Source organism: Neodiprion virginianus, chromosome 6, assembly GCF_021901495.1.
Source record: "Neodiprion virginianus isolate iyNeoVirg1 chromosome 6, iyNeoVirg1.1, whole genome shotgun sequence".
NCBI lineage: Eukaryota > Metazoa > Arthropoda > Insecta > Hymenoptera > Diprionidae > Neodiprion > Neodiprion virginianus.
Window position 1 is genome coordinate 22,218,115 of NC_060882.1, and position 59,073 is coordinate 22,277,187.

Genomic DNA, 59,073 nt, shown 5'->3' on the forward strand with positions numbered 1-59,073 from the left:
TTAACTTGAAGCAGCGCGTACTACGGGCGTGTTTATACACGCGGAAAAGACCGGCGGAGATAAAGTGTACGGGTGTGTATATACGTGTATATACACGTATATATACGTATACATATACATACATTATGGCCGAAACGCGGTGGCGGACGGGGAGAGAATTAAGAGAAACGAAGAAAGAAATACCTAGACGGAGAGGTAAAGAATAAGAAGAAAGAAGAAAGGGGGAGAGAGAGAGAGAATGAGACAGAACACGGAGGGGGAGCGAAAGGAAAGAAGAAAGTATAAAGATAACAGGGAAATGGGATGTCTCCGAGCTTTCAAGTCGGATCCCAACACTCGGCGCGAGTTGAACGCGCTTTGTCCCCCAGCCGCGAAGGAGCTTCGGGCTTCGTCTCTAAACAATGCCCCCGAAGTAGGTATATATTTACGGAAAGGTTGAGGGCTCGAAATGCAAAGAATATACCTAAGAGAAGTTGGCTGCCATTAGGAGACAAGTGCCTAGCCCTCGCTTTATTTCCACCCACCCCTCCCTCTCTATCACGAGATCGCGCGCGTGCCACGCCATTCGAAAACGCGTCCCAGAAAGAGAAGCCAAAGGGTGCTTGAAGCCTGATAAGCGATGAAGCGAGGAACGATTTTTTACGTGTCTATATTTTTTTAGTTTTTTTTTTTTTTTTTTTCATTAAACAAGGTCTGAACGCGGTGTTATAGTTTTTGCCGAACTAGAAATCGTCTCCAGACACAAGATTTTCAACTCGAATCTAATTGGTAAAGCTGTCACCTCTTTCCATGTGGCTCCCGGCGGTTTGATTAACGTCCGTAACAAGTATACCGATTCGTTCCAGTTTCCTGTTGTAATGCGCAGAGACGGAAGTAGTAGAGAGGGAAAAACGGACGGTAAAATTTTACGATTAGTACAAGTAATTTTATGCCAAAAACCGCAATAAAGTTATATGGTTTTGCATACGATATTAGAATCTACGTGACGCAAGAAATACTGTAAAAGTAGTTATCGTAATTATAAAATTTACACGAGATCCCCTCGGGCGACTATGTTTTTCTATCTGAGCGTGCTGTGTGATTCGAAAGTTGGACTGGCATTTGGAAAAAAAAGTAAAAAAAGTCATGATTACGCTAATATCAGGATTGCGGAAGCTCCAATGTGAAAAAGCTATTGTCATTTTTCAAAGTCATTCAATTATCCGGACTATTAAATCCGTGTTATAAATATGGAACTGTATGGCTGACAATTATTTTGGATAATTTCGCTAAGCAAATGGAATTATTTATTTTTTGCCCACGTTATACGAATGAAAAAAAAATCACATGTAGCCGTGGGTCAGCTCTTGGACTCGAGGGAAAAAATCCTGTATATTTTGGTAGGACTTTGTGTATACCGCGGCAAAAACTAGGTAACGTTGGATCCTTGTTTCTGCAGTGTAAAAAAAGGATCTCTAATTTGAAACGGCTCTTTAGGTATACACACACACACACACACACACACATATATATATATATATATATATATATATAACCGGCAACCGGGGACAGGAAGGAATTAACGAAAAACGAACATCCTGCAGCGCCCCCATGAGTTGTTGTTTCAAGTGACCGCCGGAATTCAACCCCTTTTCCCGCCCTCGCAACGGTGTATAAACCTCTGCGTGGAGTTCATTCAAAGTGAGTATTACACAAGGTAAACATACCAACCTATACCTTCGTGCCTACCAGCCATGGAAGGTATAAAAGGAAGGTGGGAAAAAAAAGCGGCAAGCAAACACGTATAAGCCGGATTTCGTTCACGCATGTTTAGCCACGATTTACCTTCCGCAGCGATCAAAAGAGTTTGGAAATCGATAAAGGTGGCAAGAAATACAACCCCTTGTAGGTACAACAGATTTATCGCTGACACCCGGTTCCTCGGTTCCCATACACGTACAAGATCTACATCCTCCCTCCAGTATAACGTATGTACACAAAAGGTTGGGTAGACATCCGCCTATGCAGTCTATAGGTATATATGTATATATGTATACATCAACTCATTATCCCGGCAAAAAAATTGAAAGAAACAGGTGAACGAGGGAGAGGGAGAGAAAGGGTTGATTGAAAGGGGTGAAAAGATACGTCGTGTTTCCCGTTAACACCGTGCGCCAAGTGTGACGAGTTAATTGCACGATTAAATAAACGCGCGAGGTGCAGGGGTAGGAACGGGTCTAATAGGTACACGGGATTGAAATACATGCCGGTGTCTGGTGGCTGATAGAAAGTACAGGCGCCATTCCCAGCATCCAGCGATATCTCCCCCCGTCCCTCCCTCCCTTCGGCCCTCCGGTATCCCGGTATCCCGGTATCCCGATGCTGCACCCCGGAGGCCCCGAACCCCTCGGCCGAACCCAGGAGAGTATCGGTGCCAGCTGAAAACTGAAAAGTGTCTTATTGATCTCCGATTTTCCGCGCTTAAGCCCGAATAAGCGAGAAACGGTCCGGAAAATAGCGGCCCCCTGATTCGTTTTATATTATATATTCGGGATAGTAACACGTGTGGAACCAAAGATAAGCCGGTTCGAGGTTGTGCTGCAGGACCCCCGAGGTTTTTCGGGTTGACGATCACCACGCTTCTCCGCGTCTTTGTGTGGGTGTAGGACGGGGTGTGTGTCGCGAGGGGTGTCCGGGAATCCCGGGGAATACGCACAGTCACGTATTTTATGAAATATACCGGCATTTCCAGCGCCATTAATGTATTAAACTTGAACATATGTGCGTACAGACGCGTGCGTGTATCCCCATGCCACACGCGGGCGCATACGACCGTGCCGCGGTATGACGGGATACCATCGCTTTCAGCGCGGTACGTATGTTCGAAAATCGCATGTGCGATGCACGTTGCACGCTGCCCGGAGGGACGTCGGGATGAGGAACCGACGACGGGCATATCGCCGTCGACTTATCGAGTGACTGTAGGATTGAATGGAAGTAGTCAAGTACGACGCAGCGACGTATCGATTCTCATTCCGTGTACGTCGTATGGATTTTTCACATTTATTGTTACCGGAGAGCGGCTCGGAATCCGACGTTTATTGTTCGACGAAACGTTACTTGCGCCCCAAGCTTAGCGACACATGCGTTCGGGGAAAGTTAACGGACGCGTAGACCACCCTAATCGTAAGACAAGGATCGCGTGACGAGGCTCGACTATCATCGCCGGTGCCGAAAAACTTTTGACCTATATTACAGGTATATCCTACAAAACAGCAACAGCAGCAGCGGCATTGCCGCGGCCTTCGCGAGCATGGCACGTATAATTGGCAAACTTTACGAAAGCGTATAATTACGATTGTTTTTCGCAATGTATATGCGTGGGTATCAGTAGCTGTTTATATACCTGCGGAGTTTCAATCGCGCTTTCTCACGCCCCAAAAACCCCCGATTCAAGCCAGTCCCGATTATACGTGTGGAGTACAGTATATAGGTACTCACGTACGTACGTATGTACGTATTTACGCATGTCGTATGGGCACCTTCGAGGTATTAGAATTCTTACAGCCAATGCGCGTGTAACGGTATACGGCTCGCAAATATTATACTTTACGTACGTCATGGCCTGTTGAAGACTCTGGAGTTGTATAAATTAGATCCTCCCACTCCTCGGCACACCTGCGTGAGTGAAATAACGAAAATGTTTCAAAAGTACTCCGTTTAAAGGTCCCGATCGCATTCGCGTCCGGACATTCAATCCAATCAACCGAGAGTAGGCACTGCATTAGCTACGGAACAATAACTCAGAAACTCGTAAAATGATTACACGTTTTGCTTAGTCACATCGAATCCATTACCAGATGGATTTACAGCCAGGCAAAGACCGGCTGGTATATACGTATAATACCATTATTACACATCTTTGCGAAAACTTTGATCGTTCAGCTATCGGATATATCTATACCCACGTACATAGTGTTACAAAGGATGGAATCACCGGTTTTAGTCCCCCCTTTTCCGATCTAGTAGTCATTATAGATAAAAGACGCTTTGGAGCTTTCACATGTTATCAAATTAATAAGGTTGCTGCCTCGACCCATATTAATGTCAAATCATTCTTATTTCCGACTTTAAACTGTGACGCGAACACGCGTTGCCGTTAAAGCGTTCCTCCCAAACCTCTAATTTCCCTGACTGTTAATTCGCTTCGTAAGCTCGCGAACCTGTTTATTCTACTCCGTAACGCTTACGATTAGATCGTCGCAACATGCGTAGTGTGTAATGTATACAGTTATAATATGATTCTGCAAGGCGCTGCCGCGTTGATGTGGACTGTCAGAGTATTCAACGAGCTGCGGTCAACGAATTAATTGTTGCCGTCGATCTTCCGTATTTACTCTCGACTGTAAACCTGTCTACAGATTTACGAAACGCAACGAAGAACGCCGCAGCAACGACGGCTTAACGCAGGTATCGAAAAAAAAAATGGATGATCCTGAAAATGGAAAATGCGGTATAAGCCGTATATACATAAAAAAGCACTCTACTCCCTGATAGAATCGGAAGTGAATAGATAGTGTATTTCGCAAAACTCTGCACGAACGTGCGTATACAAGGCGTATACTTACACTGCGAGACAAATGCGGTGTGAACTTACGTCGAGTATTTTTCGATCTTAATCCAACACCGTTTGATGCCAATCTAATACTACCTGTTGTCGACGTCGCGCTATTAAAACCGCCAATATTCTACAATCTACCTTATAAACGCACGTATATATGTATGTGTGGGTAGAATATGGAAGCACGCGTTGAGACAGAAGGATTTCGAGACTTTATCACGGTGTCTAGACAGGCGTCGGTATCCGAATTACAGAGTGCCAGCCAGAGTAAGGGAGGAGTTTGCCCACCTCCCGTGATACAACATCCGTAGGGCTAATAAACGTGAAAAAGGGAGAAGAAAAACAGAATTCTCTTTAATTAAAAACACCGAAGATGAACATGTCTGCGGGATTTTCTCCGTGTGTGCGTATGCGTGAATTCCAAATTTATTATCATATGTTAGGTATATATGCAGTGTATTACACCTATACCGTACATTCATTTAATAACATTCTGATAAAAATCCCGCACGTGCGCTTTTTCCAGCATCCGCTCAATGTAAGCGTGCCAACCGATTGTATTCCTACAATATGATCCAGTCGAGGTAAGTAAAATATTTGCACGGGAGGTAATAAAATTTCAAATAAATGAAGAACGAAAAGGAAGAGAAAAGAAAAAAAAAACAAGCACCGTTGAATGAGCAAATAACGAAAAAAATTATAGAAACGTAAAGCGTTAACGATGAAAATGAAACATCAAATTTTCGAAAGAACTTTTCAGGCCTGCGCTGTGCGGCCGGGGTTGAAAACGGCCACGGCGTCCCGACGCCTAGGGGTAGCACGACTCCCTTCGTCGGGCTGACACCTCAGTACACGCGTCCCGACGCCCGGGGATGCGTCCGTCGTCGCAGCATCGCCGCTGAGTCGTCAGGATTCCGGAGCGAGTATCAGTCGTATCGTAAAATATTACGTTATACCTGTATTGGGCCTGTATAAGAAAGAAAGAAAAAAGAGAAAGAAAAAAAGCGAGACCACCAACATCGACGATCCCATGTCACAAGCCTACCCGACGTAGAGATAGCTATGCTACACCCTTCCTACAAGGTAAATTAATTGCTGCTCAACCGTCGGTGGATATACGCAAACCGGTGTACGGGGGGAGGGTCGGAAAGGGGTGACGACAAAGAGGAGGAGGAGGAGGAGGAGGATCAGGGGGTGAAAGTTTAACGAGCCTCGGATTGTTCCACGATTTTCTCATCTTCACTAAAGTCCAGGTGTAGGTACAAACACACACGCGCGTATCTCTCTCTCTCTCTCTGCTCGAGAAACAAATCCGGGGATCAGGCGCACCGATGATATCGCTTATACGCGTGTGAAATGTGAGCAGCTCGAGTTGTGATTACGAATTACGTTATACCTGTACAGCGATACTGGTGTACAATTTCTTTTATTTTTTCCCTTTTTTTTTCAACCAAATTCAACCGATCAAGTTGACGGATGTACTGTTAGAAATGCGATGTTAAACGTAGCACCGAAAATATTCTGTAGAAGTACAAACCATTATGGTGTTGATTTTGAAACCACTTGGTGTCAATAATCGAACGATTTACACCGATGATGTTTTATTTTACACCCATCGGTGCGGACTTTTATTGACACCGTGAATTTTCTGACAGTGAGCGGTTTTGCAGCGAGTGTATGTGTGCGTGTGTGTGTAATAACAACGCGAGGATAAAAACGCTTCTCTGTTCGCGGCTTCTCCGCGTTTTTTTTTTTTTTTTTTCCTCCTCATTACCACTGTACGGATTTCTTTCATCCCCGCTTATCGGCCACGCGGGCCTTTGTCTCGAAACTGATTGGTGAAATTACTCACTCGCTGTGACGGAACGACGAAGCGACGTCGCGACGTAGGTCCTGTACTGACGGAGGCTACGCGCGGGATTATCAACGTGTACTTATCAGATATTACAGACTGCGAAGAAGAACGCGGCGGGATTCGATCCTTTAATTTCATTGCCGCTGGGACGCGGTGCCGGATTTGGAAATAAATACCCGCGTGTATTACACCTTTGCCTTTTTTACCCCTCCAAAAAATCAATATCGGGTGATTTACGGCGTGTAATAAGTAACTTTTTACTCCGAACCGAACCGAACCGAACCGAACCACCCCGTACCACGTGCAGGGGTTGACTACCACGTACACATTGCTGCAGTGCGTATTATAACGTCGGCTCTCGGGGAAAACGAAACCGCGGGAGGGCCGCGGCCGGTGTTAAAGTTTGGCGAAAAATCACACCGGCTTGTGGATAATTGATGTCGCTGGGCGGAGGGAAATTAAAAATTTTTTTAATAACCGCCCATCCACCCCCTCCTTCTTACATTGACAGAGCGACGGTGAAGGGATGTTGAAAAAAAAATTCAAAATATTATTCAAGCTCTGCACAGCTGCAGTCTGACGTTCGCGTATCCGACGACCGGGCTCTCAAATTTCGATTTCCTCAAGGTGTCGTCGTCCCCCAGGTTTCGTGAACCTTGCAGGTTTATCAGAGTTTATCTCCGAGACTCGGGATATAAAACCGCGGGGAGAGACATAAAAAATCTCCGCTGTCCGCGTCTTGAAAGTTGTAATATTTTTTCGTTCTTTTCTTTCTCGTTGTTTTTTTTTTTCTTTTTTCTTTCTTTTTATCCAAGCTTCTCATTTTTACCTTTTTATATTTATTACTCCTCCCGCGCCGCCTAACAAATCCCGCGTGAACTTTGATCTCGGTGTAAAAAAATTAGGTATCATAAATACGCTGCCGGTTGTGTAGCTGTGTGCGGGGACGTATTCAATTTTTAACTTACCTGTCTCTATACGTACGTACGTAGATTTATTCCTTTTATCTTGCACGCGAACAAACGTCGGAGGAACTTTCCCTTTCTAGGAGATATCACGGGCATGCACGTGAACCGTGCAGAATTTGCTTTGACTTCTTCGAGGAATGAAAGTGAGTCCTGACATTTGAAACTAGGCGAGACTATGTATACGGTATATATGTATACGTCTAGTCGAAATAAAAACAAGAAAAAGACAACAACAACATCGTGTACATATGTACACATTTTTATACCCATTCCACATCCGGCGGCTTTCATCCGTTCTACGACTTCTCTGTGACGTCAAGTTCTACGCGTCTTCTCTCACACATCGCAGGGTCCGACATGCCGCACTTTCTCTTTCGTTATTACATATATACGTTACCGATCCTCGGACTATAATCACAGCGAATGGGCATTGGAGAGCAGGTATTGGAAAACTTTTTACCTCGCGAGATCGATTTTACGATACAGCTTCAAAGGGAGGAAAATGGTATTTTTTCAAAATTCAACTTCCCTCTTTTCTCTTTTTATTATTCGGCTCTCCGCTCTCGCCATCATTCGCCCCTCGATATCGTATATGTTTAGCCTTCGGCGGTGTTACGATACTTCTCGTAGTTTATGGTGCAGGATCGGAAGGACTCGATGTTTTAAGTAAAATATTTCGGAGGGAGTGTAGGTTACAAAGGGTCGGAGAGGTCCGTGTGTATTTTTTCTTTATTACCTTTTTTTTTTAAATCACGTATTTCCGCCCGACCAAATGGTCCCGTATAACGTATCACCGGTACACGTACACCGCGCACGCAAACATGGGTGTATCACACACATACACACACATGTATATGGATACACAGACGCCCTGCACCGTAACATCAACCCCGTAACGAGTATAATATTATACTCGGTTTAATGGGTCTCGATTTGTTTCCAGAATGGGGGTGGCACGGTTGTTACTATGCTGTTTACTGCTCGAGGACCATAACTTGGATTTCGGGCTCGCAGTTTCCAACAACGTCAGGGACCTACACAGCGTTCCATATGCAACGAACGAAGCTCTCAACGAGAACGGTGAGTCCCTTCCTCCAGGCAGGAAGGAGCTTGCGGGTCAAGACCGTCTCTGTTGCTCGGCTTGTATATTTCATCCCCGTCGCTACGCAGAATCAGGATCTATTATACCCACCTATCCATTCTTACTTCCGCGTTCCCGGTCGCACGTCGTCGTCCGGTAGAAACTGACAAGCATGGATGTCGTTGACGACGAGTCGCCTCGGCTGCCGGACCTTTCCCTGCGAGCTTTCTAAAACTCAAGTCTATCATTATTTCTCGACGATTCCTAATTGCAATCTTGTACCGTGCCTCGCGTGTAGGCAAACACAGGCTGAATCCCGAGTTGCGGGTGAGTTAAACGTCAGGACTACGCACACCGGGTCTGCGATACGATCGTTAATGTACCGTCGGGTTCCCTGCTGCGGACATTCGTTCGAATTTGGAGGAGTCGGAGCCCGGGGAGAGCTTGTCATCTGTTATAATTGTTATATTAAAAGGGTATAATAGGGTTTATTTTGTTATCAAGGCGGCCTTCCGCCTTTCACGGCAGCTCGTATAACGGGCACACCGCCTACTATATTCCATAACGATCTCACTCGCCGACGATACTTATCGTCGTACTTAATCGCTTTTCTCCGACTCCCTGCACAACTGTTTCCGCAAGCTCAAGCGCCGCTCTACAGGTCGATTGCAATCTGCAGAGAGAGCTTTGGTCGCTCTCGGGGCTCGGAAAGTATTCGAGCAAACCTCGCTAAGCCCGAACAGTTGAGTATCTTCGTCCGAATTTCGAACATCATTATAACAGATTTACTCGAAGGGACTGCAAAGGGCTGATTTTCATCCAGTTCTCAACAAACACTCCGACGTTTCGCGACGTAACAATAACGGCGAGGAATTCATTTTACATGTTTATGCATTGAACTCTGCATCGTCACGTTCTTATCTCAAGTACACTTTGAGTAAGAAGATTTCTATAATGGGTTAGTTTTATGTGTACCTATGGCGATGAGTTTATCGATCTTCCACGTACGTGCATTCGCGGTGTGTACGCGCATCTCGCGATAAAGAGTTGAAACGTCTCGGATAAGAAAAGAAACGTAAAGCGAAGTAAGTGGACCGAAGGTTGGGGGAGGAGAGCAAAAACGACACCGAAAAGTTCAAGTGGTTTACCAGGAGCTTGAGAAGTTTTTCCTTTGAAGACGAGAGATATTAATTAAACTGTCACGGACACGGAACGAACTTTATTTTGCCACTTACAAGTTTACGGCTCTCCGTGTATTTGTCATCTATCCTGCAGTCGTTTTTTCGAAACCGAGCCGCCCCGCTCTGTATATTAACGGTGAGAATAACCTGGATCTGAAGCTCAGGATCGGATTCAGGATGCCGTACGTGAGTTGACGAACTCGATTGACAAGTAGGGTATGCATAAAAAATAATAATCTCTCTAGCCCGCGCGTTCTTAACCGGTTTGCCCGTCGTTTGTTACGCCTTATATAAATTCGCGCACCTAGTCGGTTAAACTTTGTTAAACTGCGGGATGATTATACCTCTAACGAATAGCTTGATTTTTTGCAACACTCGAGACTCTTTTCGGCAATCTTTTCAGAGTCTCTCGGGGGGGGAGTGTGCGCGACGGTGCCTACATTGTTTTCTTATTCTTCTTATTCTTCTTCTTTTCACGTTATACGAGAGTCTGGGGGAAAATATCGTTTACCTAAGATTTCCCGAGATTTGCCAAGGATATCCCTCTAATTACCATTTTCTCATACCTTTCGCCCGAAGTTGGGACATTGTACGCCGGTTTAGACCATGGACCACTTCCTGCCGCGCATCCTCCCGCACCTTTGTTCCTTTCCAGGGTGAAACTTTTGTGTACCCAGTAACTCGTTGCAGCGCGCAATGCCGTTCCTTTTTTCTTAATTCTTCTTTTATTCCTTAAACTCCGAAATGATCTACGGTTGCATACTTGAATGAATCGCCGGATCGCTTACCGCACGATCTCGTCCTTGAGGCGTTCTACCTGTATGTATATATATATATATATGTATCTATAACGACTGCGGGCATAAGCAAAGCTGGGAAAACAAATGTATAATTAAACCATCGCGAGGAGGAGGGTTTCGAAAGAGAACCGTAAAACCAATGTAGGTACTGGTACGTGTGTACTCTCGCTCTGCGCTGATTACCATTGGCAAATATTTGACTGCTCCTTGGCGGATTTCGACACGCTGATGCAGAATCTCGGATAAAAGCAAACAATATTTTCCCCTCTCTGATTCGCATTTACCTGCCGATACGGTTTAAATTGGGTGTATTATTTATGTATGACATACTGTATCCACAAGTGATACGAAATCAAATTTCACTTCTCAGAATTATGTATGTAATACCTTATCACGCGATCTGAAAAACGGTTTTTATCTTCGTACAACTCCAAGTACGTTGTAATTATACAGCCTGAAATTCCTCACGTTTATAAAAATCTCTAACCGTCAATTTTCCCCCTTCATTATCGCTTGTACGGTAAGCGTGTGGGGTGTATTATATTTACCTGTTCTTTATTTACGATATCGTGAGATTATTTATTTATTATACTCAATATGGGAATAAAAAAAATTGCCAACTAAAACTGGGGAGAATATTTCAGCACTCGAATATCTCTCGCAGCTTTATAACGTTGGAAAACCATTAGGACATCGATGATATACGTAATGTGTAACCTATACATGCACAATATGTGTGCGTTCGTGCAACGTGAAATATAACAACTACACAACGAAAGCGGATTTCACCCCGCTGATAACGAATACGGTCTAATTACGAGGTTTCAATATTCAGTCAGCCGATTATTAGCGAGATATAATTCGCCTCCCCCCTTCTTTATACGAAACATTACTATAGACGGTTACAGCATCACCTGAGGGGTGGGCCTAAAGTTGGCAGGGATCTAACTTTATAACTTCATATAAAGCCGTTTCAAAGTTCGCATAATGATGGGGTATCGGATACTTCCATTACCAACTTATGCCATCCGGACATCCCTTCGTCGTATTCGAGCCTCCCTCGAGCCGAGCATAAAGTATCTGACACATAATAATACACGTCCAACCATTGACGAAGAGTCGGGCATGTAGCTGTAGATTACAACTCGAGTTCCGCGCGCCGCGTACCTTAATCGTGTTACCTACGTCAACATGCGTGCGGGGATTGAATTCCTCCGATTGTTACATTATACGGTTATCGGGGTGTGTTACGGACGTCGAAAGTTTTCCCTGGTGCAGGTGTGACGTCGCACATGGTTTAGGGATGGTGTACGTATATCGCGTGCGCCACACCTCCTCTCCTGCATGCCCGTACAGCAAGCGCAGCTCCGAAGCTTTCGTCTTCGTTCTCTGTAATATAGGGTCGCGTCTCGCGTATAGTCGACGATGCTCGGCTGCATTTGAGGTAAGAATTCCCGGGGTGGCATAATATCACAATATCTATGTAAAACAGGGTCCCCTAGACCCCGCAAACAAACGAAGCGAACATTCGTATGCTAACTGCGCCTATATAGTCCAATCACCGTAACTCGAGGCTTATATGTCCGAACTGGGGGTGTACCTACATCGAACGATGGACGGACCCCTGTGCCTCGGAGATGCCGAGGCGAACAAACTTCTTTCCCTAACCCTCGAATAACTTACTAATTTACAAGTTTACAAGTTTCCGAGTGAGAGAGAGAGAGAAGCAAGAGCGAACCTTGTACAACCCTTCAGTATGTGTACGCAACCCGCCGCAGCTTCAATCTGCAGGGACGATGCACACGGTTCTCTCAACGTCCGCCTTAACATCCCGGGGTGAACTCAGACGTTTGTTGAATCAAGGACAGATTTCCCGGCTTTGCGCATACACCTTTCAGATTCGGCCCATGCAGCTTTAACGAGACTTTAGCTGCTGCCGCTGCTGCTACTGCAAATTTCGCGGAATCTGTAAACTTCGCTTATTTTCTCTCTCCATCTTCCACTCTGACATTGCTGATTGGATATGTTTATATCATGCTTACTTCAACTCTGCTACAACTAACGTTATTTCTATTGATATTATTTTAGTTTTGTTTTGTTTAGTTTATTTTACTTTTGTACCCGTTTCATTAGCGTCTAGTTTTATTAACGTCTCATTACGCCTAGGGGGACCTGTCCCTGGGTGAATAAAGTCCATCTATCAATCTCTCACGTCCTACATGATAACTCTCCTCCGTACATCTCGGAACTCTTCGTCAGATCAGTACCTATACCTTCCAGACATCCCTCTCGTCGTATAACTTCAACTGCCCATGAGTTTCACACTTCTAACCGTCGTGCATCTACCTATCGTGACTCGTTTCTGTTATCAGCCGTATACTTTTGGCACTCCCGTCCAATTGAAATTCGCTTATCACCTACTCTCAACACATTGGAAAATCGACTACACAGCTATTAAATTTGCCATAGGGATAACCTGCTTAGAAAGACTTAATTTGATCGTAATTGATCGTGTTCCTACACTTAGTATCGCCGGGCAACGTTACCAAGTAATCCTTATAGCATTCCTTGGCTTTAGTTTAATTTTTATTCTGTTTTACTTTATTTTATCTCTTCTTTTGTTCTTCATTAATTTTATGTTATTCTAAGTACAATCTGGTACCCTTTGTTTATACCCGTGCTTTATGTTGATCGCTGTACCCTTTATATAATTTATATCATTGTTTTATATTATTTGAAACCAAGGCATACGTGAACCAAACAATCAATATCTCTCTTTCTCTCTCTCTCTCTCTCTCTCTCTCTCTCATACACACAGAATTCTCGAGATTAGATCCCCATGCTCCGATTACATATTTTTATATCCCGATATCATTACATGCAGTTTGCGTCTACTGATTGCAATATCACCCAGTTATATTTGAACGAACTCCCTTCCCGGGCCGTCAATATCGTAAAATAACTACTACGCGTCGTCGTTATTATTGGCTTCGTTTGAAAATCCCGATAACTAAGCCCGTCCTCGTTTTCGCACTGTAATCTGGTAATTTTCACCGGCCACATTATAAATACCATAGAACATGTACACGTATACCACCATGTATTATACAGAAGTTGCAGATTTCGTCGCAAATCTTTTGCGCAACACGTTTGCACTCTCTCATATATTATACGTGCAATGATATTTTGGCCAGCAGGTTTGATTGAATTTTAACGTGCATTTATCTGCAGTTATACGTGCCTATATACATATACCTACATAATTATACCGTGGAATTATATAATTGCGACATTGAATATTTGTAGTGAATTGAGTAGTGAGTTGAAAAAAATTCACCCGACATCGAGCAAAGAAAAAGTTTTCTTAGTTATTAATGCATGGACTGAATCGAGTTTTATGTATACACCTATGTACAGATATATATTATATACATGCACACACAACGTTGAATCTATTTCAATTCGTTCCATCAAATGTTTTTCACCTTCGGAATGTTTATATACATATATATGTATGTGTATTGATTTCTACTCGAATGAAATAAGGATTCTATTCAGGTGGTAAAATACAACCATTTTATATTTATACGCCGAAATTATAGCATCTCGATATTGAATGGACGGAAATTCGTACAATGAAATGTATAATTCGTTTAAATATGAACAGGTTACGAAATAAATTCCTTACTACGAGTATCTGTATAACATTTTCGACAGTTACAACCGAAATATATCATTAAAGGGGAAATATTTTTATTAGAAATAAAAAATTCTCTGTATATATAGTGCCATGTTTTCTATGGATTTGAAATTTTCCGTAATTTTGATTGAAATCTTTCGAATTACACAATGCTTATAAAAGACCGTTCTCTGTTTACTCCGATAAAAATTTTCGCCTATAATAGTCAACTGTACAAGCTTCGAGTTTATTATAGAAATTCCATGCAACTAGCACGAGAAAATCGTCTTTTCCTTTAATTTATGCCACGTTTGTGGCTGTAACAATCTGTGAGCATTATACAAATCCTGATTCTTGCAGGACAAGTTGGCTTGTTAAAGGAACATCTATTTCACAAAACGGAAAGATGCTACGCGGATGCAGGAAGTTATAAGAGCGAACGTGTTATAAGCCGGCGAGATTGAATTATTTTTCTCGCCAATCTTTCCGTCGTAGAATAAATAATATGATATGTATACGCGGGTGTTATGGGGTAGCGAACGGGGGGAACGAGTAAGGAGAGAAAGAGCAGGAATGAGAAAAGGAGAGGAGAGAAGAAGAAGAGGAAGGCCGATACGCCGCTGCCCTCGTCGCTGCTTCCACGGATATTTTCTTATATTACATTCTAGACATGGAAAATCTGGAAATACCATTCTTTGCCGGTTCTCCGACGGTGAATATCTTATTATTGTAATCCTTGCTCTTTTCCTTCTCTGCAGCCCAGAACCCCTACCTGTAAACCGCAAACCACCGGGGCGCGGAATGGAATGGAATGGAATGGAATGGAATGAAAAGGGTACGAAGGGGAGACGGTGAGGGTATGGGAGGGGAGGGGAGAGGAGAGAAAAGCGAATCGCCGTAAGGCGGGTTTAATAACGAAATAAAAATGAAGCATAAGAGCAAACAGCTCCGCGGAGGGGCAGCAATAAGAGGATCGGCAAAGTTTGACCGTTCAACATTGACCCTTGACCCTCCGCAACTATTGACGCGACCATTAGCTTGGCGAGAAATTTCATGTGACCGGTGAACGAGGTATTTACCTAGGGTTCCCAGAGCTCGCGAAGCGCGCCGCGAGCTTCCCGAGTATTAGAAACAGCACGTAAACCAGGCAAGAACGTTCCCTGAATTTTGATTATAAGTCATTAGGACGTTGCAGGAGTCTTTGTCAGTTTGTACTCCCGCTTCGCCCAACTCGAGATAATTTAGTTTAACGGGCGGGCGTGTCTCTCTCGTATTGAGAGGAACTCCTCGCTCATCCTCCTCGTACTGCGGCATAATCTTACAGGCGGTAAGAATTTTTTCACCCATCTTCCGGAATTCCTTCAAGCTTACACTATTTTCGAAGGGGGATAAATCGCGCGCCAAAGCCAAGAAGAGACGCGCTTTTATAACTTATCGCGAATTCGGTATCATAATTTTATACGTTATCGCTCGAAATTCGAGGGAAACTGATCGCCCGGCATTACGAATATACCTGCCGTATAACGTTACAGGCGACCGTCTTGTCTTCCCGCGAAATACCGGATTAATAATACATGGAATGCAGCGCACGGCGGGGGATGGGGGTGAAAAAAATATGGAAGGATCAAAAAATTAAAGGGCCGCAATGTAGAATTTTTAAACAAGCGAAAACTCAATTTACAGAATTTAAAAATATTGAAAGCGGATTTACGGAGAGGTAAAAGAATAAAAGGGTCCGAAGTGTAGAATCGTCGGAATTCCTCTCGATAACGTAGAACCGTATGCCGTTCTATGTTTTGACTGACTTTTGTACATTTTATCATTCTCTATTTCGACTTTCTATATTTGCATACTTGGACTTTCCACATTTTTAAATTTTATTAATAAGATTTTCGCCTCTATAAAATTTCGATATTCCGGTCCTTCCATCGGTCGACAATTCCATGGCTTTTCGAGCGAAAGTTACCTCAGCTGTAACTAAATTCTATACCCGCAAGTATGTGTAGGTATATACTTATATCCGGTACGTTCGGACTACCGGAGGTCGGCAAAATTCACCGATCGGCGTAGGTATATAATCGGGAAACCGATATAAACAAAGCTATTGCATCGTGCACAAGATATTGGCTCGTGCTGAGCCCTTTTTCTCCCTCGGATACAGAGGCATAAGAGCATCGGTGTCGGCATTGGCCTGTCTCTGACTCTCCGTGTGTACATACCTCGAGGTATTTGGCCGCGGGCGCAGCTGCACCCTGTTCAATTTCGAAGCAATCGAGAAAAATTTATCAATTCTTATACTGTTCCAGATTTACCGGGTTTCACTGGACCGATTGACAACGTGACAGTGGCCAGCGGCAGGGAAGCCATTCTTTCCTGTACCGTGAGAAAACTTGGCAATTACCAGGTAAATCAATCAGGATCACCCGCGACTGACGTCTAATAACGCGGCTCCTCGATACGGATGTTGACTCGAATTCGTATTAAATATTCCTATACTAGGCTGGTCCTTGTTTGGGGTGTTGACGGATTTATTCCGAGCCGTTTCCCGAATCAACTTCAAATAATTCGAAAAGAACCCACCGATTTATTCAGACTTTCATCTCAACTTTAACCCCTCCCGTCAACAGGGTGGATTTCTCCGATTGAAGTACGTGTGATTCGGACTTTCATTCTCAGTATATGTTTTATTGCAAGGGTAGCAATGTTAAAAACAATTAATAACCGCGTTGTTTTAACGGACATTGGTGCTATTATCTGACAAAAAATTCACTTTTTTCCATTTGGTGGGTGTGCAATTTGTCTGGATTACTTGGTACGATGATGTGAATTATTGATCAGATAGTAGCACGAATGCCCGCTAAAATCGTGCGATAACAGATTTATTTTAAACATTTTTACTCTTACAGTTAAACACATACCGAGAATGTGTCCGAAACACGTGTATTTTGAAAGAGAAAATGCACTCTATTGATGGGAGCGGTTAAAGTTGAGATAAAAATCTGAAAATATTAGGCAAGCTTTTTAATTATTTGAAGTTGATCTAAGAGCGGCCCGAAACAAACTCGGCAACACCCTAAATAAGGACCACCCTAATCTATACCTACACCTTTAAAGCATGCATACGTGATATAAGAAGCAGGGAATGTTCTCCATGACTTTGAAAAAAGAGATATATGTACGTGCAAACGAGACTCTATGAAGAAGATTAATAAAATCGTGATGACAAACTGTCAGATCCATCTGCTTCGCAGGGAAGAACGATAAGTTGAAAGAGAGAGAGAGAGAGAGAGAGCGAGTATCATCCGTACACTTTCTATCCGGGTGTAAAGTATGCGATATACGTACACCTGCGTCCTGGCTTATATGCGTTGTATGTATACACACCTACACTCAGAGAGGACACGTAATAATGGATCGTTGTCAAAAAAAGATCAGGATCAGATCAGAGATCAACTTCACTCAATCATTGTCACCGACGTCGGTGTCACGAATTCGTAAAACTTTTACATCAACCCATCAACCTTCTGGAAGAGCTAGAGAGAGAAAGAGGAAGGGGAGGAAGGAAAGAGAGAGAGAGAGAAAGAGAGGAAATAGGATTAAATTGAATTCTCCCCATGCGTACGTGTTTATTATAGGTATAATGTGTACTGCGTATGTATATCTACACACACACACACACACATACACATGTATATATTGTATGTCTATTTACGCATGTGTATGTCAGGTACCCGCCACACGTTGTAAACGTTACAAATTTCCAACCGTCTATACGCATCCGTCATGTAATAACTACACACGAACCGGAGATATCTTCCCTCGACAATATTTTATGTATATACCATTCTATAAGAAATTCGCGCATACAATAGTCGTTGCTTTATATATATTACAAGTATATAGAGCATACATACCTAGGATTCTCGGAGCCGTGCCAAAATTCTCTAACGTTATGTATGTCCTCGATTTATTTTCAAATTTATACCGATCAGGTGTTCGACCCGCTCCTTAGCTCCCTTTTATTTTCTTCTTTTTTTCTTTTTATTTATTTTTTCCCCCTGGTTTTACAAAAATTAAGACGGATTTTCCGCGTTCAATATCACCGGGCGTGTTTTCGACGAGAGTTTTTGATCCTTCGCGGTGAATTCATGCGGGAACTCAAACCGAGGCTACAAATGATTGCATTTTTTTCTGTCAAAAACGACGAATGAATTAGCAGTGAGCCAAATACTTCGTACGTTGTTGATGTTGTTTTTGTTTTTTTTTTATCTTTTGTTATCCATTTTTCATTTCGCGCACGAGTCAATATTGTATACGAGTCTCGAATTTAACGGAGCGCGAACTTGTAAAAATGAAATTAAAACAAATTCATACATGAATAATGCATATCTCTTCTGCGGTATACGTATAGTAGAGGTAACGCGTACTACTTCCAGATGAAAAATTAATTATAAAACAGACCGGGAACGAAGGTTTTGAAAAGTTTCTCTCTCTCTCTTTTTCTCTCCTTCTCTCCACCGTCTCTTTGCGCGTTACCGCTCCAGTCTGCTAAAGCTCCGTATATAATATTGACCAGAGCCTATAAGAGCACGTGCGCACAGAATGAGGATGTTCCCACGTAGAATAAATATCGAAAACAGGTCGCTGCACACATGCGTTTAACGTAGACACAATGTTACAATGCCCACGTATCATATCATCTACTATATCCATACAACATCCATAATGTTTAATGGAATGTTACAAAACGGTAAGTCTTTTAACCGTTAACCGTCGACGAACTTGGGCGAATATCACCCCTATACGTACACACCCCCACACACCTATGCTCTTTACACAATAGGTTCGAAGGTAGGTACATGCATGTACAAGTCGAGGTATACGTATTGCATGCAATACACGCAGAGCGAAGGTGGCGGAGGATACTGTAGTTGGACAGGAAGTGGGTGGGGGTGGGGGGTGGGAGTCTTGATTCCCAGGGGTTGGCACGGGCATTTACTTGCCTGGGGCTTATTCAGACAAATCGGTGATTGCTATGGAGGCAAGCGAGACGGAATACCGAAAACGCGGAGGGTGGTTCCTGGGGTTGGGATGATTCGGGGGTGGTTCTTGCCACGGGCGCGAGAGAGATCCACGGATGATTGTTTCCATGATTACAATGGAATGGGAGGGGGGGGGGGGGGGGGAAGAGAAGAGAGCAATCTCTTAGCGCTAACGTAGATTCGTGACCAAGAGACTCTCAAGATATTACCGAAAAATTTTCAGATATCCCCGGCTATCCTCCCGTGCAAGAGCTGTGTGGTTTTTTTTATTTTTTCTTATTTCTATATACCGAATATACCGCAGGGCTATTCGATATCGCTGTACAAACAGCAACAGACGGTAGCTGCCATTGTTCTCACTCCATTAGGGTTTCGAGTTATTGCCTAAATATAAGTATTTTTTCTGTTTATTGTACGTGTAGAAGAGAATAAATCTCGCGGGGTGATAGCGAATGTATAATATAACGTTACATCTGCATCTTTGAGTGTCAATCGTGTGATAATACTTTCGTCTTTGAAACGCTTGGAGGATAATTTATCACAAGTCAATAAACACCGTAAACACTTTCGGTATAATAAATAATTTATCGTTCGCGCCTATTGTGTTGTCACGTATAATATGTCCGCGGTGCGTGTAATGTTTAGGGATGATCGTTAATAAACGATTATTACAGGTATATATACATACACGTGGTTATCGGTTAAATTGGAATCATTAATAACGTATACATTAAGATTCATTTAGTTATAACTAAAGAGAAGAAGAGATAAGAAAAAAAAGAGAAAGGAAGAGCAAAAATTTTGCAGACGTTAGAAAGTTTGGTCTGAAAGCTGGAAAACTTTTCTCGTATATAATACGGGTATGAGGGGTACTTTACTAAATGATATAGTTTATCAAATCTAATCTATACTTGTCGTCTTGTCGATATTAATCACCCTGGCGTACCGATTTCCAAGTTTATGTGCAATCTCTTATGTTTTCATACACAGTGACAACAATAATAACTTGTTTCCGTTAAATATATACATAAATATGTTTGCGCACGTGTGTGTGTATAGTCGACACGACGATGCTGCAGAATAGAGTTTGACAAATCGTGTTGTTCATTTTTCAGGTAATAAACGTGTTCTTTCGTGGAAAGTTTTTATTACTCTTACTTTATACATAGATCCAGGTAGGTGTTGCAGATCGAGACTAAGCTCACTAAATCGCGATAACGAAACTTTTTTTTCCACGGTGAATTTGTACGCTTACAAAGTAGAATCACGGGGGTACAAGAGAGCGGGGAGGGGTGGAGGAGCCGAACTTACGAACTGCAAGTAATTCTTCTCACAGCGAAAAAGAACCAGCAGCTAGCGCCCTCTTACCGCGGATATTCATTGATCCCGGCTAGAAGTTTTCAAATTTTGCCTCTCATCTTCGCGGATGATTACACGCCCGAGCAGGCCACTATAGAACAATTTATGGAAGGAGATACGGACGAGGGGCTAAAGGGGGGGGGGCTGCAACCTCGGTGTGCTAAACAATACGATATCAACCTGCTGATAAATAACCCATTGTTCTTTAGAAATTTAATTATCCTTACCTGCAGTTATAGAGATCGTCTCATAGGTATTAGGTATACGTACTCTGATTGTGAGTGAAATTCCATTTGTAATTCATAGTAACTAGAAAAATTCAGTAAAACAGGTATCGTTCGAAAACTGTTTTAATATTTTTAGGATTACGAAAATACGCGAGGTACGCGTAATCATTTTGCGCTATCGTCGATCCTTTTTTGGTAATTGCAACGCAAAATCAGTTTCTGAGGTTTACTGTACTTTTTTAATTAAATAAGGCTTTAACGTCAATTTATCGTTGCACAAGCATTGAATTTTCGCAACGGTTGCAAGAAAAAATAGCAACAGTGATCGTAATGAGGAAGAATAGCAACGGATACTAGACTTACCGGTAACAGCTAGAAAACTAATTTTCATTTTCTATCTAGAACCATATTTGTTGATTGTGGTAAAAAATGAAAATAGTTCAGGACTGAGAGGTAACCGGAACTATAATTTTCTCTCAGTGTATGATGTGATTTACTTGTATAACAATATGTACGTAACGTTAACGCATAAAAGCGAGTGTTTTCATATCTGTCGATATCCTTTCCATTGTCTTTTTTTTTTTTATTTTGAAAATCGGCTGCAGGTTGCCTGGTTGAGAGACGAGGATAGAACGGTCCTGTCGATTGGTCAGCGAATCGTAACTCATTCGGGACGATTTTTCATATCGGTTGAGAACAAGATAAAAAATCAAACGAAATGGCGGAAAGAAGAGGAAACAACCTGGCGACTGCACATTCGGATGTTGAAGGAAGCTGACAAGGGTTGCTACATGTGTCAGCTAAACACGAAACCCATGTTAAGTCAGCTGGTCTGCGTAGACGTATTAGGTGCGAATTTACGCCTTGCATAATAATACTGTTGAAAATGATTTTGTGAATTTACCACACATTTACTTTTCAAAAGAGTTGTCAAATTACGAAATGAGATTGCAACTTTACAAATTCTGTACAGCGAAGTAAATTACCGTGCACTTGCGTTAAATTTACGATGAAAATGTTTGATTTTACTAAAGTTTGTTTAAAAAAAAAAACAGAGAAAAGTAATTTGAATTTCCTGAATTGTGCAGTAAATTTATTGTATTTGTATATTGAATAAACGGTGAATTCACTGTTTCGTATCCGGATAAAACTTCCGGTACAGTGTAAGAAGTTCCATAGAGAAATTTTTAACAGTGAACACCTTACACTCGGCCCGATAATACAGGCATGCCAATAACCGTACTGTGTTAATATCTCGCCGGAAGTCGGACCCTTTATCCTTAGATTCTATATAAATATATATATGTATATGTATGTATGTATGTACGTATTTACTTGTCGCGCGCAGTTGCTCCGGATATTCTGACTTCGGGAACTTCTGAGGGCGAAGTCTCGGTGTCGGAGGGCGAAAACGCGACCCTGGCTTGCAAGGCTTCCGGCAGACCTTCGCCGCGAGTACTTTGGCGGAGGGAGAAAAATAAGAACATTTTGGTCAGGGGATTGCACGAGCAATTGGAGCGAGGTGAGCAGTCGCTTGTATTTTAACAACAATTCGTATCTCGTGCTGCGTGCGATTAGAGCAGACGTCAAGTTTGTGCCCCGACGCTGCAGTCGCGGGTTGAAATGCGTACCGATATACAGACGGAGAGTAGGTATGTACGTACCTGTGTTATGCTGTACACGTAATAAGCGTGTTCGTCCTACCGAGGGCTGTCCTTTTTTCATATAATAAAAAGTGAAAGGCGCGTTTTCGTTTTCTTGATGCGACCTCGTTTGCTCGTATGATTAGATTTGACACGGACGGCGTTGCGTCTTTTCCTGACGGGGATGTGGAATGGAATCGGATGGGACGGGGGGGTTGGTAAAATATTTGCGTTTTTTGCGTTTTTTTATCGCCGTCTCCTTTATTTTTCCCTTGCCTTATATTTACTTATCTTGACTTCCGGATATTTGCCCTTGTCATAGCAAATATCAGCTTTATTCTCCGTCTCGCCAATTTCCGTCCGGCATTTTCAACCCCCCTGAACCCTCCTACATACATACACGTTACACGTGCCTAGGTAGCAAGGAGGTTCAACCCTTACCACACACCCAACACCCATTACGCAGGGTTACGCGTACGCAAATACATTCTTATATTTTCGTGCATAACCGTACCTATAACTATAACTATACCGGTACACTGCCGGTACAACTTTGTATACATTCCGAACAGCTCCCTCAACCCAGGAACGTGGGTTATAGAATTTCTGTACTCAAATGGAAACCATTTGATGAAATCTATTATGCCATCGATACGGAAAATCTCTGATGTACGATACATTCGGTATACACACGTTCGTACGTGCAAAGGAGACATGAAACTACCGGCCATTTGATGGATAAAATTCCCTCCCCCCCCCCCCTCCCCCTTTATCCTTCCTTGTATTATATCACACTCTATCTACAGATATCTCCGATGCGATACGCACATTCGGTTTTATCGTTATTCGACCGAATACTATCGTTGTTGAAATGTATTTTCTACGCAAAGACTGCATACACCTTTGAATATAAAATATACGTATTACGTATATACCATATATATGTATAATGTATATGTATTCATTTAATTCACGTGCCAAAAAATACAGTCAAGTTCCGCGGCTAAAGCGTGCAGGGGTGAAACACTTTTGTGTATTCGAAAACTGGCCCGCGGTTCGAGCTCACCGCGGCTTTAGCCGGTAGTTTATAGTTCGTACAAGTCGACCTATAAATTTGCCGCACCGTTGGATTTCTATGGGAATCGCAAGCGTGTCGAATAGAGTGGTGGGTAGGTGGTAGAGGTGCGCGGTTTCCGTTTACCTTCGTTGTAGACTCAAGAGAGAACTTGATGCACCGTGATTGCGTACAAGTTATACCAACGTATGTAACTATTCAAGCGTACAGGTAGACGTTATAGAATGAATATGCATTATCTCGAGAGTAGTAGAATTTCACCGCGGCTACTTCGCTACAGTAAAATTTTCACCTCCGCGAATTGTTGGACTTATCGCGCACGTTCGTCGTTCGCGTACTCTCTTGATCAACGTTACCATGCGGAGCATGATAATCGGGTATGTATTTTATTTCACGTTTGGCGAACCGAGAGAACGATTCTAACGCTGCAGACTGCCCGCCTCCTGGGTAGAGCGACCGACTCCTTGAGAGTGCAGAGCAGAACGTTTAGTCTGATTCGAAAACTTTTGTATATCAAACAGTGGACAGCTTGTCCGGGGAACGACTGGAGCTGAATAGAGTAGACAGGAGGCAAATGGGCGCTTATCTTTGCATAGCAAGCAACGAAGTTCCCCCAGCAGTGAGCAAAAGGGTATATCTTAGAGTGAACTGTGAGTATATGCAAAGATAATTTATAAACCGATATAAATGTATTTACCTACAAGGTGTATACATATATATAATATACATTATTTACGCACTATGTACTATAAATACGCAAACGGAGCAAAGCAACACTCGGGGCAAAGAATTAAACCGAGAAAATATTTCCCGCCAGTTATTATACCGGCGCCAATGTGTGTATATATAATATATTTTATAGGTATATATACTATATGCATGTATGTACTTTATAGTATACATTACAGGTATAATATGTATATAACTGCAATGTATGAGTGTGTAAATAATGGTGACATATTTTTCGGCTCGGATTACCGCGATATATTATAACTTAGTATACGAGTTTTAAACCGTAGATTATTTTTTAAATTATAGCTTCCTTTTTTTTTTTTTTTTTTTTATTTATCTTGTCGCGTTTCTCTCCGCATCTCTGTACAGGTATCGTACACGTATTCCTATATCATACTTATATTCTCTAACGTTCTGCAGTTTCGCCGAGCGCAACGGTTCCCAACCAATTACTAGGCTCGCCTCTGGGTACCGACGTTGCTTTAGTTTGCCTAATCGAGGCTTATCCGAGAACTATCAACTTTTGGATAAGAAATGGTCAAGTAATTATGAACAGGTACGTAACCTCTTATTAAAATTAAGTCGTACTATTCTTATATCTTTTCGGGGATACGATGACTGCGATAATAATAATAATAATAATAATAATAATAATAATAATAATAATAATAATAATAATAATGACAATAATAATGACAATAATGATAATAATAAGAACAACGAAGAAAGGGAGGAAAGAATGTGGAGGAAAAAAAAAGAAAATGGAAACGGTAAAACGACCCCTGACAAACAAAGTCTCGTATCTCGTATTTCCTTATTTTAGAAATTCAGATCACGGTGATGTAAATCCGGGCCGACGATTGTGAGGTTTAAGGATTCAATGTTGTACCTTGTACATTTGTCAAAATAATATCCCGAGGTAGAATATATATATATATATATATGTACATATACTACATATGTATATGTATTAACGTATACAGCGATTTGAAATATATATTATACGTATGCCTGTGTATACAATGCTTCTTGCAACACACGCAGTGGAAAGTATGAATATCGGGAAGTAAAACACCCCGAGGAGGAATGGAAGACAACGATCGAACTAAAGATCAAAGGGTTGGAAAAAACGGACCTCGGCGAATACACGTGCTCGGCTACATCGAGCATGGGCAGCGCAGACGCCACCCTCGGAGTTTACGGTAAATTATTATCGAACACGTGATCGTTTTATTATGCAAAATTGATACACGTTTATTTAACGCCTCTTCTTCGACCTTTCGCATTTTCATCGAACGTTCATCCTGCCCTGTGTTTTTTCATTCAATGTGTCCTTTTTTCTTTTTCTTTCTTCCTCGTTTTACCTTCTTTCTCTTTTTCTTATCTTCCTTTCTTTTTTTTTTTTTTTCTTTTTTATTTTCTCCATTAATCAGAACGGACGAGGGTTGTTACCCCTATTCCGGAAAAATTTCTTCACCACCTCCGGCACCCCGTCGTAAAAACATAACGTCAAGATAAATTGTATTTGCCTGTGCCGGTCATAAACATATTACAAGTATTATAACGCGGTGCGAAGATGGCGATGATTCAGTGTGTGCATAATTTATTCTTCGCAGACTCCCTTACACTATATTATATGTACCCAGGTACCTAGGTACTTGTAATAATTCCTCTTCGCCTCCTCGTTTATCACATCCTGCAGAGTATGCGTCGCTCGGTCCATCATGCCTATCATCATACCGCTTGCGTTACACGTGTATTCTATGTACGCACGTTGTTGCAGCAAATGGGTACATAATTATTTTTCCACATAATATACTTTTTTTTCCCTACAGAAATAGAAAGAGCCACGTTGCCGACCCAGCCGACTTCTTCGACGTGGAAGAGGCTGGGTAAAACGAAGGCTAAGCAGTTGGCTCAAATTACAACCCAGAATCACGTCTACTATCAGCTGAGCACCCCGGCGATGCAGAAAAGCACATCGCGATTGGTTTACAACAGGCAAACTACGACAACAATGGACCCACGCGTGCCCCTGACGAGGGATAATGCTTACAAAAACGACGATTATGCAAATTCGCAAAATTCCGCGAGAACAATGCTCGAGTTACACAGAGTGGTTTTGGTTCTATGGATTATCAACGTCGCGTTGTTTCTACACATTTTGTGAATGCTCGTTATCGTTTGTACACGTACGCGCTGCGGGTAGATGCGTTTTTGAGAAAAGCCTCGTTCGTCGCTATCGACAACCGTACGATTATTGTACGTAGAAAAAATATTTCACCTGTGTTGTTCTCTCTCTTTCCAATAGCCAGCCGAGCTAATTGCTTTATGCTTGGACCAATTCTACGTTGATTTTAAAAAACAGGAAAAATACACAAATACGAACTGGAGTGATAACTGAGGCTTATAACGCATTGACGTCGTTTCGAAGAAAGAATCGTGATGTAAATTTGTTATCGTTACGATGATTATGATTATAACTTTATTATTATGAGAACTATTGGTAAGGAAAATATTCGGTAATTTAATGCTATAGAGTTATGATAGTGAGCTTGAGTTGCGGGGTATTTTTCGAAAATAATTTATTTTGCGAAGGAATCGATGGAGGTGCGGGAGTTCAATTTAGGCAAGGTATGGTTAATAATAATAATGTGTACGCGGCAATAGTAACACGTTCGTCAAACGATTTATTGTTTGGAAGATTGAATAGCATCGTAAATTGCGATTAATCAGATGTATACTGGAAATTTAATAATGACAAGTCCACGGACATTGCCAATATTACAGGTGTAATAAATTCTCAGCACGCACGTTAATTTCGAAGCCGAAAATAGAACTCTCGGTATTGTTTCTTTTATTAATTTCCCTGTTCACCAAGATGGAAAACAATGGATCGTTCGAGGAAACTTCAGAATTCAATATCGCGGTGTCGTTTTTACACCGTATAGGTACTACCGCATAGATTATAATTTGCACATCAGACAAGGAGAATCATGCAGATTAATTAACAATTCATTGAAGATTGAAAGGGCGCGTAATAATTCACTGATTTCTTAAATGCCCCTTTGCGAATCAACGATTCGTTTATAATCAAACGCAGACAAATAATTAGCATATATATCTATACATATATAAATACATATATTAATCTATAGGTATTATAGGTAAATAATTTTTTAAAGAAAATCAGCAAACACAAACTGGTGCTTTACACACAAGAAGCTTAGAATGAAGGTAAAAAAAGAAAGGTAAGTAAAAAAAAAAAAAAAAAAAAAAACTGTTGAAATATACGTAAATTGAATAGTTTCACCTGCAATATCATTTGTCACAAATTGAAGACGACAAGGTGTCGTATACTTTACTCCCTGCCTGTTATGTACCCTGACTAGAAAAGGAATTAGTAATAATCTAGGGCCGCAATAACCGTCACAAATATCTCTAATCCTCTGTACCGTATTATTATCGTTATTATGATTATCATTATACCGCGGCATCGATGTGTAAGTAAATTATTGGCATAGAAATTTAATATTTAAGAGATTGAATGTGCAAATTGAGTAGACTTTTGAACGCGACTATTTTTGTATTTAAGTTTACGTATGTAAGCGTTGTGAACTATGTTATTATACGCATAACAGGGTGCCCGGCGATCCGTAAAGACCTGCAATTCTTCGGGATCTTCATATTTCTTTACCCACGGTGAAATATGTATGAGGGAAATGTCGCGGTCAAGTTTCACGACGAAAATATTTGAATTTCAATTTCCTACTCGTTCGCTGCAATCCTTGCAAGCCGCAATCAAACGTTAAAGTGAGCCTGAAAATTGTAAAGGGGGAACTGTTGACCTGTAAAATCTCGAATTACACACAAAGGTTCTCTATTCGCGCAACCGCTGCAGGACACCCTGGTAGACGTATTTGAAAGCAGAAATATCAATTTACTCCTATGTCGTAATATAATCGAGACATACTAAAACCATATCTGTGTAACGTTCATATCTATAGTGTTCGAACTAACGTTAAAATACACATTACATCTTGAATACCAAGAAGGAATTCAAGAATTTTATATTTCTTTTCGTAGATAATACAGCATTTATCACCCCTCGTATCGTCTGTCAATAATATGATTAAGACTGTTGCGTGTGTGGTGTACAGTGACAACAAAAACGTCTACGAAATTTATCAAAAAATAATTGGTGCAAAATATTATTTCCGACGAAAATTTACGGCGGGATAATTTTTTTCGCTACGATGGTTTTCTTACGCGCGAGTCAACTAATATTGGTAAAAATAAACAGTTTTTTTGTTACCGCAACATTGTTTGCTATCGCGAAATCTCATTTGTATCATCGGTTGTTGCGTCGAGTAGAACGTATTGATAATCGGACAAATAACAACTCATCCGTATAAGTTCATGTCGTATAGTTAGCAAATGGATTATAGATAGAGCTTAATTTTACATATCTGCACACTAATCAGTTATTTGTAAGGTGTACGAAGGTTTATTGCGAACTTGTACTAAATGTAAATGATAACACATAAATCGTTATACTTAATTGCGAGTATATTATATTCTGTAGTGATCATTGAATGGAGTTAGGAATAGATTATTGTTTATATCGCGAAGAATATAACGATATGAATGTGAGGATATTCGCTAAGTTAATTACTATCATAATATACAGGATCACATAATGCTCAATATATTACTATATTTAAGAGAGATGATGTTGTTATAGAAAAGAATACGGGGAAAAAAAAACAAAAAATATGTTAAGAAAATAATGGAACATATGCTCAAAATAATAAGTAATAATTAGCTTTGCCAAAGTAAAGTGTTGACAAATAAAATGTACTATACAAACGGAACGAAAAGAGAGAAACAAAAGCAAAAGAAAAAAAAACCGGATCGTTTCTAAAATTCTTTAAACCCCATATCTGTGTCTTCGCGTCTTCTTCGTTCTAGACTCGATTTAGGTTCCAGTGAAAGATAGAAGAAGCAACTACATGGTGGTAATAAGATTTCAATACAATTCTCACTAATTTTCCAGTGTGCAGATTATTTATTTCACTATTTACATATTTGGAAGATTGTACCGGTTTGTCGGAGTGAAAAATATAGTTACATACCTAACATGGTTCAGGGATTTAGAATAATACAGGAATCTTCGAGCCTCGGCTTATGAACAGAACAAAATGCTAAATGCCATGAAGAGGCAGCTGAATGCCACATATGGACTTTTCCGCTCGCCAATTCTTGCACATTTCCAAAACGTTCCCAGAAATCTAGTAAAAAGTACGGAGATTAATATTTTGCATGCTTATTCGATATACGTTCACCCTTTCGAAATATCAATTGAAAACACAAATTTGAAAGGAACAGTATCGATTTAGACAAATAATACATACCCCGATTTATTCCTGTCCAATATACTTGGCACAATAGACCTAATGTAAGCGCACGTACAAATCAAAAGTAGAACGACGGTCAGTAGACTCTGAAAATTGAACAGGGCCGACTACCCGGAAAATATAAATTAATAGGTTAAAATCAAGTGATTTATCGAACGATGATTCACGTCTTATGTCAGATATAACGAAATTCTGCTATTCTATACAACAAATACAACGCTTATTCGCAGACGTGACAATTGAGGTTAACTTAGGTTAGGTTCAGAGTTTACAATGTTGTCAATATTTGTGGAATTTCAACATTGAATTGAGCTTTCGTAAATATCGACTTACCATTGTACTCGAGTGTGGTTCACTTCAATTATTTATGCTATGCTTCAGATATTTTTATAATTATCGCAACAAAATCCAACTTCGCAACTGACAGCAGATACATAAAACGATCCACGTTACGCTCTTTGACGTTCACTGCATTTAACTGCAGCCGATAGACGCTCCTGCACGTTTGGTGGCCTAACGTAGGGCGCCCGTTATCGCGCCAATTTTTTGAATCGATTTCATCACGAGGAAGTCTGTTTCTCTAACCATTTTCGGAAAATGTTCACGATCCATGCATTAGAAATCTTCTGGATACATCTGACGCGTAATATTATATGACAAAATATTGACTAAGCGAATATATAACATCCTGTAATATGGGTAATATGCAGGATTGTCCAGATTCCCAAAATTGCACTTTTGCGGGTCGAAAATTTATTCGGAAAGGGAAAAATACGTCACATTATTGTACTGATCATTACAATTCTAGGTATGATCGTTTACGTATACAATTCGGTGTAATGCATGTAACCATGTATTCTTGTTACTGAATGTTAGGTCTGAATAAATTGATAGAAGGTATATACTTGAATCATACGAACGTTTCATCGTTCCTAATAAGGACAATAACAATGACAAAATAATGATGATAATAATAATAATAATATTAATAATAGTAATTATACCAATATAATAATTCAACAATATCATGAAATATACATGATTCTTGACATTATGAGTAATGAGCGTACAGGTTGACGACAGCAATTATAGTGCTGTACATCGTGATACTGATACTCGTGACACACAAAAAGATAATCGACCATTGAAATGGCTGATGTGAAAAAAAAAAATATATATCTGAAAGTTCATATTCTTTTCTTTCTTTTAGATCTCAAGGAACAAAGATAATCTAGAGCATCGATTATCACTGTGTTTAACTAGTACGGTATAATTGCAGCTGATGTGATAGGTGGAATATTAAATTTCATAAGTGAAATCAGGTCAAGGATGCGCCAAATATGTTTCAGCCTAGACGTATATCATTTCCAAATGCAAGGCCACAATTGAGTAAGGTGAAATAATTTATAGCTAAATGATTGATACAGAATGCAATATATAGATATTTAAAATATAAATAAACAAAAATAGGACTCATCGAGATAGTGTAACAGAACTCGGCTCCGGTTTCGATATAAGTATAACATTGCACATATTTTTTGATTAGTATTATATGTATATGTATATGTATATATATATTATCAGCTAATCAATATAATTAATATATAAAAAAATAATTATAATACATCGACACTACACCTGTATAGGTATATATCGACAAAATCACCGGCGAGAATGGGACATATTTAATTTCACAGTGCTCTGTACTTCTTTATACGAATATTTTTTATAATTTACGTGGCTCCATAAGTATATTATCAGATACTTACACTGATAGTTTAGCTACCAATTTAATACTGAAATGCAGAGAAATAAAAAAAATATTCTCACACGAAATTATGCATCGAATATACATGCGATACGATCCAATTCAGCTTCTTCACCTGAAGTATCTAATTATAATGTAACGCGTCTGTAGTCTGCAATTACATTGCCAAAACATTTATCAAATTCCTCATCAACCCATCATCCGGGCCACGATAATTTATCAGGCGCTTTACATAAAGTTCTTGCAAGAAAAAATCCACAAACATGCGTTGAATACTTGTACATGAACATACGGGAAACGATACTCATGCATCATAGAATATTACAATTTCAATTGCATAACAGAGACCATATTTACATTTCACAAAGCTTTTCTCATTAGTTACCATAATGACAACGCGTCCTAGATAATGTACCAATCATGCCTGCGTCACTTTTGTGGACACATGTCTCAATCACACAATAATTGCAAAAAACGAAATTAGTCAAAGCTACAGGGATTTTGGAAAAAGCAAGTGCCACGGCACCAGCCTTGTGATATTATAAGATGAATCATAACTGTTGGCACAACGAGGCGACGTACCAACTGAACTAACATAAACAGTCGTTGGATATTTGATGCAACTTTTCAAAGTTTGTATAAAAATAGTAATATAAATTCACAGGAGCCAGCTCCTTACAAATTTCCATCAATTTCACTTCCATTTTCACTTACTTCCTTTTTCGATGCAATGATATTTTCCCACTGTGCTATCAAAGCACTCCGTCGTCGAGGGTTGGCCTGAAAAATGCAACAAATTAATAATCACCCACCATAAAAGTATACAAAAGATAAACGATACTGTAAATAATTTATGCAAATAAGAATGGTATCTTCTTACCTTGTGCTTTCCCTTGAATTCTTTTTCCGGTTCATCTTCATTCAACGTATTGGAAGATGTTCCGCTCCGCAGCGAGCTTGTCCCATCATAAATGTCTGAGTCACTGTCGTTAACAATATCAAGGAGGTTCGGTTGCGATTTTGCCAGCATTTGAGATCTCATTAATCTGTAACATTATAAATGTGTTTTATTAATAAAGCTATGCTTCCATCAACAATCACAACTCTTTTCCTATTTTAGTTAACATTACATCCAAGTATAATAGATTTTTATAGTACCATAATCTTAGGATATAAATATGCATGATAGCAAAGAAGAGTAAGTTTTAATGCTTCATTTTTTGATTTGAGCTGGATTATTTATTCTGACGATAAGATATGGAAGCGAATCGAATCACTTTCAATCAGGAGGCACTTGCTCTGGTAAAAAACGTTTTTAACAAAAATGTGTAACCGAACCTCAGCTCATTTTCACGTTCTTTCATTTCGTTCAATTCTTTTTGAATTTTTTCCTCAACCGGAACGTAGCCTTTTCTGACAGGTGGTTTTTTTGGCTCATCATCTGGCTCAATTTCAATTTCCAGGCCCACGTTGAACGGCTTGATACTCAATGGATTAGCGTTAACGTTGTTTGGCGTAGTCTTCAACGGAGAAAAATCAGTGATCACAGGCTTCGGCTTGTAGATCTTTCCTCTGGTGGCCAAAAATCTTTGCATCAAACCTTTTTGTGTTTGATTAGTAGCAAAACGAACTGGAGTCGGCGTAGATCTAGCTGATATCACACCGTTAGTCATTTTTGGAGATAAGTTAGTCGTGTGAGATGATTGATTCACTGATTCTAAAATTTGTGGAGTGGACGTAGTTCTCTTCAATTTTCCTGAGGCGAGAGCCAGTGGCATTCGACGTACCTAATAAACAGAAAAATTCTCATACCATTCACCGTTCATTAATTCGCTGCTAATTTAAATCGACATCATTTTTATCAATACAATTATACCTTACAAGTGAGAAACAGTTTAATACCTCGCAGATTGGGTATGTCATAAAATTCATGTACGTTTGCTACATACCTACAAATTACTTGGCTCAAAATCCGATTCATAGATAAAGATTTGAAAAAATGGAATAAAATTAATAATATGATAAGAAAAAACGAAACACTTTGGTTATAGAGATCTTATCTTATCGATGGGTACCACGAGTGTTCTTTGAACATATTAAATACCTTAGCGTCTACAGTCTCAAGGGAAATTGTCTTTATGCTTCCCACGTTCCGTAACTCGTACTCTCTCTCCGTAACTTCTTCGATTTCTTTTTGAATTCTGTCTGTTGCTTTTTGAAGCTGTTCTACTTTCTGTTCACCCTGAAAATTCAATTCACTGTTATACGCAGATTATCAACTTTGTCAAGTTATTTTATTTTTCATTTCTTTTTTTTTGTCATAAAGATTACAACTGACTTAGTTGCTTATTGTTAGTGTAGCAGCTATTTCGTTTATTACGATTATCCGAAATTCCATAATGTTCACTTGCGACTCGTCATAAAACGAAAGAGCAATTATTTCCAATATCCATTTCTTGATTCACTTCAAAATATTCAAATAACAGCATTTTATTACGGGCAATAAACGTTGCCACAGTACGATATTTTGTGAGTTTGCACATATATTACTGTTTCAAAGAAAGCTTCAAATAAAAGTCGATACATTGTCCATTATGTATGGTATTTTTACGACAGCGTACATTGTCGTTTGATGACGCACGAATGTATACTAAACTTGTACCCTTCGGCACATGTAGGTAAGGTGGTTAAATCTATCGTAAAATTTCAATAAGGACAAACATTTTCTGAACAGTTTTATGACAGGTATGAAACCCATTCGATTTAGCGTTGTAAAAGCAGAATATAATGGGAAAGTTGACCGTATGGAAGTAAAAGGGGAAAAGAAAAGAAATTGGCAGGACATAGATGAACGGGGTCTTCGAGGTGTAAACGCTGATCAGCGATTTAATTACGAGTTAGAAAGAAAAACGAACCAATTGTACAAAATAACGTTAAAAACACACTGAATCGAGACGATGAAACAGCACATGAATCGGCGACTCGCCAAATTTTTTTTAAACTGTTCGGCTACACATGGGATATACTGTATATGATATACGTATAGTAATACTGCATTAATGGCACCTTCGCTTCCGCATTTGTGTGAATCGAGCATATGCAAGTTTTAAACGTAAGAAGAAAAACGATTTTAATAACCGATCGAAACTTTGAACATGACTCGCGGTGCGGCGTTAAATTAAATCCAGTATCTTACAGGATTATTGCTATGTAAAATTACTAGACGACGCGCACAGCCCGACGGTGGAATGCGACGAGATGCGGTTCTCAGCGGCAGATAACTGTAAGGCTGCTTGTTTCCTTTCTAAAAAAATGGGGCATGGACCCTTCCTTGCTGGCAATACGATGAGGCATCTGTCGTTCGAAGGCCAATTAAAATGCTTCCAAACCACTTTTGGGTGAAATGGTGAAAGTACAAACTCAAGGTGCGCGTTTATACGGAAGCGAGAAATTAAATCGCGACGAGGAGAAGGGAGAGGAGGCAAAAAGGATAATAAAATCACTTGCATATCCCGAGCGGAGAAATCCGATATTTTCTCGCAATTAAAACGAGCGAGTCAAATTCTTACTCCCGGATTTTGTCTAACTCACCGTAATTCGAAGCCCCGTGCAACTCTTCGCGAAATAAATATCAATTTATATACCTTGCGATATACTGTACGTACATGTTGTTCTACACGAATTTGAATAGCCGCTGGACCAGTTTTCAAACGCCCATCGGCACACGTTACACACACATTCGCTTTGCAACCCATCTCATACATGATTCCTGCTAGCTCTTCGCGTGTATCGCGGTCAGTCTTGTCACACGGCAAAGCCGCGCGTCCATTTAATAGCCCCAGAATTTTTACGAGACTTTCAAGGCACTTCATGATACGATATGGCGTATGACATTTTCAATACAGGTCATCTCAGGGGTAAAATAAATCGGTGAAAAAAAAAACGCTTCAAATATTATAAGCATAGACCATATACTTTTCAACGTGATGAGATAAATTACGGATACACAATTTTTTATACATTTTTTGTCGACCAATTTGAAATTCAACGTCCGTCGTTCGGATCCGTGGACATTGTACGGGTACGTTACGGTTCGTGATAAAGTACAAACAATTAATGCCTCTTACACCATGTCGGCAAACGCGTGGGTGTAGAACAAATGACATGATATACGGAACTATACGAGTATTAACACGTGTGCGGATGTAACGACAGCATGAGCGTGAGATGAAACAACGTTTAAAATAAAATTAAATATGTGGGTACGCTGTTCCTTATCCCAAAATGTAGTCTGGAACGCGAGTCTTCCACCCACGATTCGCACACAATTAAAATTAGGATGTAGAAATTTTGCTACAACAGTAATGGAATGGAAACTTGTACAAACTTGCTCGCACGTCGAAATTATCACACGAACAAAGTTAGAAAGTATGTATGAACCCGATGTATGAGTGTAGAAGAGGAGGAGAAAAGTAATTTCAATTGGCGTTTTCGCGGCATCGCAATTAGGCACATAATATATGTATATCCTGTAAGAACTAGTTTGAGCTCTGGTTCGGAAGTTGAGGTTTGAACCTCGGTTTAAACAGCATAACTATTATAATGTGATCCTCCTCAGCAGCTCGCTCAATTATGATTCATATGGCGATCAAGTTTATTTCAAGTTTATCGTCGGCGAGATTCACGCAACCTTAATACATAACTAATTAATTAATACAATGATAAACCGCGGCGCGTATGCAATGAAACTTGAATTATACCATTTCTTTTGCATTAGAAATAATACTACGCTAAAGATGTAGGAAACAAGTTTAACCGTAATTTGCACAGACTTTACTGCAGACTATCTACACGTACAGATCTAGGTATCGTTTTTTACGAATATTCCTAGAGAAAATCACCCTGAATAGATGCCGTTCAACGAACCATGCATATATGCCTCTATTATGGGATCATTTCTAAGCGTTAGCTGTCGCTTAGCTCTATTGACGACATTCGCAAGATCGGGAGAGGAGGGAGAAAAGGGAGGTGAGATTATTCCACTTTGTATACAGAAGAGTTGCGGTATAAAGCTGTATATAAGCGTGTGTTGGATCCCAAATTCAAAGCGACGAAATGTCGTCAAATTTACATAGTACACGTACATACCGCGAAAATGCTTTGAAATACATATTTAAAATAATCACAATGCTGCACGGCGACCGTACTGCATAATTTTACTAGCATGTAACGTATAACGTACGTGATAAAATGTAACGTCACAGGTTGAAAAAAAGCTATATGTTATTTCGTACCACTTGTGAAAATAGAGAACTCAAATAGGCATGAAAGAAAACAACAAAAAAAAAAAAAAACAACAGTATGGAGGAGCGATAGCGATTGAAATTAGGATATAATAGTTGCAATAGATTAATCGTGCAGGGCATGCGAATTTCCAAAGTTTAAAAAGACAGAGTCCTCGAAAATATCATTAGTGGAATTAACCACATCGTGCATGCAATTGACCACGTTATTTGCAGACAATAAATATAAGTGTCAATTATTTGTACTCACCGCCATGATAGTCGAAGCACTCGTATGCAGCCAGCTCTTAAAATCGCTAAAGGCTAACTAAGCCCTTATCGCACTGTATTTTTCACACATAATTTATCGCAGATAACATATTTATTTCAACCGTACGCTTATCTGATCGCAAACACGTAGCTGTAACGTCCGCTTCGATAATCGTGCACGTATATAATAACGTTACATTTGTACATGCAAGGTGTTTCATAAGGTGCGCGAGCCAAGTGCACTGACAACGAGATGATTGTATACCTATACTTGTAACGCAACGTGTGATTTTCACGAAGAAATTTCGCAAATCTATAGCGAGATGTAACTCACACGCATTGGTATCCGCGAATTCCACGATTCGAGGACATGCTGTTACTCCGGTCTACCCTAAGAGACGTGACAGTTGCGTCGAACTTCGAAGAAGTGCCGAGATATTTACTACGTTGAAACATCCTGTATACCACCTGTTGACGTACCGTCATCCACATGCCATTCCGCACTCCGAGCCGACGGGGAATTCATCCGCGACCGAACAATCGATACGATTTTAATTAATGCACATATTCATTGTCATTAGCGAAAATATTTGCCGGGACGGTGTGCGGGTTACGCTTGAATTTCGAGCGATCGCGAGGGAATCACGGTTCGTTTACAGACGTAATAATTAACCGCGATCAACGATGCACACCTGCCATTTTACCTTATACTCGCAGATCGAACCAACTCGGGCTGTTGCTGTAATTCTTTCCCGAATATATCCACGAGAAATGTACGTTCTCTGTCGAATGACAATCACGACAAATATCAACGTACAGATACTCGCAAGATTCGGTCTCAATTTTTCTGAAAAATATTATTCGTCGGACGATCAGCAATCTTAATTAAGTTTACCTTGCTAAACGTATAAGCGTTTGGTATACGATATGTATCAACGCGCGGCAAATGAAGTTCACCGGCTGTGCGCAGCAGCCAATTAAAAGTAGAGCGGTCGCGATGTAGGAATAAAAAATTAATGTAAAATAACGAAAAAGAAACTAAAACGAAAGTAATCACTGGTAGCTGTATCTAGTAATTATTTTTCCAGGTTGATCCTACACAACGAAAAATACCTATTAAAATTAGTTTTGTAAATTCATCATCAGTAAGAAATTGGTAATTAGCAGTAGATAAAAACCGAACGAACAAATATTTCATCGCAATTTTTATATCTGGTATCAGACATCATTGTGTACATACATTACTTGATAAGAGAGCGTTCTGGAAACTTCGAATAAAATTCCTTGCACAATTGTTTTACTTATATTTTTATTCTGCGTGGTCCTGCGGGCCAAACGATGCGTAATTTTCGTATATAAATTAAAATTGCGGTTTGCTGTGGCAATGTCAAGTGCGTGCGTTTTTGGGAGATCCACAAGTCAAAGTCACTTTTAAAAACAAATATTTTTCGTATCAATGATTGATGTAATCTTATCTTCAGATCAGTTCGTCATCGGTTATGATTCAATATTTACGAACGTTACTCAGTCTATTGGCTTGTGAATTGACTAGACGATAGTCATTCAATAGCAATTCGATACGAGCGTAAATTTTAGGTTATGCCAACGCCACACGTGCTTATTGTAAACAAAAACTTTTTACCACAGCAATCATGATGCAAACGACTCCAAAAAAGAACAGCGACACTGTGCCTGCTATACCAGAGCATTTTTCCCCACTCGTCAGTAAGGATTTGCACTACTTGTATCGTTTCTACTTTCACCCACAATCTCAAAAATTAATTATTTCAATTCAAGTTATAACCTAGCACGTATCAAAGTTGCACCTTGTCAACTTTTTAGAAAATATGCTGTACCGAGAACAATTTCCATCTCCATTCTGTTAACTAAATCATTTTTAATTTTAAGTCTCAGAATCTCCTGTTACCAAAACTTCGCAGCGAGGAAACTTGACCGGTACCCCAAGAAGAGTGCGTGACATTGCTGCAGACATTCATTCAAGTATTCAGCAATGGAACAGCGTACATCTGCATGCTGTACCAATTCTGAAGAATATATGCCAAATAAAAGTGGATGAAAAATATCCGGATGGTCTCCAAGACTCATGTGATGTATTGGAAGTAGATTGCAACGCTTTGGTAATGGAGTTTGTGATTGAATTCTTGTCAAGAAACAGCCAACTACCATTATGCCATAAAATCTCCGGATAGGCATGCATTGATTACCATCATTTCAGGATGAGATCGTCGCTAGTCTGAAATTGTTGGCTCACCAAATAAAAGTTGCAGCTTCCTTACACAGAGCCGCTGAAAATATGTTCTTAACATGGCCGATAGATAAATTTGGTAAATATTGTATCGTACTAGTTTAATCCAATGATGGAGTATTCGTATGCAGGTGTGAATCGTTTTTGAAAGATGGCTGTGGGAAAAATGTTAATTCTCTCGTTGAATTACTGGATAAAAAGTGGGTATGTTTATATAGTATAATTACATAATGGCTACTTTTTTTAAGGTGATGTTGCAGAGAAAATTTATGAGGCATACAGAGACGAAGCTGTAGTGAAGCGCAAAGTACTAGAGAACATAGCACACAATCACCAAGAAGCATGGAAAATTTTACACTTGGCTGCTTGGGTCCATCAACCAAATATAACTGAAAATGTGACAAGACTTTTGGAATCGTTGTTAGTTGAAACGGGACATCGATGATAGGTACATTCAACATCGATCCTAATAAGATTAATTAAGCAAGATTTTTTCCTTTACTTTACTGTGGGAAATATTTCAACTCATTCAGTACTTACACATCATGGACAAAATAAACTAGCAATTCAGTGTTTACCTGATCATTTGCCACAAGATAATGACACTGACGAAATGTCACACAATGTTCCAGTGTTTTCAATATAACAGATTTTAGGATTATGTGTGATTGGCCTCTTGTCGTTTACCAGGTGAGTAAAATAGAATCGACTGCTTAGTGTAATTTATTTATAACAGTTGTAGTTTTGCAATAGATTGTACATTTATTTCTAATTTTCTCCATGTGCGAAGTAAATCAAACTGTATTTTTACAACCTGATGAAGATGAATTGTACAGTTCATTTTGAACTACAAAATCATAACAACATTATGTTATAAAAGTAATGTATTTACAATAAAAATTTCGATTAAAATGAAAAAAAAAAACAAATGATCATTAAGTTTTCTACACCCAAATAATTTGCATGATTAGTACACTATAAATCAGTATTTATTAGTAACAAAAAAAAAAAATACTTACGATGTAATTACGATGAATTATTATTTTTTTTATATACATATTTTACGCATATCATCTATTCTATATTGTATGAGAATAGGTGAATCTAAATTTACTATTCAAAGAGATCGTTGATTACAAATCCATACCCCAGAGTTATAGCACGCTTTTTGATGTTATTTCTTTCACACTTCGTTGGCCACATCTTCATGGAAACTTCTATGCAGTCTGATCTCCTCATGTTTGGTCTCAATTGAAATACCAATTCACTGAACACTCAATCGTAACACTTCTGTCTACATGTTGAGTCTAATAAACTTGTTTGACTTACTAAATTATGCATCTATTTACGTATCGATTTATTTATCTGGTACTGCCGCAATACAGCAGACAGGACATGAGATATGTAATTCAGTAATGCCCACAGATTTTAGGATATTTTTTTAGAAAACTTTTTACAAGAGTTAAAATTGTAAATCATTTCATCCTTAAGTTTCACACTATATGACATATATTTACTCACTCTGGTATGGAATTAATAGTAACATAATGAAATATACTATTTCTTTTTTCAATACTTCGTATTCTGTGTTATAATACATATTTACATATAATAATTATAACAAAGTTATTTTAGTTCACACCTTCGTCTAAAGCACCTAAAAAATTTGTGCTATGTACTACTAGCCATATAAATGATAATCGTTACGATTTAAATAAAACACTTGGAACAACCATATAATTTACGTTTTTTTTAAGTCTTACGTATTCAACAACTAAGCTTAGCTGACACAATTATCGTCGTTTACAGTATGACAATATTATGAGATCTCTGAGTTAACATTAATTTATGTTTGTAGCACGCAGTGTCTACACTATTGGAAAAACTTAACTAAATATAATGTCCCACCAGGTCCACTTTATGCTTGTGTTGTTTGTTACATTTCTCATAGTGAATATGACACACATTTTTGTAATTATAACATTGTTGTACTATCATTTAATTTGTAATTTTTACGTTTTTTTTTTTTACTGAATACTACATTACAAAAATGTATCAAAACCCAAAATATGTAAAACCTAAACATTTTAGTGGACTTGCTGGAACATTTTTTCCCTAACCGTGTACTTCATAGAAAAACAAAAGATATTGCATTACATTTCCAGATTATTCTTTCTATTAAGTTATTTCATTAGATTTTGAAAATTAAGTTCATATAAATAAGCAGTGAACATTTGATATACTCAAACCATTACCTGAGTATGTCGACACGCAGTCTGCAATTTGAAATTTATAATAGGAAATGAATCAACTTTTTATCGTTATTGTAGATTCGCATGAAAAATTTTATAATAATGAAATTAATCTATCCATCTTTTTCATAAAAAATACAAAAAATCTATAGGATAGTTAAAATAAACTGTTTTATGTTCTCATCATCACTTTTTTTGCATGATAAAATACATGGCGATTTTATTATTTGAAATACTGGCAATGTAAGTGCTGAATCTAATCTGGAGTCTTCTCCTTTTTACTTCGTAATTACTATACGATAATATTTCACATCCATTTAATGTAAAGAGAACAAAAATAAAAATAAAAACTAGTATCACGATAGCCATATTAGAGTATCTTTGCCTTAATTTGCAAGCAAATTAAACACTCGCGATGTTCGATTCATTACGTATTCAGTTATCTATACAGATATACATTATATTTACAGTAATAATTTAGCATAATAATCTAGTCTAAGTATCGCTTTTTACTTAGCATAGTACCTAAATATTAAGAATTAGTAGTTAGTTTCTCATAAATAATAAAACGTCACATCCAAACTCGATCATTCATATTCTTAATAACGTCTCATACCAATGTATAAAATAATCAGAAGTACACGACGCGTAAAAACGAGTCTGTCAATATTTAATTGACAAGAAAAAATATTTATAGGATTTCTCAACTGAGCTATAACATTGCGGAATGTGAGCCTTAGTAAATACAATAGGAGCAATTACGTATGTTTGGTGGTTATTAAAGTTGCTAATTGAATCAGCACTTCTCCTTAGTATCGAACATACAATGACCATTCAAAAGAAGTTTAAAATTATTGACATACATGGACAGTGTGTTTATGTACGTAGTTTTACGTAGTATGTGTCCGGGTAACTTAAAGTTACAAAAATAACATAAGTATCTAGATAGAAACGATGATATACAGGAAGTCTAGGAAAAATTTTTCCTAATTTATCAGATGTTTATTGCATCAAGTTTATAAAATTTACTTAATAAATCTCAACTTCTACTCATGATTCGTGTAATTAATGTTTATTAAACTATTTCAGAAATTCTACTTAAACAACTGAAATACTACTGTTCTGGGCATTCTTTGGAGACAACATTGAATTACACGAAAAAATGTAAGGAGAGCTTTCCATAAATCAACTTCGGGTATTTCTATTAAACTCTTCGCTTAATGCTTCAAAATCTAATTCTGGATCCAAGTTTGAGTTATTGGATATTAAATTATTATCCAAAATGTTATCTGGCAGCGTTGGACCATTCGATATTTGCACTGAAAAGTCAGGTATGTTTTTTAATCGTTCCGAGACTAGTTCGTCGACCAAGTTCGATTGATCAACCAAGTGTAATTGTTCAACTAACTTTTCATCGATCATCAAGTTCTTGTCAATTACGCCGCTAGTGTTCAAAATATCTAAGTGAGTAATGTGATCATAGCTACCTATTTTTGACATGTCCAAGTTTTCTGTGCTACCAAAAAGATTTGAATCACATGTACTTGAAATTATGGATACGGCATCATGTAAGATAGGTAAGCTTTCAGTCATTTTCGAAATTGCTGTAATTGGTAACATTTTAACCAAGTTAGTATCAGATACCGTACAATGTGCTTTCATACTATTTATATCTTGCGATGTTATAGGAACTACTTTTGTAATGGAATTCGTAATTTCAATTTTCTGATTACATGATGACTCCAGTTTCCGAAAACCTTTGGTTAATTCCTGAGATCCATTTTCTAGACTTTGAAAATCGTTTTTAACCTTTGGAAAGTTGCACGATTCTTGTTTAGGTAAACTAACGTCCATCTTGGCGTCCAATTTTCCGAGAGTGCTATCCAATGATTCTAATTTTACAAAGGCGTGATCTAAATGTTCGATCTTGTGTTGAAAATTTCCTTCCACTTTGGTAAAGACCTGAGTACAATTGGAAACTTCTAAAGTATCACCAAGCTTTTGAAAGCTTTGATTTAGGGTGTCAATTTTCTGATATCCAGGTACTTTCGATGTGTTTATGTCAATTTTCCGAAAACCAGAACTGTCAGAAATCTGATTTTGAATTTCTGGATTTGAAATCAACAATTTCGACATGTTATCAGTCTTATTAGTTTCGGCACTATCGACTGGACTAGGATTTCGAGGCATTAATGTAAGAGCAGTTAATACTTCAGGGCAATTTGTATTAACATTAGTATCAGTTTTCCTGTCATTCAAAAAATCGGAAACACTCAAGTCTGAATTCTCGGAAAATCCACTCGACATATGTTCATCCATATTTTCTTTAACATCTTCGGAATTTTCTACCCTCTGTCGTTTCAAAACAGGCTCATCAGTATCAACCGTATTGATTGAATTCACAGCTGGCGTTTTCTCAAAAACGCTGTTATTTATTTTGTACAGCCCTGGATTTAGACCAAGAGAATCGCAAAGCAAATCTTCAGACAAGTCTATAACGTCGTCACTTGGTCCATTGTCATCACATGCAACGGTCAGCATTGTTCCAGCCTTTTCTCGAATTTTGTCCATTAATTTTTTCAGTTCGTCCAAGAAATTTCTCACATTATTTTCAGACTTCAAAACCAACAGTTCGTACAAAGATAACGCGTTCAGCACAGGTTTTGCCGCAATATTTACAATTTCCATATTTTCACACACTGTAATTGCTTCCTTCAGTTTGATTTGTCGCCGTTCTGATTTTGCTTCGGGAGTTACATATGCCCATGGACCTCGTTTTTTTCCTTTCCGTTTCAATGGATCCTAAATTGAATAAAAACCGCAAGATTAAAAATGGCAAATTGTAAGCTATAATTACTCATATTTGCATCTTTTAAAGATGAATAGATCATACTTGAACAGGTGCTTGCTTCAATTCTGGTTCAGGAGTCGGTGGTGGTAATTGTTCCGGACTGCCGTGATCTGGATGCATTTCAAAATGCCTAGCCATACGTGTTCTGCCAAGGTAAATTTTGTGGCACGTGGGGCATTTAAAATGGTCGGAAATTTTTCTCTTTGGCACTTCTAAACCAGTTAATAGTTCCTTTGGTGATTCTTCGTCTTCTATTTTATCACTGTTTGTATTATAATCACTGTATCCTCCATCTGAATCATCTAAATCTGGCTGCATAAAGTCTAAATGATGTAGGTGTTTATAATCTCGCACCATATGCCTGGGTGGTCGTGAAAGTCTCCCAGACCGTGTTCGAGCTATTACTTTCTTACGTTCATCCTGAAATTATACGATCCGTGTAATATCAAACGCATAATGCGTTTTCTATAAATGCTACAAACTCATTGGTATGAGAACAACAAATTTCTATCTTTCAAGTCACGCCGTTCCATCTGAACAGTCCATGAATCTTGACATTAGTTAACAGTAATGATGAGTTACCTTTTCCTCTGGTTCTTCTTCTGGTACTACAGTTGGCTTTGGGGGTGCAACTGGTGGTCTAACGGCACTCTTTTTAGGTCTACCTCTTTTCCCTCCTCGGCCTCTCAGCAAATTCACAGGATTCCTAATCCTCAAATCCAATTCCTCCGGAAAGACAACTCTGTTTTTATGATAAAAATAACATTAATTTGTACATTTTTTAGGCATAAAAAGAATCTTAGCTCACTTATTTTTATCAATTAGGTGGAAAATGAGTGAGAATTATATTCTAAGAAAATATTGTTATGGCAAGGTCATTTACATACCTATACACAATTCTTTCATTGGGCATGGCGGCCTCCTGGCTTCGCTGTTGCAGAACATGTGCAATTTGTTTCAACTGTGATTGCGTTAGTCGTTGCATACTGTAGAATTGCAAAGATAAGATAAAGTTTTTGTAAATACCAGCATATGTTAATAATGTTGTGACGATATGGATCCATAACATACCTATGGAATGTGTGACCCTGTTGTACAATTTGTATAGGGTTTTCACTGGAACCCAGTGGTTTGGTGGTATCAGTTTTCTCTGTTCCAGAATTGGTTTGTTTTTGAGTTACACTAGGTTTGGTTTTTTTTATTGATGCCGGAGTAGTAATGTTTGCGGCAACGTTTTGTCTCATTTTAATGAAGTTCGTACTATTTTGCACTTGTTTCACTCCATTAAACTCATTCTGTATATTTGAGGATATACATTGTTGTAAACAAGAGTTTTGTAAAATGCTTTTAGAATTTCCTATGGTATTGTGTGCATTGTGTGGAAGATTTTGACTTGAAGAATTGGTAGTAACGATTTTACTCTGTGGTTTCAATATAGATATTGGGGTAGAGCCTAGCTGCGTAGATCGTAAGACTGAAGCAGTACTATTTGAAACAGATTTTAAGTCTTGAACAGCTGATTTAACAGCTGCTCCCACTCTGAATGTGGTTGCATTAGAAGCAGTATTTTTCAACAGAGGTGAAGATGCAACTGAATTCTTTATTATTGATGCAGTAACAGTACGAAGCATCTGAGTCGGAATTTGCACGGGCTTTAAAATCTGTCCTGTTATATTATTTTTAGCACTTCCATTGCTCAGAATATTTGTACTTTTGACAACTGGCGATGAAACCGGGGTTGCAGTATTTTTAATAATCGGCGTTAAGAAATGCTGTGTGGTTTGTCGTTGCGACGATGATTGTGTAGTTCTCAAAACAGGAGATGACAAACAAATTTGAGGATTCAGAATACTCTGTGTTGATACAGGTGTTGAATTCATGACTGATGTGCCGATATGTGATGTATTTAAAATATGATTTGAAATATCTGAGGAGTTTCCTACAATTTGTGTAGCACCCAGCAAATGAGCTGAAATGTTATTAGAATTTAACAGCTGTGTAGTAAGTGGGGTTGCCTTGAGCATTTGAGGAGGTATACTGTTTAACAACTTTGTTTTTGGTATCAATATAGAGTTTTGACTGGAGCCATTGATTGTGTGAACAGTATTAATTGTACTGATCGCTGAGTTCATCACTTTGTTCGTATTTGGAAGAATCCTGACATTTCTAGTTGGTTTGAGAACAGTTTGAGCTGGTTTTAGCACAAATTGAGACGACGGTAGGATCACAGGTAATCGTTTCAATATTTGCGCATGAGAAGTTTGTATATTAGTGAACTGCAGATTTTGTAGTTGATTGTCTATAAATCTACACTGTGTCCCAGCTTCCAAGTTTGTTGAAAACTGTATTTCAGATGATCTCACATTGTTTGATACTTGTTGCATTAAAACATCTTCTTGAATGGAAAAATTTTGCTCCGTAGGAACAGTTTCCATTTGCTGCTGTCCATCATCTACCTCTGAATTATTTTCATCGCCGTTAATGCCTATGCGGTCAACGGATAGGTTTGTATCTAGAAAAACAGTGGCAATGGTATACTTTTGATCTGATTCAAGTTATGGTCAAACCATGGTTACTTTGAAGTTTACATACCTCTGATATTATGGATACTACACGAGTCTTCGGCCTGTTCTTGTTGCAGCTGAGCTGTGTTGTTACTGTTCAAATGTTCTTGAAATTGAGGCAGTGCACCGTTTTGATCGGTTTGACATAAAACTTCGTCGGAAACTTCTTCGACAGAGTCGAGTTCAAAAGATAACCCCAAAGCCGTGGCCTGTGCAGGTGTTAACTGAATTGTATGAGACTCGACTCCATCGCTCTGAAGAAAAGCTACGAATTCATTTTCTGTATCTTCTTCGTCAACCACTTCCTGAAAAGCTCTTTGAAGAAGATCTGATGTCCCTGAGGATGAATCTCCGTTTGTAAACATGGTAGAATTGGTTATCTCAGCCATTACCCGGCGTTAATATCTTGAAACAGTTTCAAACTACGATCCAAAAAATAAGCACATAGCTGGGAGTTAGGAACACTTTAATTGGATGATGAAACACACACTTTTTACACAATCCTTTCCTCTCAACTTGCACGTTTTTGCACAAACAGAAACACCGAGGTTCGCATGAAGTTGACCACGAGTTATCTCGATGTCCGCTTGAAAACAAAATGGTGACAACTATCGACTACGTTTACACTCTTAGTGCACTACCGGATGTCGCTACGCGCGCCGTCGACTACGCGAAAACTCTGGCTAGGCTGATAAGGAAGCAAGGTATATATGCACATACCCCCTCCTAGGTTGCCTGGCTACTCCGTCCCGTCACTTTGCATTTGATTGGCTGAGAGGAAATGCATCGGCCAACAAGGTTGTAAAACGAGAGAGACGGGTTGTACATGGCATAAGTGCTCTATTTCACTCTTCCGCAACACTGTCTGGAAACGAATGTTAATTGCATTTTTAATTGGAAGTGTGACAAGATGGAGAAAATGAAGAAGCGAAATGAAGTAACTGATGGCGTATTCAGATTGCACGCAATCGACTTCTCTCACAAAATTACATCGATATAGCAGATAGTGCATCAAAGAATTTATTTAAGTATTTTTCAAAATCGGCCAGATTTCAACTGAAAAAATCCAATGGGGTTAATCTTCCTTTGTTTGCGATTTCCAGAGCTAACAAACTTTTCGTCTCTAAATCGTATTGAAGGACTCTTTTTCCACTAATCGAACCCTCACGAATAACTGAATATACCTTCGGTCAACTTATTACAAAAGTATTTTTTAGTGATTGTATTGTCTTCTGTTTCAGGGCAACGAACTAATTTTTTTTTTTACTAGCATACCCAGACATATTGAGCTATTCATTGAGATGTTTACTCGAACAAAATATTTATAACAATAATACCATAATTTTGATTATTAAAATTATAATTTTTTCTTTAATCATAGAAATGATAAAGTAGAATACTGTTTTCGCGAAAGCTGACGTTGGACTCGACACTGTTTTTATCGGTGCACGCACTTTTATCATTGTGCTAAATCGTATCAATCATCTGTTCTAGCTAACCAAATGATTTGCCAGTTTTAACTAATAAAACCTTTTGTCTGTTTAGCTTACCAAACCATTTGTCTGGTTCAACTGATAAATCCTTTTGTCTGTTTAGGCTAATCAAACCCTCAGTCTGTTTTAGCTAATAAAACCATTCGTCAGTTTCAACCAATGAGACCTTTTGTCCATTTCTACACTAAAGTTTTTTTCACAATATTGTAAATAAAACTGCAGTGTTTGTAATTTTATAGACACTCTTAACAATGACAAAAAGTGTATCATTTATTTTAATTTACGAATGTTTTCAACAAGATCACACTTCTCGAAGAATTTTTCATATCGCGAAAAATTCTTTTTTTCTTGCGTTACAAATTTTGCCGCCCCTGAAATCAGCATCTGAACTCGAGCAGCAGCGATTTCTGCTATGATTTCTGGAATTGTCAATAAAGCTTTCATAAATTCTGCTAAAATCGAATTGAAATGTGTAAAATTCCTGATCGGAGATATATCTCACGCGAGGTGGCTTGGCTTTTTTGAGGTGAAATATTTGTCCGATCAGCAATTTTTTATGTCACATCCCAATTCGATTTTTGCAGGACATATCAAAGATCTGTTGTCATTCATGTCGAGGATTGTAGCAGAAATTGCTTTCGATGTTCGTAACAAAGGTTGCATCAAAATTACTTTGGTTCGTATTTCCGATGTATCCCAAGATTTCCGACGTAACTCCTGTTAGTTTTGAGTATTATTGTGTAAGAATGATGCGATTGGCTTATTCGTCACGTATGGCAAGACACGTACTTGTATGTATGTACAATAATAACCAATGAAAATTTTGCCGTCAATTTTTTTCTCAGTCATATTTGTTGCAATGACATCGTTTGTTAATATATTTGTGACTTGTTTCGTTATTTCCAATTGACCGTCCTAGATTTTTCAATTTTTACAATAAAAACGCAACGAAGAACCACTGACGCAACTACGTAATTTTGACGCGTGGCATTTTGCCGTTGCATCGGCACTTCGTGATCGGCAAAGTGATCGGTACCCATTTTCACGGGTGTCTTTTGGCTGTCGACGACTTAGCGCTGCAGCGTCAATTTGCCGTCGGGTCAATTTGACGCCAGTGAAAATTTAGCCTTACGGACCACGGAATGTTTCGAATTGCGGCCACCAGGTTCGCTTACCTCGACGCACTACATCGATGCATACGTAGCAGAGAGAAGTGTATATATATATCAGTGGAGAAACCTTACGTAGTACTCACTGGTAGTACTAGGCAACGAACGGTCAACGGAATTCACCAATGTCGCGTTGTGAATACGGCCGCGCAAAGAACACGTTCATTTACAAAAGGATTTTGTCCAACAGATTTTTCTTCATCGATTCGGTGTTTGATAACTAGCGCTGGACGGACAAAATATTGTGATGGTAAGTTCATAATATGCAGCTCAATCAATGTCCATCGTTCGAACAACATTCTTCTGACAACGGTATAAGAATTCTGGCTAGTTAACCAGAGACCCAATGCGTCTTTCATCCGGGTGCACGTTATTTTTCCGATTTTCTGGGCAACCAGCCATGTCGTTTAAACAATTTACCATTTACCATTATACCAATGTATCATTCAAATTATAGTTTCATGTTTTTAGGCATTGCGCTGATAATTTTTATAGCTGTAATTTTTTGGGTGGAAAGGTGAAATCCCAGAGATGCTTTACAGCCTGTGACAAATAATCTGAAACGTTTTTGATGTGGCTTTTTACATCAGCGGCATTGCGATTATTATACATCTAGCTGGTGTGATGATAGATTCTGATAATATCAAAATTGATCAATAAGTTCCTATAGTTCCAGTTTGTCCGAATATATCTGCGAGTAAATTAGATTCCATATTCTCACATGCATCAGCAAATGCTGCTGCTCATCTGATAATAATATTCTAATTTTCAGATAAAATGCAATGACACTAAAAATGGATCTGGCTTCAAAATGTACATTGGAATACACACCAGCAAGATTTAGCGCCAGAGGCATTTTTATAACTGACAATGGCTATTCATGCCTCATTTGTAACATAAAAATTGTCAATCTGGTGGACAGCATCAAGCATGTATCTAAAAAGGAGCACTGTGATAAACTTCACAACATGAGGATCGCTTGTTTCAAGGTTGAAGGATTTGTTCTTTGCGATATATGTACTAATTATGTAACAGAAAACTGGAAAGATTTCCTAATTCATTTCAACCAAGAACATCATTTCCAGAGTGTGAAGGGAAATGACAATCAGCACATCTCTTATGTTTCGAATGTGACTCTTGTGAATAATTATTTAATTGAGCAGGATCCAGGATATTTTTTTTGCCTATTCTGCAATGCGTTAATAATCGGAGATCACTCAGTCTTTACGCATATTAGAGAAAAAAAACATGTAGAGTTACTCACAACTTTTACCGAGAAGTACCCACCCGAAATACTCTTTGAAGCTGAATGTCGCAAGTGGGCAAAAAATTTTATTTACAAACTAGTACAATCAGAATTCTATTGTACTTTGTGCAATAATTCGATAAAAGGGAGAAGAAATTGTACCAAGCACATTACTTCTGATGACCATATAACAAAAATGGTAACAAGCGAGAATATTGAACGTGAACTCTTTGATAACTGCATTAAGAGGAAACAAATGCTAGATTCATACGGATGTCCAGGATTTGGAACTTCAAAAGATCCGCTAGATGATGCCAAAGCGATGTGTGCTGCAAATCTGATGTTACAGGGAACATGTACATCACAAAAATTTAGTGCAAGAGGTACTGAACAGATTAGTTCCAGTATTCGTGTAGAAAATATGCTAACCAAGGATGATCTTAATTATGAACCTCTTTGTAATGAGATTAAGGGGAAAAAAAAACCAGGTACAACTGAAGTTGCATATTTACAGTTATCAAAGAACCTGCTATCAGAATCTTTTGATAAAATTATTTGTGAAAACTCAATAACGGGACCAGTTCCGCTAACGGGTCACTTCATATGCGAGCTGTGTTCCTGTAGCATTGCCAGCCGAGAAACCGTCTATGAACATATATCAGGTCACCGACACAGGAGATTGAGGAAAAAAGTCGATTCCATGAAATCACAGGAAATTACCAATGTTTACGAAACATTTCAAGATTTGTCAAGTAGCTGGGAGTCAACTGAAAGTTCATTAGCTAATTGGGAAGTATGTGAAACTCAATCGCAAGGTAGCAATTTATTTGAAAATTCATCAAGTTCTTGGGAGTCATGTGACAAGATTTCGAATAGTTGGGAAACAATCAGTACATCAAGCTCATATTCGGCACAACAGGCATCAATGATGTATGAAATATCAGATGCTTTCATGCCATTGATTTCAGAAAATTTATTGGAACGTCGAAAAGGAGAACTATATTGTGTAGCTTGTGAAGCCCATTTGAGAAATCTGGATAGTTTCCTAGGCCATACAAATAGTAAACGCCACAATGCACGTTTGAAGATATACAAAACTCAGATCTCCCAAAAAAATAACAAGTTACTTGCAACTTTACAAAACAATGTTTGTTCCAATGTACATGAAAGGTCAGTGGATTGTAAATCATTTGAGTATGCTAAGAGAGTGGTTGATAAACCTGTAAGTCGACCATCCAAACTGTTGGAGGTACCACAAGATCTAATTCCATTGATATCAAAACATTTGTTGAATCATTTGGAGAAGGAAATATATTGCAAAGCTTGTGATGCTCATCTTTTAACTCCAATCAGTTTGATAAATCACACGATGAGTAAAAATCATATCGCAAGATTAAATACTTACGGAGATCAAATTGCACAAAGCAGTAAAAAGTCATCATCGAATACTTCAGAAGACAGCAGAGCTCCCAATACAGCTGTGCATCCAGTTAATAAAAAACCCCTACAGTCGGTATCAAAAAATCTTGCAAAAGCAGAGAGTCAGCGATCTACAAAATTGCTTGATGTACCGAAAAGCCTTGTATCATTGATTACCAAGCATTCGCTAGATCATCGAGAAAAGGAACTATATTGCAAAGCTTGTGATGCTCATCTTTTAACTCCAACCAGTTTGATAGATCACACAACAAGTAAAAATCATATCGCAAGATTAAGTATTTACAGAGATCAGATTGCACAAAGCAGTAAAAAGTCGTCATCGAGTACTTCAGAAGACAGCAGAGCTCCCAATACAGCTGTGCATCCAGTTAATAAAAAACCCCTACAGTCGGTATCAAAAAATCTTGCAAAAGCAGAGAGTCAGCGATCTACAAAATTGCTTGATGTACCGAAAAGCCTTGTATCATTGATTACCAAGCATTCGCTAGATCATCGGGAAAAGGAACTATATTGCAAAGCTTGTAAGGTTCACCTACAAAGTCCAAGCAGTATAATCGCGCATACGGGGAGTAAATACCACATTACAACGTTGAAATATTACAGAGATCAGGTATGGCGAAAAAACGAAACGTTATTGAGTACTTCAGAATATAGTAATGCTACGAACGCATCTGGCCCTATAATTAGTAAAGATCCACTGCAATCGGTATTAAGAAGTAGCGAGAAACCTGCAACTGTTACATCAAAAAATGCAATTGATGTATATCGTAAAGTTTGTAAAACTCATATAGAAACACCAGAAGCCATGGAAAATAACATCAAAAGTGAACAACACATGGAAAATTTTGAAAGTGGTAATGTTCAAGAAAAGAAGAAAGAATTATATGTAAATGAAATGCCATCCACATCATTCGGCAATTCAATCAACAAAATAAAGTTGCCAGACTCACAATCAGATATAATCTGCAAAGTTAATGTCCAAGCTGAAGACTCATTGTCAGGAGCATCCAAGACAAAGAAAGTACGAGTACGAAACAAAAAAAAATCAAACAAGTCTAATCGTGAATCTCAAATTCTAGAAGTAAAATGCAACCTCAGCTGGCAAGAGACTGTTGTAAAAAATTCAAAGTTTTTGGATAATTTGCGAGAAGCGGGACAAAATCAGGTGGAGAATCCGATTAACCATTCGAAGGAATTTAAAAAAGGTAGAAGAAAGAAGGCTGTGCCAAAATATTTACACGCCGATATGCAGCACATTTATAGTATGAATCCAGAAAAGTTGAGGATAATCAAATTAAGTTGCCAATTATGTTTTCCAAAAACGTCATCTGTAATATATTGTCTAATTTGTCAAAGAAGCATACCTTGTAAATTGCAGACTTTTTACGAACATATCTGCAGCCTGACACACACTGCGAATTTAGCTGAGATGGAAACAAACGATCAACACTTTATAAATTGTCCAGATCAATTTAGTGACTTGACACTTGCAAAAGAGTTGTCTCAAGAAATTTCAGATGCAAATGTTCAATGTTTTGCTTGTGACTTGTCAATTCAAAATGATCATGCAGATATTATTAAACATGTTACAGAAGATTTTCATCAAGAAAGAAAACAGTCATGGAATATAGTTATGGATAAAATTCTACAGGATATTTTAGTTCAAATGAAAAGCACTTGGTACAACATTCAGAAATATTGGTGCCAGCTTTGCGATATTCAGTTTAATACGGAATTTTTCTTCACAGAGCATTTAGAAGGGAAAAAACATCAAAAATGTTTGAAGAAAACGGGCATATTTGTGAACAGACTAATTTACGATGCTTGCATATCATGTGCTACGTTGTGGTTGGGTTTTCCGGCACTTTATGCACAGCATTGTGAACAGCCATTGCACAAGTATTTAGTTCAGCGTGGAGACTATGCAAAATGTGTATTACCAAATCAAGCGAAAGCTCTATTAGAAAATGCTGAGGCAGAGGTCATAAGCCTAATTGCATTATCCGATCAAGTATTAAATGTTCAAAAAACGAAAGTTAACTCCTTGTTAAAATGCCTAGAAGATACCGTCAAAGTCAAATTTCCTGAAGCCAAGGCTTATCCTTTCGGCTCAAGAGTATCTGGCTTAGGTTTCCCAGAAAGCGACATAGACGTATTTTTGGATTGTGGTAAGCATATTTCTAGATGTTCAACTATTGAAACAATTTCGTCCTAGCTGAATTGGTATTCTATAAACTTTTTCTTTCATTTTTTTTCAGGTACATATGACGGGAAAAAAACCTCTAAAACCTACCAAATTGATATAATTAGTTCTGTCGAGAATTGTTTACGTGTTAATGAGGAATCATGGGAAATTGACGAGATTCTCGTGTCGACTAGAACCCCCATTATCAAATTACATCACAGAAATACAGAACTAAGCTGTGATGTATCATTCACAAGTGGTCTAAGCGTTGAAAATACTAAACTATTAAAGTAAGAAAACTTGTTTTTGGATTATATTCCTAAGAAATTTTTTCACTGGTAATTTAAATCATTACTTTTGTCCAGATGCTTTATCGACAATTACCCGCTCTGCCGACAGTTAATGTTGTTTTTGAAGAAATGGCTTACTTTTTGCAATTTATCAGGCTCACGGTATATTACGAATTATGCTATCTGTTGGTATGTCATTTTCTATCTTCAAGTGGAATCAATTCTACCAAGCGTTGCCAGCCTGATTGCCAAAGAAAATAAGTCCCAAATAATTAGTAGTAAGTATTTTAACATAAATGGGCTTATTATGTTTAATCACTTCAATATACCATGAAAACCATTCTCATAGTTGAACTAAAAATCTAGAATCAAGGAATAAGGATAACTTTATCTCTATGTTCCATACTATATTGTAATATCTTACAAATTTATTGTCTCATCAATTTTAATCCATTTATTTCATCATTTAAGATTGGGAAACTGGAATCTGTGCGACATTTGATGTCAGTGGGCACGAATATACCTTTACGAAGTTATTGTACGGATTTTTCGTTTTTTACTCCAATTTTGATTATCGGCATTCCGTGGTCTGCCCGCTTCTTGGTCGCACCATATTGAAAAATGATTTTGAGGATCTCAATCTACTACCAAAAGAGATGACACCATACGTTGATCTGGTTAAGAACAGTAATGATGACTGCATAGAGTTATTTAGAATTGATTCAGAGATGTGCATTCAAGATCCTTACGACTTATCACATAATCTCACGAAGGCAGTACCAAAGTTAACTTTGAATCGTTTTAGGCGGTTGTCTGCAGCAAGCGCAAACATTTTGAAAACTTTCCTACAATGCTAAGGTTCAGTCAATATGTTCTATCGCTGTGTTACAAAGTTTCTTCTATTTGCGTAGCAACTTTACGTCTAAGATATGATTTTAGTACCATCTTACACTTCAGTGTAAAATGTGCATTTTTACTTCAGACGAATCATGTTTTTTATATTGGAACGAACATTATGTAGTTGGAGTTTTTTTAGTTTGTCCTTTTTTACTATAATTTCAAACGGGGTCCTTTTCGGTTATGTATACACCATGCATCATGTAGTCTATGGTATTGTGATTAAAAACCTAGAAATTTTATTGCCCATTTATTTTGCATTGATTAAATATTTTTAAGCAATATTGTGAACTTCTCAAACGTGAAATCCTAAAATTTCCATTGATTTCAGAACAACTTTCACTCTGTTTGCAAAGTCTGAAAGTAGTGTCAAAAGTTACTGTTTCAAGTATATCTAATTAATCAAGTCGTTTTATATAAAGGTGCTGTGACAGTTTAAAAAATAATGTATTTGTTCTCATGATCATTACGCTCATTTTAAGAACTTGCTGCGTATAATTAAGAAAAAAGGCGTTCTTGTATTAAGTATAGGAATATAAGTAATTTTTACTTAATATGATGTGTATATGAATCCAAGATAAGTGGTGTAAGCAAGTATTTTTGTTGTAGTCCAATCTATGGAACTTGAAATACTTATTCCCAAATATTTTTTTAACTTTATGCAATGTGAAAGAAATAAAGACATATTTTTTATCTACCACTTATCATAAACTTTCTTTATTCTCTGCATCTACAATATCTTGTTTCCACACATATTCTGTGACGTAACCGTTCGCTGTTTCACATGAGTTTTTACATGTAAAGATAGCCAATATTCCCCAATCCAGACTTTCCAGCGTATCCTCAAATTGAAGGTAATTCAAGAGCTGTGGCATAATCTGTACAAGAACTTTGTATTATATATATACTCAGAAACCGGAAAGCAATGATTTTCTCAGTTATATTTTTATCCACAGACCTGAAACTCAAATTGCCTTTTGCTACCACATTCTCGACAATCTGGAATTTCTTGAACTTGATTTTCAGACGATATATACAAGACATTACCACCCCTCTCATACCTTTGGTGGAATATGAAATAAAATAAATATAATAATGTACATATTAAATCAAGTTGCTTATTATTGCTATGATAGAGGGAACAATTTGTGATCCAGTATACCTCAAGATTTGATCTGGATATTTCTTTACTGTAGTGGTAAATTCGAAAAAAACTTCATCTTCATTTGCTGCAGACATTTTCAGTAAGTCAGCATCAACATTATCTTCATTTTGAAGCGTGCCTGCCTCATTATGAACTATTAATTTTTCATATTCTATTATTTCTTGATTTTCATCAACCACATTTTCACTTCCTGAAAGTTGATCATCGTTTTCCTCTGTTTCAACAATGATTTCATACTCAGGTAGTAACAAATTAGATTTTGCCGCATCCCAACTCATTCCACAATAAATCTTATGGCCATGTGTCCAGTCATAAACTTGATGTTCACGAGAACAGTAATTTACTTTTTTGCATTTGGAACAGTGACTAGGTGCATTGAGTCCGCATACATAACATGATTTTGTCCAAGTCTCTGTGGCTGCAAAATCAAATTTAAGAACAATATAGAATAATCCAAGGAATTAAAGGATAAACAAAATATCATTACTTAAATATGATGGTTACGAATGAAATATGGTTAAAATATGGAGTATTTAGAATGCCAACGCATACTTATGTCTGGTCTCCACTCTTCGGATTCAATTGGCGGGTTGGATGGATAAAACTTGTTATCTTTTTCTAGTTGCGAACGAAAGACTTTTAAATTACTGTTATTATTTGGTTTACAACATTTCGGGTTTCTGCAGATGAAAATAAATATTGTCCTATGGAAGGCCTTTGCATTATTTTCGTATGGTGCATAGATTTGGCATAAAAATATGCATGGCTGTTTGCAAAATTGACACTCAACATCCTCCTTACGAGGAATATCTTTCAAATTTAGCCACGCAGGTTTACCCCCCACTTTACTAGGAAAGAATCTACTCGCCAATCTCCATTCTTCGCAGTCTTCTATAAATCCGATATCAATTCTACCGATTTTATTTTCCATTCTTTGACTTAACTCACTGAGCGAATTAAACTACTTGTTACTCCACGGTGCTCCACAGCTTCGTACATGTGTTTAACGAAGGTTTAACCAACATTCAGCCGATATATAAAGACGGATAACCCCGGGTTATTTTGCGTAACAGTTTGCCGGGTTTGGAGGTATTAGCAGTTTCACGTATTATCAACCAAGCAGTTGACCACAGCGGTGAGAGAAGTTCTTCATAACCAACTACTACCGCGTGCAAAACGTGGGTAACATAGCGTCGTCATAGTGAAATTGAACAGTTAAGAAAATCCTTAAGAAATATCTGTAAGTGGTCGGAGAAATCATACTTCGTCTGACATCGTACGTACGGTAATGCTCTAAACATTTGATCGCGTCGCATGTAGCTTATGTGGGTTTTCACCGGGCCGTTGAGACCGTAGAGATATAGGTATAAAATCTAACGTATCAACGGCGCAAGCGTCCCGTGAACGACTTCAAATCGGTTCTCTAAAGGACAGAAGATAATAATTTTCTTGCCCTCTCTGTCGCTCTACCCATCGAGTGAGGGCCACGAGATGAGAAGAGCGCCGTGCGGCATCAGTTGTTTCGGAGCAATCGGAGCAGAATCATGTGTTTCCAGCATCGGTTCAACGTTCAGACCGCGGTGTTCAGGTTGTGTCACGTTGTTCGATTAGTGTATTTTCACCATGCTCATCTGTGAATAATACACGAGGAGCAGCGCGTAGCCTGAAGAAAAACTGAGTTACTGAAATAAAAACGTCCTGCGAAAGTTGAAGGTGAATTTCGTGTCCCGAGTTTTCATTGTTTTGTGTAACTTCAGATTTCAGTGATATCTGTTTGTCCCTGTGCGTCGAATGTCAATATTATTATTTTTTTGGCTGATTTTCGGCAAATGCGCAGTTGCATTGTTAGCAAGGTTATTCAGTCGGTTCAAACAGACAGATACAGTACAAAAAGAGAGTGTAGGATCGAGTGTTATTGCGGTGCGGATATGTGCATTATAAGAGATTAGTGAAGATCTGATTTATCTACAAAGTGCGACGCTTCACCAATGAACCTGAGATGCTACAAGAACTACTACGTATAAAAGTGTGGAGCAACCCAGAGTCGAGGTAACAATGCTTATTTTAATTGATTGATAATTCAAGGTGGTACATCGGATAGAGCCAAACAGGCCAAACTTTTGTTCTTGCATAACATGCAGTGGATGTGAAACTAAATTGTAATAATTAATTTGCGAACTGAAAAGCCAATTTGTTAAATTAATACTATTGTTTTTTACAGATTTAAGCAGAGACTTCCGAGTAACTTTTCCATTTCTCGGCAACGTTGGTGAGTT

At 38.6% G+C, this 59,073-nt stretch overlaps 7 protein-coding genes across 13 annotated transcripts; 3 read left to right on the forward strand and 4 right to left on the reverse strand.

Moving 5' to 3' along the window:
• Positions 1–5,475: 5,475 nt before the first annotated feature.
• Positions 5,476–29,280, forward strand: LOC124308202 (lachesin-like). Of its 2 annotated transcripts, none has more exons than XM_046770680.1 (9): positions 5,476–5,683; positions 8,367–8,503; positions 16,471–16,568; positions 21,398–21,641; positions 22,141–22,314; positions 24,032–24,160; positions 24,663–24,798; positions 25,287–25,444; positions 26,078–29,280. In XM_046770680.1, exons 2-9 carry the CDS (start codon positions 8,368–8,370, stop codon positions 26,410–26,412), a joined length of 1,410 nt encoding a protein of 469 aa, XP_046626636.1. In that variant the 5' UTR covers positions 5,476–5,683; position 8,367; the 3' UTR covers positions 26,413–29,280. The 2 variants fall into 2 exon arrangements, with proteins under 2 accessions (XP_046626636.1, XP_046626635.1); XM_046770679.1 differs by lacking the exon at positions 5,476–5,683 and adding an exon at positions 8,181–8,248.
• A 10-nt stretch (positions 29,281–29,290) lies between these two features.
• LOC124308206 (protein kish-A) lies at positions 29,291–30,147 on the reverse strand. The gene is made up of 3 exons (XM_046770689.1): positions 29,993–30,147; positions 29,657–29,766; positions 29,291–29,533 (listed from the first exon to the last, which is right to left on the reverse strand). Exons 1-3 carry the CDS (start codon positions 29,993–29,995, stop codon positions 29,428–29,430), a joined length of 219 nt encoding a protein of 72 aa, XP_046626645.1. The 5' UTR covers positions 29,996–30,147; the 3' UTR covers positions 29,291–29,427.
• A 248-nt stretch (positions 30,148–30,395) lies between these two features.
• Positions 30,396–38,002, reverse strand: LOC124308204 (uncharacterized). 5 transcript variants are annotated; one of them, XM_046770685.1, is made up of 5 exons: positions 36,981–38,002; positions 33,532–33,669; positions 32,766–33,214; positions 32,308–32,473; positions 30,396–32,207 (listed from the first exon to the last, which is right to left on the reverse strand). In XM_046770685.1, exons 1-5 carry the CDS (start codon positions 36,984–36,986, stop codon positions 32,103–32,105), a joined length of 864 nt encoding a protein of 287 aa, XP_046626641.1. In that variant the 5' UTR covers positions 36,987–38,002; the 3' UTR covers positions 30,396–32,102. The 5 variants fall into 5 exon arrangements, with proteins under 5 accessions (XP_046626641.1, XP_046626638.1, XP_046626642.1 ...); XM_046770682.1 differs by lacking the exon at positions 36,981–38,002 and adding an exon at positions 35,093–35,314; XM_046770686.1 differs by lacking the exon at positions 36,981–38,002 and adding an exon at positions 34,494–34,697.
• Positions 38,003–38,164: 162 nt separating this feature from the next.
• Positions 38,165–40,157, forward strand: LOC124308205 (cyclin-dependent kinase 2-interacting protein-like). Its single transcript, XM_046770688.1, has 5 exons — positions 38,165–38,194; positions 38,627–38,704; positions 38,888–39,117; positions 39,216–39,324; positions 39,494–40,157. Exons 2-5 carry the CDS (start codon positions 38,632–38,634, stop codon positions 39,688–39,690), a joined length of 609 nt encoding a protein of 202 aa, XP_046626644.1. The 5' UTR covers positions 38,165–38,194; positions 38,627–38,631; the 3' UTR covers positions 39,691–40,157.
• A 51-nt stretch (positions 40,158–40,208) lies between these two features.
• LOC124308201 (uncharacterized) lies at positions 40,209–47,579 on the reverse strand. Its single transcript, XM_046770678.1, has 6 exons — positions 46,941–47,579; positions 45,420–46,860; positions 45,236–45,334; positions 44,931–45,090; positions 44,391–44,768; positions 40,209–44,299 (listed from the first exon to the last, which is right to left on the reverse strand). The coding sequence occupies exons 1-6, from the start codon at positions 47,299–47,301 to the stop codon at positions 42,683–42,685; spliced, it is 4,056 nt and encodes a 1,351-aa protein (XP_046626634.1). The 5' UTR covers positions 47,302–47,579; the 3' UTR covers positions 40,209–42,682.
• A 2,069-nt stretch (positions 47,580–49,648) lies between these two features.
• Positions 49,649–55,913, forward strand: LOC124308200 (uncharacterized). 2 transcript variants are annotated; one of them, XM_046770676.1, is made up of 5 exons: positions 49,650–49,824; positions 50,347–54,428; positions 54,519–54,735; positions 54,811–55,013; positions 55,207–55,913. In XM_046770676.1, exons 2-5 carry the CDS (start codon positions 50,357–50,359, stop codon positions 55,590–55,592), a joined length of 4,878 nt encoding a protein of 1,625 aa, XP_046626632.1. In that variant the 5' UTR covers positions 49,650–49,824; positions 50,347–50,356; the 3' UTR covers positions 55,593–55,913. The 2 variants fall into 2 exon arrangements, with proteins under 2 accessions (XP_046626633.1, XP_046626632.1); XM_046770677.1 differs by lacking the exon at positions 54,811–55,013 and having other exon boundaries at positions 49,649–49,824; positions 55,207–55,378.
• A 420-nt stretch (positions 55,914–56,333) lies between these two features.
• LOC124308203 (programmed cell death protein 2) lies at positions 56,334–57,806 on the reverse strand. Its single transcript, XM_046770681.1, has 4 exons — positions 57,350–57,806; positions 56,795–57,215; positions 56,591–56,693; positions 56,334–56,510 (listed from the first exon to the last, which is right to left on the reverse strand). The coding sequence occupies exons 1-4, from the start codon at positions 57,726–57,728 to the stop codon at positions 56,337–56,339; spliced, it is 1,077 nt and encodes a 358-aa protein (XP_046626637.1). The 5' UTR covers positions 57,729–57,806; the 3' UTR covers positions 56,334–56,336.
• Between the last annotated feature and the right edge of the window lie 1,267 nt (positions 57,807–59,073).

What these genes read in the sequence shown, in the direction of transcription:
- LOC124308205 (XM_046770688.1), top strand. Translation starts at nt 38,632, where the DNA reads ATGATGCAAACGACTCCAAAAAAGAACAGCGACACTGTGCCTGCTATA. An exon ending in GCATTTTTCCCCACTCGTCA is followed by an intron (nt 38,705 to 38,887) that starts GTAAGGATTTGC and finishes TTTAATTTTAAG; the next exon opens with TCTCAGAATCTCCTGTTACC. An exon ending in ATGGCCGATAGATAAATTTG is followed by an intron (nt 39,325 to 39,493) that starts GTAAATATTGTA and finishes ACTTTTTTTAAG; the next exon opens with GTGATGTTGCAGAGAAAATT.
- LOC124308202 (XM_046770679.1), top strand. Translation starts at nt 8,196, where the DNA reads ATGGTCCCGTATAACGTATCACCGGTACACGTACACCGCGCACGCAAA. An exon ending in GCACGAGCAATTGGAGCGAG is followed by an intron (nt 22,315 to 24,031) that starts GTGAGCAGTCGC and finishes TATATCAAACAG; the next exon opens with TGGACAGCTTGTCCGGGGAA. An exon ending in GGTATATCTTAGAGTGAACT is followed by an intron (nt 24,161 to 24,662) that starts GTGAGTATATGC and finishes AACGTTCTGCAG; the next exon opens with TTTCGCCGAGCGCAACGGTT.
- LOC124308206 (XM_046770689.1), bottom strand. An exon ending in TTGGACAGGAATAAATCGGG is followed by an intron (nt 29,534 to 29,656) that starts GTATGTATTATT and finishes ACTTTTTACTAG; the next exon opens with ATTTCTGGGAACGTTTTGGA.
- LOC124308203 (XM_046770681.1), bottom strand. Translation starts at nt 57,728, where the DNA reads ATGGAAAATAAAATCGGTAGAATTGATATCGGATTTATAGAAGACTGC. An exon ending in AGAGTGGAGACCAGACATAA is followed by an intron (nt 57,216 to 57,349) that starts GTATGCGTTGGC and finishes TTGATTTTGCAG; the next exon opens with CCACAGAGACTTGGACAAAA. An exon ending in TATCCAGATCAAATCTTGAG is followed by an intron (nt 56,694 to 56,794) that starts GTATACTGGATC and finishes ATTCCACCAAAG; the next exon opens with GTATGAGAGGGGTGGTAATG.
- LOC124308200 (XM_046770676.1), top strand. Translation starts at nt 50,357, where the DNA reads ATGACACTAAAAATGGATCTGGCTTCAAAATGTACATTGGAATACACA. An exon ending in GAAAATACTAAACTATTAAA is followed by an intron (nt 54,736 to 54,810) that starts GTAAGAAAACTT and finishes ACTTTTGTCCAG; the next exon opens with ATGCTTTATCGACAATTACC. An exon ending in TAAGTCCCAAATAATTAGTA is followed by an intron (nt 55,014 to 55,206) that starts GTAAGTATTTTA and finishes TCATCATTTAAG; the next exon opens with ATTGGGAAACTGGAATCTGT.
- LOC124308201 (XM_046770678.1), bottom strand. Translation starts at nt 47,301, where the DNA reads ATGGCTGAGATAACCAATTCTACCATGTTTACAAACGGAGATTCATCC. An exon ending in TAGTATCCATAATATCAGAG is followed by an intron (nt 46,861 to 46,940) that starts GTATGTAAACTT and finishes CTGTTTTTCTAG; the next exon opens with ATACAAACCTATCCGTTGAC. An exon ending in AATGAAAGAATTGTGTATAG is followed by an intron (nt 45,091 to 45,235) that starts GTATGTAAATGA and finishes TCATAAAAACAG; the next exon opens with AGTTGTCTTTCCGGAGGAAT.
- LOC124308204 (XM_046770682.1), bottom strand. Translation starts at nt 35,299, where the DNA reads ATGAAGTGCCTTGAAAGTCTCGTAAAAATTCTGGGGCTATTAAATGGA. An exon ending in AAATTCGTGTAGAACAACAT is followed by an intron (nt 33,670 to 35,092) that starts GTACGTACAGTA and finishes TTGAATTTTCAG; the next exon opens with GGTGAACAGAAAGTAGAACA. An exon ending in AATTCAAGGGAAAGCACAAG is followed by an intron (nt 32,208 to 32,307) that starts GTAAGAAGATAC and finishes TGCATTTTTCAG; the next exon opens with GCCAACCCTCGACGACGGAG.